The sequence below is a fragment of the Pleurodeles waltl genome, chromosome 12 (genome assembly GCF_031143425.1).
Source record: "Pleurodeles waltl isolate 20211129_DDA chromosome 12, aPleWal1.hap1.20221129, whole genome shotgun sequence".
Taxonomy (NCBI): Eukaryota; Metazoa; Chordata; class Amphibia; order Caudata; family Salamandridae; genus Pleurodeles; species Pleurodeles waltl.
This window is the reverse complement of record NC_090451.1, coordinates 105934357-106005929: the sequence shown is the minus strand read 5'-3', so window position 1 is coordinate 106005929 and position 71573 is coordinate 105934357. Positions and strand designations below refer to the sequence as shown.

General features: G+C 43.3%; 10 non-coding genes across 10 annotated transcripts; all 10 read left to right on the top strand.

The window, feature by feature from the left end:
• Positions 1-13381: 13381 nt before the first annotated feature.
• On the top strand, positions 13382-13455 carry TRNAI-AAU (transfer RNA isoleucine (anticodon AAU)). Its single transcript has one exon. It is a non-coding gene; the product is annotated as a tRNA-Ile (tRNA).
• A 7256-nt stretch (positions 13456-20711) lies between these two features.
• Positions 20712-20785, top strand: TRNAI-AAU (transfer RNA isoleucine (anticodon AAU)). The gene has a single exon. It is a non-coding gene; the product is annotated as a tRNA-Ile (tRNA).
• A 3591-nt stretch (positions 20786-24376) lies between these two features.
• Positions 24377-24450, top strand: TRNAI-AAU (transfer RNA isoleucine (anticodon AAU)). The gene has a single exon. It is a non-coding gene; the product is annotated as a tRNA-Ile (tRNA).
• A 3592-nt stretch (positions 24451-28042) lies between these two features.
• TRNAI-AAU (transfer RNA isoleucine (anticodon AAU)) lies at positions 28043-28116 on the top strand. Its single transcript has one exon. It is a non-coding gene; the product is annotated as a tRNA-Ile (tRNA).
• A 3592-nt stretch (positions 28117-31708) lies between these two features.
• On the top strand, positions 31709-31782 carry TRNAS-ACU (transfer RNA serine (anticodon ACU)). The gene has a single exon. It is a non-coding gene; the product is annotated as a tRNA-Ser (tRNA).
• A 10923-nt stretch (positions 31783-42705) lies between these two features.
• TRNAI-AAU (transfer RNA isoleucine (anticodon AAU)) lies at positions 42706-42779 on the top strand. The gene has a single exon. It is a non-coding gene; the product is annotated as a tRNA-Ile (tRNA).
• Positions 42780-50035: 7256 nt separating this feature from the next.
• Positions 50036-50109, top strand: TRNAI-AAU (transfer RNA isoleucine (anticodon AAU)). Its single transcript has one exon. It is a non-coding gene; the product is annotated as a tRNA-Ile (tRNA).
• Positions 50110-53699: 3590 nt separating this feature from the next.
• On the top strand, positions 53700-53773 carry TRNAI-AAU (transfer RNA isoleucine (anticodon AAU)). The gene has a single exon. It is a non-coding gene; the product is annotated as a tRNA-Ile (tRNA).
• A 7259-nt stretch (positions 53774-61032) lies between these two features.
• On the top strand, positions 61033-61106 carry TRNAI-AAU (transfer RNA isoleucine (anticodon AAU)). The gene has a single exon. It is a non-coding gene; the product is annotated as a tRNA-Ile (tRNA).
• A 7260-nt stretch (positions 61107-68366) lies between these two features.
• Positions 68367-68440, top strand: TRNAN-AUU (transfer RNA asparagine (anticodon AUU)). Its single transcript has one exon. It is a non-coding gene; the product is annotated as a tRNA-Asn (tRNA).
• The last annotated feature ends 3133 nt before the right edge of the window (positions 68441-71573 follow it).

Here is a 71573-nt window from a genome sequence, read left to right as displayed (position 1 = left end):
TCACAAACAAGGAGTCGGTTTTCCTGAACTGCAGAGGCCTGGTGACATAAATGAAAAGAGCTCTTTAAACATCAAGTGTATTCAGCACATGTTCCTCCGGAGAGGAAGGAGAGGGAATGAAAGAAGGAAGAATTATTTCCTAAGATCTATCAAAAATAGACTTAACCTTTGCAGGAAAGGTAAGGCTAGGCCTTAAAGTTACCCCATCTTCCAAAGTATCAAATGAAGAGAGGACAGCATTTTAAGGCTCCCAGCTCCCCAATTGTTCTCAGCAAGGTGATAGGAAATAGGAAAATAACTTTATAGGAAACAATCTTTATGTCTACAGTGTCCAGATCCTCAAAGAGATAAAATTGCAAAGCCTATAAAAGAGTAGGAAGATTCTGAGTTGGAGAAAAGGGATTTTTCAACTGTTCTTACAATTGACAAAAGATCAGAACAGTCTAGACACCAAAGATTGTAACATCGACGAAGGTACAGAAAAGTCCCTAAAAACCTTTATCGCAAAGCAATGAGCTTTCAGAGTGGAAAGAGATTCAACTGAAACCCATTCAGAAGAAAATGCAAAATAGCAGACAAACTATAGGTAGGTGCCAAAAGATCATGAGCAGAACATCACGTCTCAAAAGACTTCCAGTTCTTTGAGTAAGACTTCGAAGTAGAAGGCCTGCTGGAGTGCTGAATTAACTCCACTAAGGAAGAGGAAAGACCCTTTGCTAGCAGTCCAGACTTCTCAACCTCCAAAGCGATAGAGTGAGTTGGAGCAAGAAGGTCAGGGACGACGTTCTGAGAGAGACACACTTGATCAGTACTCAAGGAGGTAGAAGAGCCAGGGGTTCAGAAGAGTAAACCATGACATCTCTGGCCAATAAGGGCCCACAAGAATAAAGTTCCCTCCCCCCTGCTGAGACTTGAAGAGAACCATCTGGATCAATAAAAAGTGGGGGAATGTATAAAGGAGACTTCTCAGCCACTTTATCACCAATACGTCCACTAGCAAGGCTCCTTGTTCCGGAAGTCTGGATCAGAATCGACAAAGATGAGCATTGGCCTTGTTTGAAAAGAGATCCAGAAAGGGTTTCACAAACTCTCGGCATATCTCTCAAAACAACGACCTGGATAACGTCAACTCCAGCAAATTTGGAAACCTCCAGCTGTCTGCCATCACATTGTCGGTGCCCTTGATGTGTACTGCCGACGTGTGCAACATGTTGATCTCTGCCCAATAACCCAATTGTTCTGCTATTGCATTGAGGGATTTTGAATGCATGCTTCACTGTTGGTTAATGTAAAAGACAGCTACCTTATTCTCTGTCTTTACTAGCACATTTTTTTGAGACAGATGATGATGGGAAAACTTCAAAGCCCTGAAGATTACCATCAACTCCATCTATTTCCATGATCTCCGACTCTCTAGGAAAGACCACTTGAATCGACAGGATCAGTCCAACACAGTAGCTCTCCAGCCAGGTTTGCTGGCATCTGTTGAGAGGATTCAGGAGCATCCAGGTATATTAGTGTCCACTTAGAGCAGTGGTCTTCAAACTCTTTAATGCCGCATCCACCCAATGGGGAAAAAAAACATTGGTGCCTCCCCTCTGAATTGTCCACAATTCTTCTATTAAATTGACACTGTTTAAATATGTCTAGACCTATTTAAACATTGCAGTTAAGTTCTGTTACTGTTTTAAAAATGCAATCAAATTCATGACCCCAAATATACTATTCTGGTCAGGCCTGCCTTACTAACCAATTGCAGCGTCATGCTCTGCTGAGTAAACTGATCTCACGACAGTGAGGAATGCACAGGCCGGGTGGTGCCCGGCGCACAAAAGCGCGCCTTCTTGTGTTGTACGTCTCTTCGCGCAAATGCAAACTCAGATTTCCTGCACTGTGGTCGGCAGGAGAGACATGGGAAGGCGCAGTAGGGAAGGCTTGAGCAACGAACCGTTGGCTATGTTTTGTTGTTACTTTGTTGACATGAGCTCAAGTAATTTGAAGCAGAAGGAACGGCCAGACCTAAAAAAAACTCTCTTACCTCCAACGCCGAATAACCACTATAATTATAATATCTCAAAAGCAGCTGGCCTTGTAAACTTAATGAGCAAGCAAGCCGATGCATTTTGGGTTTTGTTGTAAAAGAATAAAAATACTATCCATCCTTTCCTTTTTTTCCGGCAACAAGCGATGTTACAAAGATATCACAGCACACAGTGAGATTGAGTGAAAGAAGAGGCACTGAGGCTGGCGTGCAGCACTCCACAGCTCTTGTTATTGAAATCCAGACAGGGGGCGGAAGGAGAAAAGTATGAAGGAATTGCGATAGTGAGACCAACTCTTCTATCTATCTGCATTACATGGAAAAAGGATATATTTAGTACTCATGGCCGGTTACCTCAGTTGGTTAGAGCGTGGTGCTAATAATGCCAAGGTCACGGGTTCTATCACCGTACGGGCCAGGTTGCATTTTTTCTCTCTCAACTAAACTCTTTTTTCTCATTTAATCAAGCTCTTATAAATCCATACACTCTGTTGCTCCAGTATACGTTCACTTTCCATTAGTCCTTCTTTTGCCACTGCTGACCAAAGCTCAAGCCGGCAGTGCCAGTAGAACAACACAAGTGCAAGGGATTGTCTCTCCAAGATGGAGACACTGCCTCAGACTATGTCTCGTGAGAGGTGGAGGGAGACCAAGAGCTGATTATTAGATGCGTGGGGATAAGAGGAACATAACTCAGGTGAACAGATTCTGGATAGTGATGCTATAGCTAGGATCAGCAACGTTAAAGGGGAAAGGATAGGAATATAAGTAGGTGACAGAAGTATAGAAGTGGCTACAAGGGGGTGTGTCTCTTAAGAGGGCCGAAAGATACACTGAAGGCGAAGGTCAAGTAAAAGAAGAAAGAAAGATCAAAGGAAGTCGACAGTGATTGAGAGAAAACTCACAAAGGCAAATTGAGCAAAAGACAAGGCCTGGGGAGTTAGACTACTTCAATGCAAATTTACGCCGCAGATGAGCATGACAACTGACCCTTGTACAGTGGTGCTGAAACAATTTTCAGTGTGGGGGTGCTGCCATCAAAGGGCTTCTGAAAATCCAGGAATCATACAAAGGACAAGTCCTGCGGAATGAGCCACGCACATTCAGAAAGAATGGTGATGCGTTGGTTACTTATTGGTAATCTTCATTAGCCTTAGTCCATTGCGTCCTTGTGACAGTCATTACAAAGTAAGGTGATGTCACCTTCCAACAGGAAGAAAGAACAGGAGGATCCTTAAATGCTAGCCCCATGCACCCAACCTGGGTGCCAAGCCCTTGCCAAAGTACTGATGGGAAGGTGGGCAGGATGTAATGTTTGTGACAAAGACAAGATGGACTAAGGGTAATGCAGAGCTCAAAACATTGGTACTCAAATGCAAAACAGAAAAATTATTAAGCCATAATGCTTGACAAATGTATGCTCTGAGGACCAAGTAGCCACCCTAGGAATTTCCTAGATTGTTACTCACTGGAATTCAACCCAGGAGGTGGCCATTCCTCTCGTAGACCATCCCTGAACTGGAAGATATTCTAAAAAGCCTTGCAAAGCCAGACAAATTGACAACTTAATCCACCTACTCAGAGTCATAAAAGTAACCTTCTTGTCTTTTCCAGGCTGTCCAAAAGTCACAAACAAGGAGTCGGTTTTCCAGAACTGCAGAGGCCTGGTGACATAAATGAAAAGAGCTCTTTAAACATCAAGTGTATTCAGCACATATTCCTCCGGAGAGGAAGGAGCGGGAATGAAAGAAGGAAGAATTATTTCCTAAGATCTATCAAAAATAGACTTAACCTTTGCAGGAAAGGTAAGGCTAGGCCTTAAAGTTACCCCATCTTCCAAAGTATCAAATGAAGAGAGGACAGCATTTTAAGGCTCCCAGCTCCCCAATTGTTCTCAGCAAGGTGATAGGAAATAGGAAAATAACTTCATAGGAAACAATCTTTATGTCTACAGTGTCCAGATCCTCAAAGAGATACAATTGCAAAGCCTATAAAAGAGTAGGAAGATTCTGAGTTGGAGAAAAGGGATTTTTCAACTGGTCTTACAATTGACAAAAGATCAGAACAGTCTAGACACCAAAGATTGTAACATCGACGAAGGTACAGAAAAGTCCCTAAAAACCTTTATCGCAAAGCAATGAGCTTTCAGAGTGGAAAGAGATTCAACTGAAACCCATTCAGAAGAAAATGCAAAATAGCAGACAAACTACAGGTAGGTGCCAAAAGATCATGAGCAGAACATCACGTCTCAAAAGACTTCCAGTTCTTTGAGTAAGACTTCGAAGTAGAAGGCCTGCTGGAGTGCTGAATTAACTCCACTAAGGAAGAGGAAAGACCCTTTGCTAGCAGTCCAGACTTCTCAACCTCCAAAGCGATAGAGTGAGTTGGAGCAAGAAGGTCAGGGACGACGTTCTGAGAGAGACACACTTGATCAGTACTCAAGGAGGTAGAAGAGCCAGGGGTTCAGAAGAGGAAACCATGACATCTCTGGCCAATAAGGGCCCACAAGAATAAAGTTCCCTCCCCCCTGCAGAGACTTGAAGAGAACCATCTGGATCAATAAAAAGTGGGGGAATGTATAAAGGAGACTTCTCAGCCACTTTATCACCAATACGTCCACTACCTAGGCTCCTTGTTCCGGAAGTCTGGATCAGAATCGACAAAGATGAGCATTGGCCTTGTTTGAAAAGAGATCCAGAAAGGGTTTCACAAACTCTCGGCATATCTCTCAAAACAACGACCTGGATAACGTCAACTCCAGCAAATTTGGAAACCTCCAGCTGTCTGCCATCACATTGTCGGTGCCCTTGATGTGTACTGCCGACGTGTGCAGCAGGTTGATCTCTGCCCAATAACCCAATTGTTCTGCTATTGCATTGAGGGATTTTGAATGCATGCTTCACTGTTGGTTAATGTAAAATACAGCTACCTTAATCTCTGTCTTTACTAGCACATTTTTTTGAGACAGATGATGATGGGAAAACTTCAAAGCCCTGAAGATTACCATAAACTCCATCTATTTCCATGACCTCCGACTCTCTAGGAAAGACCACTTGAATCGACAGGATCAGTCCAACACAGTAGCTCTTCAGCCAGGTTTGCTGGCATCTGTTGCGAGGATTCAGGAGCATCCAGGTATATTAGTGTCCACTTAGACCAGTGGTCTTCAAACTCTTTAATGCCGCATCCACCCAATGGGGAAAAAAAACATTGGTGCCTCCCCTCTGAATTGTCCACAATTCTTCTATTAAATTGACACTGTTTAAATATGTCTAGACCTATTTAAACATTGCAGTTAAGTTCTGTTACTGTTTTAAAAATGCAATCAAATACATGACCCCAAATATACTATTCTGGTCAGGCCTGCCCTACTAACCAATTGCAGCATCATGCTCTGCTGAGTAAACTGATCTCACGACAGTGAGGAATGTACAGGCCGGGTGGTGCCCGGCGCACAAAAGCGCGCCTTCTTGTGTTGTACGTCTCTTCGCACAAATGCAAACTCAGATTTCCTGCACTGTGGTCGGCAGGAGAGACATGGGAAGGCGCAGTAGGGAAGGCTTGAGCAACGAACCGTTGGCTATGTTTTGTTGTTACTTTGTTGACATGAGCTCAAGTAATTTGAAGCAGAAGGAACGACCAGACCTAAAAAAAACTCTCTTACCTCCAACGCCGAATAACCACTATAATTATAATATCTCAAAAGCAGCTGGCCTTGTAAACTTAATGAGCAAGCAAGCCGATGTATTTTGGGTTTTGTTGTAAAAGAATAAAAATACTATCCATCCTTTCCTTTTTTTCCGGCAACAAGCGATGTTACAAAGATATCACAGCACACAGTGAGATTGAGTGAAAGACGAGGCACTGAGGATGGCGTGCAGCACTCCACAGCTCTTGTTATTGAAATGCAGACAGGGGCGGAAGGAGAAAAGTATGAAGGAATTGCGATAGTGAGACCAGCTCTTCTATCTATCTGCATTACATGGAAAAAGGATATCTTTAGAACTCATGGCCGGTTAGCTAAGTTTGTTAGAGCGTGGTGCTAATAATGCCAAGGTTGCAGGTTTGATCCCTGTACGGGCCAGGTTGCATTTTGTCTCTCAACTAAACTCTTTTTTTCTCATTTAATCAAGCTCTTATAAATCCATACACTCTGTTGCTCCAGTATACGTTCACTTTCCATTAGTCCTTCTTTTGCCACTGCTAACCAAAGCTCAAGCCGGCAGTGCCAGTAGAACAACACAAGTGCAAGGGATTGTCTCTCCAAGATGGAGACACTGCCTCAGACTATGTCTCGTGAGAGGTGGAGGGAGACCAAGAGCTGATTATTAGATGCGTGGGGATAAGAGGAACATAACTCAGGTGAACAGATTCTGGATAGTGATGCTATAGCTAGGATCAGCAACGTTACAGGGGAAAGGATAGGAAAATAATTAGGTGACAGAAGTATAGAAGTGGCTACAAGGGGATGTGTCTCTTAAGAGGGCCGAAAGATACACTGAAGGCGAAGGTGAAGTAAAAGAAGAAAGAAAGATCAAAGGAAGTCGACAGTGATTGAGAGAAAACTGACAAAGGCAAATTGAGCAAAAGACAAGGCCTGGGGAGTTAGACTACTTCAATGCAAATTTACGCCGCAGATGAGCATGACAACTGACCCTTGTACAGTGGTGCTGAAACAATTTTCAGTGTGGGGGTGCTGCCATCAAAGGGCTTCTGAAAATCCATGAATCATACAAAGAACAAGTCCTGCGGAATGAGCCACGCACATTCAGAAAGAATGGTGATGCGTTGGTTACTTATTGGTAATCTTCATTAGCTTTAGTCCATTGCGTCCTTGTGACAGTCATTACAAAGTAAGGTGATGTCACCTTCCAACAGGAAGAAAGAACAGGAGGGTCCTTAAATGCTAGCCCCATGCACCCAACCTGGATGCCAAGCCCTTGCCAAAGGACTGATGGGAAGGTGGGCAGGATGTAATGTTTGTAACAAAGACAAGATGTACTAAGGGTAATGCAGAGTTCAAAACATTGGTACTCAAATGCAAAACAGAAAAATTATTAAGCCATAATGCTTGACAAATGTATGCTCTGAGGACCAAGTAGCCACCCTAGGAATTTCCTAGATTGTTACTCACTGGAATTCAACCCAGGAGGTGGCGATCCTCTCGTAGACCATCCCTGAACTGGAAGATATTCTAAAAAGCCTTGCAAAGCCAGAAAAATTGAAGACTTAATCCACCTACTCAGAGTCATAAAAGTCACCTTCTTGTCTTTTCCAGGCTGTCCAAAAGTCACAAACAAGGAGTCGGTTTTCCTGAACTGCAGAGGCCTGGTGACATAAATGAAAAGAGCTCTTTAAACATCAAGTGTATTCAGCAAATGTTCCTCCGGAGAAGAAGGAGAGGGAATGAAAGAAGGAAGAATTATTTCCTAAGATCTATCAAAAATAGACTTAACCTTTGCAGCAAAGGTAAGGCTAGGCCTTAAAGTTACCCCATCTTCCAAAGTATCAAATGAAGAGAGGACAGCATTTTAAGGCTCCCAGCTCCCCAATTGTTCTCAGCAAGGTGATAGGAAATAGGAAAATAACTTTATAGGAAACAATCTTTATGTCTACACTATCCAGATCCTCAAAGAGATAAAATTGCAAAGCCTATAAAAGAGTAGGAAGATTCTGAGTTGGAGAAAAGGGATTTTTCAACTGGTCTTACAATTGACAAAAGATCAGAACAGTCTAGACACCAAAGATTGTAACATCGACGAAGGTACAGAAAAGTCCCTAAAAACCTTTATCGCAAAGCAATGAGCTTTCAGAGTGGAAAGAGATTCAAGTGAAACCCATTCAGAAGAAAATGCAAAATAGCAGACAAACTACAGGTAGGTGCCAAAAGATCATGAGCAGAACATCACGTCTCAAAAGACTTCCAGTTCCTTGAGTAAGACTTCGAAGTAGAAGGCCTGCTGGAGTGCTGAATTAACTCCACTAAGGAAGAGGAAAGACCCTTTGCTAGCAGTCCAGACTTCTCAACCTCCAAAGCGATAGAGTGAGTTGGAGCAAGAAGGTGAGGGACGACGTTCTGAGAGAGACACACTTTAGCAGTACTCAAGGAGGTAGAAGAGCCAGGGGTTCAGAAGAGGAAACCATGACATCTTTGGCCAATAAGGGCCCACAAGAATAAAGTTCCCTCCCCCCTGCTGAGACTTGAAGAGAACCATCTGGATCAATAAAAAGTGGGGGAATGTATAAAGGAGACTTCTCAGCCACTTTATCACCAATACGTCCACTACCTAGGCTCCTTGTTCCGGAAGCCTGGATCAGAATCGACAAAGATGAGCATTGTCCTTGTTTGAAAAGAGATCCAGAAAGGGTTTCACAAACTCTCGGCATATCTCTCAAAACAACGACCTGGATAACGTCAACTCCAGCAAATTTGGAAACCTCCAGCTGTCTGCCATCACATTGTCAGTGCCCTTGATGTGTACTGCCGACGTGTGCAGCAGGTTGATCTCTGCCCAATAACCCAATTGTTCTGCTATTGCATTGAGGGATTTTGAATGCATGCTTCACTGTTGGTTAATGTAAAAGACAGCTACCTTATTCTCTGTCTTTACTAGCACATTTTATTGAGACAGATGATGATGGGAAAACTTCAAAGCCCTGACGATTACCATCAACTCCATCTATTTCCATGACCTCCGACTCTCTAGGAAAGACCACTTGAATCGACAGGATCTGTCCAACACAGTAGCTCTCCAGCCAGGTTTGCTGGCATCTGTTGCGAGGATTCAGGAGCATCCAGGTATATTAGTGTCCACTTAGACCAGTGGTCTTCAAACTCTTTAATGCCGCATCCACCCAATGGGAAAAAAAACATTGGTGCCTCCCCTCTGAATTGTCCACAATTCTTCTATTAAATTGACACTGTTTAAATATGTCTAGACCTATTTAAACATTGCAGTTAAGTTCTGTTACTGTTTTAAAAATGCAATCAAATACATGACCCCAAATATACTATTCTGGTCAGGCCTGCCCTACTAACCAATTGCAGCGTCATGCTCTGCTGAGTAAAGTGATCTCACGACAGTGAGGAATGCACAGGCCGGGTGGTGCCCGGCGCACAAAAGCGCGCCTTCTTGTGTTGTACGTCTCTTCATCCAAATGCAAAATCAGATTTCCTGCACTGTGGTCGGCAGGAGAGACATGGGAAGGCGCAGTAGGGAAGGCTTGAGCAACGAACCGTTGGCTATGTTTTGTTGTTACTTTGTTGACATGAGCTCAAGTAATTTGAAGCAGAACGAACGACCAGACCTAAAAAAAACTCTCTTACCTCCAACGCCGAATAACCACTATAATTATAATATCTCAAAAGCAGCTGGCCTTGTAAACTTAATGAGCAAGCAAGCCGATGCATTTTGGGTTTTGTTGTAAAAGAATAAAAATACTATCCATCCTTTCCTTTTTTTCCGGCAACAAGCGATGTTACAAAGATATCACAGCACACAGTGAGATTGAGTGAAAGACGAGGCACTGAGGCTGGCGTGCAGCACTCCACAGCTCTTGTTATTGAAATGCAGACAGGGGGCGGAAGGAGAAAAGTAGGAAGGAATTGCGATAGTGAGACCAACTCTTCTATCTATCTGCATTACATGGAAAAAGGATATATTTAGTACTCATGGCTGGTTAGCTCAGTTGGTTAGAGCGTGGTGCTAATAACGCCAAGGTCGCGGGTTCAATCCCAGTATGGGCCAGGTTGCATTTTTTCTCTCAACTAAACTCTTTTTTTCTCATTTAATCAAGCTCTTATAAATCCATACACTCTGTTGCTCCAGTATACGTTCACTTTCCATTAGTCCTTCTTTTGCCACTGCTGACCAAAGCTCAAGCCGGCAGTGCCAGTAGAACAACACAAGTGCAAGGGATTGTCTCTCCAAGATGGAGACACTGCCTCAGACTATGTCTCGTGAGAGGTGGAGGGAGACCAAGAGCTGATTATTAGATGCGTGGGGATAAGAGGAACATAACTCAGGTGAACAGATTCTGGATAGTGATGCTATAGCTAGGATCAGCAACGTTACAGGGGAAAGGATAGGAAAATAATTAGGTGACAGAAGTATAGAAGTGGCTACAAGGGGGTGTGTCTCTTAAGAGGGCCGAAAGATACACTGAAGGCGAAGGTGAAGTAAAAGAAGAAAGAAAGATCAAAGGAAGTCGACAGTGATTGAGAGAAAACTCACAAAGGCAAATTGAGCAAAAGACAAAGCCTGGGGAGTTAGACTACTTCAATGCAAATTTACGCCGCAGATGAGCATGACAACTGACCCTTGTACAGTGGTGCTGAAACAATTTTCAGTGTGGGGGTGCTGCCATCAAAGGGCTTCTGAAAATCCAGGAATCATACAAAGAACAAGTCCTGCGGAATGAGCCACGCACATTCAGAAAGAATGGTGATGCGTTGGTTACTTATTGGTAATCTTCATTAGCCTTAGTCCATTGCGTCCTTGTGACAGTCATTACGAAGTAAGGTGATGTCACCTTCCAACAGGAAGAAAGAACAGGAGGATCCTTAAATGCAAGCCCCATGCACCCAACCTGGGTGCCAAGCCCTTGCCAAAGGACTGATAGGAAGGTGGGCAGGATGTAATGTTTGTGACAAAGACAAGATGGACTAAGGGTAATGCAGAGTTCAAAACATTGGTACTCAAATGCAAAACAGAAAAATTATTAAGCCATAATGCTTGACAAATGTATGCTCTGAGGACCAAGTAGCCACCCTAGGAATTTCCTAGATTGTTACTCACTGGAATTCAACCCAGGAGGTGGCCATTCCTCTCGTAGACCATCCCTGAACTGGAAGATATTCTAAAAAGCCTTGCAAAGCCAGAAAAATTGACAACTTAATCCACCTACTTAGAGTCATAAAAGTCACCTTCTTGTCTTTTCCAGGCTGTCCAAAAGTCACAAACAAGGAGTCGGTTTTCCTGAACTGCAGAGGCCTGGTGACATAAATGAAAAGAGCTCTTTAAACATCAAGTGTATTCAGCAAATGTTCCTCCGGAGAGGAAGGAGAGGGAATGAAAGAAGGAAGAATTATTTCCTAAGATCTATCAAAAATAGACTTAACCTTTGCAGCAAAGGTAAGGCTAGGCCTTAAAGTTACCCCATCTTCCAAAGTATCAACTGAAGAGAGGACAGCATTTTAAGGCTCCAAGCTCCCCAATTGTTCTCAGGAAGGTGATAGGAAATAGGAAAATAACTTTATAGGAAACAATCTTTATGTATACAGTGTCCAGATCCTCAAAGAGATAAAATTGCAAAGCCTATAAAAGAGTAGGAAGATTCTGAGTTGGAGAAAAGGGATTTTTCAACTGGTCTTACAATTGACAAAAGATCAGAACAGTCTAGACACCAAAGATTGTAACATCGACGAAGGTACAGAAAAGTCCCTAAAAACCTTTATCGCAAAGCAATGAGCTTTCAGAGTGGAAAGAGATTCGACTGAAACCCATTCAGAAGAAAATGCAAAATAGCAGACAAACTACAGGTAGGTGCCAAAAAATCATGAGCAGAACATCACGTCTCAAAAGACTTCCAGTTCTTTGAGTAAGACTTCTAAGTAGAAGGCCTGCTGGAGTGCTGAATTAATTCCACTAAGGAAGAGGAAAGACCCTTTGCTAGCAGTCCAGACTTCTCAACCTCCAAAGCGATAGAGTGAGTTGGAGCAAGAAGGTCAGGGACGACGTTCTGAGAGAGACACACGTGAGCAGTACTCAAGGAGGTAGAAGAGCCAGGGGTTCAGAAGAGGAAATCATGACATCTCTGGCCAATAAGGGCCCACAAGAATAAAGTTCCCTCCCCCTGCTGAGACTTGAAGAGATCCATCTGGATCAATAAAAAGTGGGGGAATGTATAAAGGAGACTTCTCAGCCACTTTATCACCAATACGTCCACTACCTAGGCTCCTTGTTCCGGAAGCCTGGATCAGAATCGACAAAGATGAGCATTGTCCTTGGTTGAAAAGAGATCCAGAAAGGGTTTCACAAACTCTCGGCATATCTCTCAAAACAACGACCTAGATAACGTCAACTCCAGCAAAATTGGAAAACCTCCAGCTGTCTGCCATCACATTATCGGTGCCCTTGATGTGTACTGCGGACGTGTGCAACAGGTTGATCTCTGCCCAATAACCCAATTGTTCTGCTATTGCATTGAGGGATTTTGAATGCATACTTCACTGTTGGTTAATGTAAAAGACAGCTACCTTATTCTCTGTCTTTACTAGCACATTTTTTTGAGACAGATGATGATGGGAAAACTTCAAAGCCCTGAAGATTACCATCAACTCCATCTATTTCCATGACCTCCGACTCTCTAGGAAAGACCACTTGAATCGACAGGATCAGTCCAACACAGTAGCTCTCCAGCCAGGTTTGCTGCCATCTGTTGCGAGGATTCAGGAGCATCCAGGTATATTAGTGTCCACTTAGACCAGTGGTCTTCAAACTCATTAATGCCGCATCCACCCAATGGGGAAAAAAAACATTGGTGCCTCCCCTCTCAATTGTCCACAATTCTTCTATTAAATTGACACTGTTTAAATATGTCTAGACCTATTTAAACATTGCAGTTAAGTTCTGTTACTGTTTTAAAAATGCAATCAAAAACATGACCCCAAATATACTATTCTGGTCAGGCCTGCCCTACTAACCAATTGCAGCGTCATGCTCTGCTGAGTAAACTGATCTCACGACAGTGAGGAATGCACAGGCCGGGTGGTGCCCGGCGCACAAAAGCGCGCCTTCTTGTGTTGTACGTCTCTTCGCGCAAATGCAAACTCAGATTTCCTGCACTGTGGTCGGCAGGAGAGACATTGGAAGGCGCAGTAGGGAAGGCTTGAGCAACGAACCGTTGGCTATGTTTTGTTGTTACTTTGTTGACATGAGCTCAAGTAATTTGAAGCAGAAGGAACGACCAGACCTAAAAAAAACTCTCTTACCTCCAACGCCGAATAACCACTATAATTATAATATCTCAAAAGCAGCTGGCCTTGTAAACTTAATGAGCAAGCAAGCCGATGCATTTTGGGTTTTGTTGTAAAAGAATAAAAATACTATCCATCCTTTCCTTTTTTTCCGGCAACAAGCGATGTTACAAAGATATCACAGCACACAGTGAGATTGAGTGAAAGACGAGGCACTGAGGCTGGCGTGCAGCACTCCACAGCTCTTGTTATTGAAATGCAGACAGGGGGCGGAAGGAGAAAAGTATGAAGGAATTGCGATAGTGAGACCAACTCTTCTATCTATCTGCATTACATGGAAAAAGGATATATTTAGTACTCATGGCCGGTTAGCTCAGTTGGTTAGAGCGTGGTGCTAATAGCGCCAAGGTCGCGGGTTCAATCCCCGTATGGGCCAGGTTGCATTTTTTCTCTCAACTAAACTCTTTTTTTCTCATTTAATCAAGCTCTTATAAATCCATACACTCTGTTGCTCCAGTATACGTTCACTTTCCATTAGTCCTTCTTTTGCCACTGCTGACCAAAGCTCAAGCCGGCAGTGCCAGTAGAACAACACAAGTGCAAGGGATTGTCTCTCCAAGATGGAGACACTGCCTCAGACTATGTCTCGTGAGAGGTGGAGGGAGACCAAGAGCTGATTATTAGATGCGTGGGGATAAGAGGAACATAACTCAGGTGAACAGATTCTGGATAGTGATGCTATAGCTAGGATCAGCAACGTTACAGGGGAAAGGATAGGAAAATAATTAGGTGACAGAAGTATAGAAGTGGCTACAAGGGGGTGTGTCTCTTAAGAGGGCCGAAAGATACACTGAAGGCGAAGGTGAAGTAAAAGAAGAAAGAAAGATCAAAGGAAGTCGACAGTGATTGAGAGTAAAACTCACAAAGGCAAATTGAGCAAAAGACAAAGCCTGGGGAGTTAGACTACTTCAATGCAAATTTACGCCGCAGATGAGCATGAGAACTGACCCTTGTACAGTGGTGCTGAAACAATTTTCAGTGTGGGGGTGCTGCCATCAAAGGGCTTCTAAAAATCCAGGAATCATACAAAGAACTAGTCCTGCGGAATGAGCCACGCACATTCAGAAAGAGTGGTGATGCGTTGGTTACTTATTGGTAATCTTCATTAGCCTTAGTCCATTGCGTCCTTGTGACAGTCATTACAAAGTAAGGTGATGTCACCTTCCAACAGGAAGAAAGAACAGGAGGATCCTTAAATGCTAGCCCCATGCACCCAACCTGGGTGCCAAGCCCTTGCCAAAGGACTGATGGGAAGGTGGGCAGGATGTAATGTTTGTGACAAAGACAAGATGGACTAAGGGTAATGCAGAGTTCAAAACATTGGTACTCAAATGCAAAACCGAAAAATTATTAAGCCATAATGCTTGACAAATGTATGCTCTGAGGACCAAGTAGGCACCCTAGGAATTTCCTAGATTGTTACTCACTGGAATTCAACCCAGGAGGTGGCCATTCCTCTCGTAGACCATCCCTGAACTGGAAGATATTCTAAAAAGCCTTGCAAAGCCAGAAAAATTGACAACTTAATCCACCTACTCAGAGTCATAAAAGTCACCTTCTTGTCTTTTCCAGGCTGTCCAAAAGTCACAAACAAGGAGTCGGTTTTCCTGAACTGCAGAGGCCTGGTGACATGAATGAAAAGAGCTCTTTAAACATCAAGTGTATTCAGCAAATGTTCCTCCGGAGAGGAAGGAGAGGGAATGAAAGAAGGAAGAATTATTTCCTAAGATCTATCAAAAATAGACTTAACCTTTGCAGCAAAGGTAAGGCTAGGCCTTAAAGTTACCCCATCTTCCAAAGTATCAAATGAAGACAGGACAGCATTTTAAGGCTCCCAGCACCCCAATTGTTCTCAGCAAGGTGATAGGAAATAGGAAAATAACTTTATAGGAAACAATCTTTATGTCTACACTATCCAGATCCTCAAAGAGATAAAATTGCAAAGCCTATAAAAGAGTAGGAAGATTCTGAGTTGGAGAAAAGGGATTTTTCAACTGGTCTTACAATTGATAAAAGATCAGAACAGTCTAGACACCAAAGATTGTAACATCGACGAAGGTACAGAAAAGTCCCTAAAAACCTTTATCGCAAAGCAATGAGCTTTCAGAGTGGAAAGAGATTCAAGTGAAACCCATTCAGAAGAAAATGCAAAATAGCAGACAAACTACAGGTAGGTGCCAAAAGATCATGAGCGAACATCACGTCTCAAAAGACTTCCAGTTCCTTGAGTAAGACTTCGAAGTAGAAGGCCTGCTGGAGTGCTGAATTAACTCCACTAAGGAAGAGGAAAGACCCTTTGCTAGCAGTCCAGACTTCTCAACCTCCAAAGCGATAGAGTGAGTTGGAGCAAGAAGGTCAGGGACGACGTTCTGAGAGAGACACACTTGAGCAGTACTCAAGGAGGTAGAAGAGCCAGGGGTTCAGAAGAGGAAACCATGACATCTTTGGCCAATAAGGGCCCACAAGAATAAAGTTCCCTCCCCCCTGCTGAGACTTGAAGAGAACCATCTGGATCAATAAAAAGTGGGGGAATGTATAAAGGAGACTTCTCAGCCACTTTATCACCAATACGTCCACTACCTAGGCTCCTTGTTCCGGAAGCCTGGATCAGAATCGACAAAGATGAGCATTGTCCTTGTTTGAAAAGAGATCCAGAAAGGGTTTCACAAACTCTCGGCATATCTCTCAAAACAACGACCTGGATAACGTCAACTCCAGCAAATTTGGAAACCTCCAGCTGTCTGCCATCACATTGTCGGTGCCCTTGATGTGTACTGCCGACGTGTGCAGCAGGTTGATCTCGGCCCAATAACCCAATTGTTCTGCTATTGCATTGAGGGATTTTGAATGCATGCTTCACTGTTGGTTAATGTAAAAGACAGCTACCTTATTCTCTGTCTTTACTAGCACATTTTTTTGAGACAGATGATGATGGGAAAACTTCAAAGCCCTGACGATTTCCATCAACTCCATCTATTTCCATGACCTCCGACTCTCTAGGAAAGAGCACTTGAATCGACAGGATCTGTCCAACACAGTAGCTCTCCAGCCAGGTTTGCTGGCATCTGTTGCGAGGATTCAGGAGCATCCAGGTATATTAGTGTCCACTTAGACCAGTGGTCTTCAAACTCTTTAATGCCGCATCCACCCAATGGGAAAAAAAACATTGGTGCCTCCCCTCTGAATTGTCCACAATTCTTCTATTAAATTGACACTGTTTAAATATGTCTAGACCTATTTAAACATTGCAGTTAAGTTCTGTTACTGTTTTAAAAATGCAATCAAATACATGACCCCAAATATACTATTCTGGTCAGGCCTGCCCTACTAACCAATTGCAGCATCATGCTCTGCTGAGTAAAGTGATCTCACGACAGTGAGGAATGCACAGGCCGGGTGGTGCCCGGCGCACAAAAGCGCGCCTTCTTGTGTTGTACGTCTCTTCGCGCAAATGCAAAATCAGATTTCCTGCACTGTGGTCGGCAGGAGAGACATGGGAAGGCGCAGTAGGGAAGGCTTGAGCAACGAACCGTTGGCTATGTTTTGTTGTTACTTTGTTGACATGAGCTCAAGTAATTTGAAGCAGAAGGAACGACCAGACCTAAAAAAAACTCTCTTACCTCCAACGCCGAATAACCACTATAATTATAATATCTCAAAAGCAGCTGGCCTTGTAAACTTAATGAGCAAGCAAGCCGATGCATTTTGGGTTTTGTTGTAAAAGAATAAAAATACTATCCATCCTTTCCTTTTTTTCCAGCAACAAGCGATGTTACAAAGATATCACAGCACACAGTGAGATTGAGTGAAAGACGAGGCACTGAGGCTGGCGTGCAGCACTCCACAGCTCTTGTTATTGAAATGCAGACAGGGGGCGGAAGGAGAAAAGTATGAAGGAATTGCGATAGTGAGACCAACTCTTCTATCTATCTGCATTACATGGAAAAAGGATATATTTAGTACTCATGGCTGGTTAGCTCAGTTGGTTAGAGCGTGGTGCTAATAACGTCAAGGTCGCGGGTTCAATCCCCGTATGTGCCAGGTTGCATTTTTTCTCTCAACTAAACTCTTTTTTTCTCATTTAATCAAGCTCTTATAAATCCATACACTCTGTTGCTCCAGTATACGTTCACTTTCCATTAGTCCTTCTTTTGCCACTGCTGACCAAAGCTCAAGCCGGCAGTGCCAGTAGAACAACACAAGTGCAAGGGATTGTCTCTCCAAGATGGAGACACTGCCTCAGACTATGTCTCGTGAGAGGTGGAGGGAGACCAAGAGCTGATTATTAGATGCGTGGGGATAAGAGGAACATAACTCAGGTGAACAGATTCTGGATAGTGATGCTATAGCTAGGATCAGCAACGTTACAGGGGAAAGGATAGGAAAATAATTAGGTGACAGAAGTATAGAAGTGTCTACAAGGGGGTGTGTCTCTTAAGAGGGCCGAAAGATACACTGAAGGCGAAGGTGAAGTAAAAGAAGAAAGAAAGATCAAAGGAAGTCGACAGTGATTGAGAGAAAACTCACAAAGGCAAATTGAGCAAAAGACAAAGCCTGGGGAGTTAGACTACTTCAATGCAAATTTACGCCGCAGATGAGCATGACAACTGACCCTTGTACAGTGGTGCTGAAACAATTTTCAGTGTGGGGGTGCTGCCATCAAAGGGCTTCTGAAAATCCAGGAATCATACAAAGAACTAGTCCTGCGGAATGAGCCACGCACATTCAGAAAGAGTGGTGATGCGTTGGTTACTTATTGGTAATCTTCATTAGCCTTAGTCCATTGCGTCCTTGTGACAGTCATTACAAAGTAAGGTGATGTCACCTTCCAACAGGAAGAAAGAACAGGAGGATCCTTAAATGCTAGCCCCATGCACCCAACCTGGGTGCCAAGCCCTTGCCAAAGGACTGATGGGAAGGTGGGCAGGATGTAATGTTTGTGACAAAGACAAGATGGACTAAGGGTAATGCAGAGTTCAAAACATTGGTACTCAAATGCAAAACCGAAAAATTATTAAGCCATAATGCTTGACAAATGTATGCTCTGAGGACCAAGTAGCCACCCTAGGAATTTCCTAGATTGTTACTCACTGGAATTCAACCCAGGAGGTGGCCATTCCTCTCGTAGACCATCCCTGAACTGGAAGATATTCTAAAAAGCCTTGCAAAGCCAGAAAAATTGACAACTTAATCCACCTACTCAGAGTCATAAAAGTCACCTTCTTGTCTTTTCCAGGCTGTCCAAAAGTCACAAACAAGGAGTCGGTTTTCCTGAACTGCAGAGGCCGGGTGACATGAATGAAAAGAGCTCTTTAAACATCAAGTGCATTCAGCAAATGTTCCTCCGGAGAGGAAGGAGAGGGAATGAAAGAAGGAAGAATTATTTCCTAAGATCTATCAAAAATAGACTTAACCTTTGCAGCAAAGGTAAGGCTAGGCCTTAAAGTTACCCCATCTTCCAAAGTATCAAATGAAGAGAGGACAGCATTTTAAGGCTCCCAGCTCCCCAATTGTTCTCAGCAAGGTGATAGGAAATAGGAAAATAACTTTATAGGAAACAATCTTTATGTCTACAGTATCCAGATCCTCAAAGAGATAAAATTGCAAAGCCTATAAAAGAGTAGGAAGATTCTGAGTTGGAGAAAAGGGATTTTTCAACTGGTCTTACAATTGACAAAAGATCAGAACAGTCCAGACACCAAAGATTGTAACATCGACAAAGGTACAGAAAAGTCCCTAAAAACCTTTATCGCAAAGCAATGAGCTTTGAGAGTGGAAAGACATTCAAGTGAAACCCATTCAGAAGAAAATGCAAAATAGCAGACAAACTACAGGTAGGTGCCAAAAGATCATGAGCAGAACATCACGTCTCAAAAGACTTCCAGTTCCTTGAGTAAGACTTCGAAGTAAAAGGCCTGCTGGAGTGCTGAATTAACTCCACTAAGGAAGAGGAAAGACCCTTTGCTAGCAGTCCAGACTTCTCAACCTCCAAAGCGATAGAGTGAGTTGGAGCAAGAAGGTCAGGGACGACGTTCTGAGAGAGACACACTTGAGCAGTACTCAAGGAGGTAGAAGAGCCAGGGGTTCAGAAGAGGAAACCATGACATCTTTGGCCAATAAGGGCCCACAAGAATAAAGTTCCCTCCCCCCTGCTGAGACTTGAAGAGAACCATCTGGATCAATAAAAAGTGGGGGAATGTATAAAGGAGACTTCTCAGCCACTTTATCACCAATACGTCATCTACCTAGGCTCCTTGTTCCGGAAGCCTGGATCAGAATCGACAAAGATGAGCATTGTCCTTGTTTGAAAAGAGATCCAGAAAGGGTTTCACAAACTCTCGGCATATCTCTCAAAACAACGACCTGGATAACGGTAACTCCATCAAATTTGGAAACCTCCAGCTGTCTGCCATCACATTGTCGGTGCCCTTGATGTGTACTGCCGACGTGTGCAGCAGGTTGATCTCTGCCCAATAACCCAATTGTTCTGCTATTGCATTGAGGGATTTTGAATGCATGCTTCACTGTTGGTTAATGTAAAAGACAGCTACCTTATTCTCTGTCTTTACTAGCACATTTTTTTGAGACAGATGATGATGGGAAAACTTCAAAGCCCTGACGATTACCATCAACTCCATCTATTTCCATGACCTCCGACTCTCTAGGAAAGACCACTTGAATCGACAGGATCTGTCCAACACAGTAGCTCTCCAGCCAGGTTTGCTGGCATCTGTTGCGAGGATTCAGGAGCATCCAGGTATATTAGTGTCCACTTAGACCAGTGGTCTTCAAACTCTTTAATGCCGCATCCACCCAATGGGAAAAAAAACATTGGTGCCTCCCCTCTGAATTGTCCACAATTCTTCTATTAAATTGACACTGTTTAAATATGTCTAGACCTATTTAAACATTGCAGTTAAGTTCTGTTACTGTTTTAAAAATGCAATCAAATACATGACCCCAAATATACTATTCTGGTCAGGCCTGCCCTACTAACCAATTGCAGCGTCATGCTCTGCTGAGTAAAGTGATCTCACGACAGTGAGGAATGCACAGGCCGGGTGGTGCCCGGCGCACAAAAGCGCGCCTTCTTGTGTTGTACGTCTCTTCGCGCAAATGCAAAATCAGATTTCCTGCACTGTGGTCGGCAGGAGAGACATGGGAAGGCGCAGAAGGGAAGGCTTGAGCAACGAACCGTTGGCTATGTTTTGTTGTTACTTTGTTGACATGAGCTCAAGTAATTTGAAGCAGAAGGAACGACCAGACCTAAAAAAAACTCTCTTACCTCCAACGCCGAATAACCAATATAATTATAATATCTCAAAAGCAGCTGGCCTTGTAAACTTAATGAGCAAGCAAGCCGATGCATTTTGGGTTTTGTTGTAAAAGAATAAAAATACTATCCATCCTTTCCTTTTTTCCCGGCAACAAGCGATGTTACAAAGATATCACAGCACACAGTGAGATTGAGTGAAAGACGAGGCACTGAGGCTGGCGTGCAGCACTCCACAGCTCTTGTTATTGAAATGCAGACAGGGGGCGGAAGGAGAAAAGTAGGAAGGAATTGCGATAGTGAGACCACCTCTTCTATCTATCTGCATTACATGGAAAAAGGATATATTTAGTACTCATGGCCGGTTAGCTCAGTTGGTTAGAGCGTGGTGCTAATAACGCCAAGGTCGCGGGATCAATCCCCGTATTGGCCAAGTTGCATTTTTTCTCTCAACTAAACTCTTTTTTTCTCATTTAATCAAGCTCTTATAAATCCATACACTCTGTTGCTCCAGTATACATTCACTTTCCATTAGTCCTTCTTTTGCCACTGCTGACCAAAGCTCAAGCCGGCAGTGCCTGTAGAACAACACAAGTGCAAGGGATTGTCTCTCCAAGATGGAGACACTGCCTCAGACTATGTCTCGTGAGAGGTGGAGGGAGACCAAGAGCTGATTATTAGATGCGTGGGGATAAGAGGAACATAACTCAGGTGAACAGATTCTGGATAGTGATGCTATAGCTAGGATCAGCAACGTTACAGGGGAAAGGATAGGAAAATAATTAGGTGACAGAAGTATAGAAGTGGCTACAAGGGGGTGTGTCTCTTAAGAGGGCCGAAAGATACACTGAAGGCGAAGGTGAAGTAAAAGAAGAAAGAAAGATCAAAGGAAGTCGACAGTGATTGAGAGAAAACTCACAAAGGCAAATTGAGCAAAAGACAAAGCCTGGGGAGTTAGACTACTTCAATGCAAATTTACGCCGCAGATGAGCATGACAACTGACCCTTGTACAGTGGTGCTGAAACAATTTTCAGTGTGGGGGTGCTGCCATCAAAGGGCTTCTGAAAATCCAGGAATCATACAAAGAACAAGTCCTGCGGAATGAGCCACGCACATTCAGAAAGAATGGTGATGCGTTGGTTACTTATTGGTAATCTTCATTAGCCTTAGTCCATTGCGTCCTTGTGACAGTCATTACAAAGTAAGGTGATGTCACCTTCCAACAGGAAGAAAGAACAGGAGGATCCTTAAATGCTAGCCCCATGCACCCAACCTGGGTGCCAAGCCCTTGCCAAAGGACTGATAGGAAGGTGGGCAGGATGTAATGTTTGTGACAAAGACAAGATGGACTAAGGGTAATGCAGAGTTCAAAACATTGGTACTCAAATGCAAAACAGAAAAATTATTAAACCATAATGCTTGACAAATGTATGCTCTGAGGACCAAGTAGCCACCCTAGGAATTTCCTAGATTGTTACTCACTGGAATTCAACCCAGGAGGTGGCCATTCCTCTCGTAGACCATCCCTGAACTGGAAGATATTCTAAAAAGCCTTGCAAAGCCAGAAAAATTGACAACTTAATCCACCTACTCAGAGTCATAAAAGTCACCTTCTTGTCTTTTCCAGGCTGTCCAAAAGTCACAAACAAGGAGTCGGTTTTCCTGAACTGCAGAGGCCTGGTGACATGAATGAAAAGAGCTCTTTAAACATCAAGTGTATTCAGCAAATGTTCCTCCGGAGAGGAAGGAGAGGGAATGAAAGAAGGAAGAATTATTTCCTAAGATCTATCAAAAATAGACTTAACCTTTGCAGCAAAGGTAAGGCTAGGCCTTAAAGTTACCCCATCTTCCAAAGTATCAAATGAAGAGAGGACAGCATTTTAAGGCTCCCAGCACCCCAATTGTTCTCAGCAAGGTGATAGGAAATAGGAAAATAACTTTATAGGAAACAATCTTTATGTCTACACTATCCAGATCCTCAAAGAGATAAAATTGCAAAGCCTATAAAAGAGTAGGAAGATTCTGAGTTGGAGAAAAGGGATTTTTCAACTGGTCTTACAATTGATAAAAGATCAGAACAGTCTAGACACCAAAGATTGTAACATCGACGAAGGTACAGAAAAGTCCCTAAAAACCTTTATCGCAAAGCAATGAGCTTTCAGAGTGGAAAGAGATTCAAGTGAAACCCATTCAGAAGAAAATGCAAAATAGCAGACAAACTACAGGTATGTGCCAAAAGATCATGAGCAGAACATCACGTCTCAAAAGACTTCCAGTTCCTTGAGTAAGACTTCGAAGTAGAAGGCCTGCTGGAGTGCTGAATTAACTCCACTAAGGAAGAGGAAAGACCCTTTGCTAGCAGTCCAGACTTCTCAACCTCCAAAGCGATAGAGTGAATTGGAGCAAGAAGGTCAGGGACGACGTTCTGAGAGAGACACACTTGAGCAGTACTCAAGGAGGTAGAAGAGCCAGGGGTTCAGAAGAGGAAACCATGACATCTTTGGCCAATAAGGGCCCACAAGAATAAAGTTCCCTCCCCCCTGCTGAGACTTGAAGAGAACCATCTGGATCAATAAAAAGTGGGGGAATGTATAAAGGAGACTTCTCAGCCACTTTATCACCAATACGTCCACTACCTAGGCTCCTTGTTCCGGAAGCCTGGATCAGAATCGACAAAGATGAGCATTGTCCTTGTTTGAAAAGAGATCCAGAAAGGGTTTCACAAACTCTCGGCATATCTCTCAAAACAACGACCTGGATAACGTCAACTCCAGCAAATTTGGAAACCTCCAGCTGTCTGCCATCACATTGTCGGTGCCCTTGATGTGTACTGCCGACGTGTGCAGCAGGTTGATCTCTGCCCAATAACCCAATTGTTCTGCTATTGCATTGAGGGATTTTGAATGCATGCTTCACTGTTGGTTAATGTAAAAGACAGCTACCTTATTCTCTGTCTTTACTAGCACATTTTTTTGAGACAGATGATGATGGGAAAACTTCAAAGCCCTGACGATTACCATCAACTCCATCTATTTCCATGACCTCCGACTCTCTAGGAAAGAGCACTTGAATCGACAGGATCTGTCCAACACAGTAGCTCTCCAGCCAGGTTTGCTGGCATCTGTTGCGAGGATTCAGGAGCATCCAGGTATATTAGTGTCCACTTAGACCAGTGGTCTTCAAACTCTTTAATGCCGCATCCACCCAATGGGAAAAAAAACATTGGTGCCTCCCCTCTGAATTGTCCACAATTCTTCTATTAAATTGACACTGTTTAAATATGTCTAGACCTATTTAAACATTGCAGTTAAGTTCTGTTACTGTTTTAAAAATGCAATCAAATACATGACCCCAAATATACTATTCTGGTCAGGCCTGCCCTACTAACCAATTGCAGCATCATGCTCTGCTGAGTAAAGTGATCTCACGACAGTGAGGAATGCACAGGCCGGGTGGTGCCCGGCGCACAAAAGCGCGCCTTCTTGTGTTGTACGTCTCTTCGCGCAAATGCAAAATCAGATTTCCTGCACTGTGGTCGGCAGGAGAGACATGGGAAGGCGCAGTAGGGAAGGCTTGAGCAACGAACCGTTGGCTATGTTTTGTTGTTACTTTGTTGACATGAGCTCAAGTAATTTGAAGCAGAAGGAACGACCAGACCTAAAAAAAACTCTCTTACCTCCAACGCCGAATAACCACTATAATTATAATATCTCAAAAGCAGCTGGCCTTGTAAACTTAATGAGCAAGCAAGCCGATGCATTTTGGGTTTTGTTGTAAAAGAATAAAAATACTATCCATCCTTTCCTTTTTTTCCGGCAACAAGCGATGTTACAAAGATATCACAGCACACAGTGAGATTGAGTGAAAGACGAGGCACTGAGGCTGGCGTGCAGCACTCCACAGCTCTTGTTATTGAAATGCAGACAGGGGGCGGAAGGAGAAAAGTAGGAAGGAATTGCGATAGTGAGACCAACTCTTCTATCTATCTGCATTACATGGAAAAAGGATATATTTAGTACTCATGGCCGGTTAGCTCAGTTGGTTAGAGCGTGGTGCTAATAACGCCAAGGTCGCGGGTTCAATCCCCGTATGGGCCAGGTTGAATTTTTACTCTCAACTAAACTCTTTTTTTCTCATTTAATCAAGCTCTTATAAATCCATACACTCTGTTGCTCCAGTATATGTTCACTTTCCATTAGTCCTTCTTTTGCCACTGCTGACCAAAGCTCAAGCCGGCAGTGCCAGTAGAACAACACAAGTGCAAGGGATTGTCTCTCCAAGATGGAGACACTGCCTCAGACTATGTCTGGTGAGAGGTGGAGGGAGACCAAGAGCTGATTATTATATGCGTGGGGATAAGAGGAACATAACTCAGGTGAACAGATTCTGGATAGTGATGCTATAGCTAGGATCAGCAACGTTACAGGGGAAAGGATAGGAAAATAATTAGGTGACAGAAGTATAGAAGTGGCTACAAGGGGGTGTGTCTCTTAAGAGGGCCGAAAGATACACTGAAGGCGAAGGTGAAGTAAAAGAAGAAAGAAAGATCAAAGGAAGTCAACAGTGATTGAGAGAAAACTCACAAAGGCAAATTGAGCAAAAGACAAAGCCTGGGGAGTTAGACTACTTCAATGCAAATTTACGCCGCAGATGAGCATGACAACTGACCCTTGTACAGTGGTGCTGAAACAATTTTCAGTGTGGGTGTGCTGCCATCAAAGGGCTTCTGAAAATCCAGGAATCATACAAAGAACAAGTCCTGCGGAATGAGCCACGCACATTCAGAAAGAATGGTGATGCGTTGGTTACTTATTGGTAATCTTCATTAGCCTTAGTCCATTGCGTCCTTGTGACAGTCATTACAAAGTAAGGTGATGTCACCTTCCAACAGGAAGAAAGAACAGGAGGATCCTTAAATGCTAGCCCCATGCACCCAACCTGGGTGTCAAGCCCTTGCCAAAGGACTGATAGGAAGGTGGGCAGGATGTAATGTTTGTGACAAAGACAAGATGGACTAAGGGTAATGCAGAGTTCAAAACATTGGTACTCAAATGCAAAACAGAAAAATTATTAAGCCATAATGCTTGACAAATGTATGCTCTGAGGACCAAGTAGCCACCCTAGGAATTTCCTAGATTGTTACTCACTGGAATTCAACCCAGGAGGTGGCCGTTCCTCTCGTAGACCATCCCTGAACTGGAAGATATTCTAAAAAGCCTTGCAAAGCCAGAAAAATTGACAACTTAATCCACCTACTTAGAGTCATAAAAGTCACCTTCTTGTCTTTTCCAGGCTGTCCAAAAGTCACAAACAAGGAGTCGGTTTTCCTGAACTGCAGAGGCCTGGTGACATAAATGAAAAGAGCTCTTTAAACATCAAGTATATTCAGCAAATGTTCCTCCGGAGAGGAAGGAGAGGGAATGAAAGAAGGAAGAATTATTTCCTAAGATCTATCAAAAATAGACTTAACCTTTGCAGCAAAGGTAAGGCTAGGCCTTAAAGTTACCCCATCTTCCAAAGTATCAACTGAAGAGAGGACAGCATTTTAAGGCTCCCAGCTCCCCAATTGTTCTCAGGAAGGTGATAGGAAATAGGAAAATAACTTTATAGGAAACAATCTTTATGTATGCAGTGTCCAGATCCTCAAAGAGATAAAATTGCAAAGCCTATAAAAGAGTAGGAAGATTCTGAGTTGGAGAAAAGGGATTTTTCAACTGGTCTTACAATTGACAAAAGATCAGAACAGTCTAGACACCAAAGATTGTAACATCGACGAAGGTACAGAAAAGTCCCTAAAAACCTTTATCGCAAAGCAATGAGCTTTCAGAGTGGAAAGAGATTCGACTGAAACCCATTCAGAAGAAAATGCAAAATAGCAGACAAACTACAGGTAGGTGCCAAAAAATCATGAGCAGAACATCACGTCTCAAAAGACTTCCAGTTCTTTGAGTAAGACTTCTAAGTAGAAGGCCTGCTGGAGTGCTGAATTAATTCCACTAAGGAAGAGGAAAGACCCTTTGCTAGCAGTCCAGACTTCTCAACCTCCAAAGCGATAGAGTGAGTTGGAGCAAGAAGGTCAGGGACGACGTTCTGAGAGAGACACACGTGAGCAGTACTCAAGGAGGTAGAAGAGCCAGGGGTTCAGAAGAGGAAACCATGACATCTCTGGCCAATAAGGGCCCACAAGAATAAAGTTCCCTCCCCCTGCTGAGACTTGAAGAGATCCATCTGGATCAATAAAAAGTGGGGGAATGTATAAAGGAGACTTCTCAGCCACTTTATCACCAATACGTCCACTACCTAGTCTCCTTGTTCCGGAAGCCTGGATCAGAATCGACAAAGATGAGCATTGTCCTTGGTTGAAAAGAGATCCAGAAAGGGTTTCACAAACTCTCGGCATATCTCTCAAAACAACGACCTAGATAACGTCAACTCCAGCAAAATTGGAAAACCTCCAGCTGTCTGCCATCACATTGTCGGTGCCCTTGATGTGTACTGCCGACGTGTGCAACAGGTTGATCTCTGCCCAATAACCCAATTGTTCTGCTATTGCATTGAGGGATTTTGAATGCATACTTCACTGTTGGTTAATGTAAAAGACAGCTACCTTATTCTCTGTCTTTACTAGCACATTTTTTTGAGACAGATGATGATGGGAAAACTTCAAAGCCCTGAAGATTACCATCAACTCCATCTATTTCCATGACCTCCGACTCTCTAGGAAAGACCACTTGAATCGACAGGATCAGTCCAACACAGTAGCTCTCCAGCCAGGTTTGCTGCCATCTGTTGCGAGGATTCAGGAGCATCCAGGTATATTAGTGTCCACTTAGACCAGTGGTCTTCAAACTCTTTAATGCCGCATCCACCCAATGGGGAAAAAAAGCATTGGTGCCTCCCCTCTGAATTGTCCACAATTCTTCTATTAAATTGACACTGTTTAAATATGTCTAGACCTATTTAAACATTGCAGTTAAGTTCTGTTACTGTTTTAAAAATGCAATCAAAAACATGACCCGAAATATACTATTCTGGTCAGGCCTGCCCTACTAACCAATTGCAGCGTCATGCTCTGCTGAGTAAACTGATCTCACGACAGTGAGGAATGCACAGGCCGGGTGGTGCCCGGCGCACAAAAGCGCGCCTTCTTGTGTTGTACGTCTCTTCGCGCAAATGCAAACTCAGATTTCCTGCACTGTGGTCGGCAGGAGAGACATGGGAAGGCGCAGTAGGGAAGGCTTGAGCAACGAACCGTTGGCTACGTTTTGTTGTTACTTTGTTGACAGGAGCTCAAGTAATTTGAAGCAGAAGGAACGACCAGACCTAAAAAAAACTCTCTTACCTCCAACGCCAAATAACCACTATAATTATAATATCTCAAAAGCAGCTGGCCTTGTAAACTTAATGAGCAAGCAAGCCGATGCATTTTGGGTTTTGTTGTAAAAGAATAAAAATACTATCCATCCTTTCCTTTTTTTCCGGCAACAAGCGATGTTACAAAGATATCACAGCACACAGTGAGATTGAGTGAAAGACGAGGCACTGAGGCTGGCGTGCAGCACTCCACAGCTCTTGTTATTGAAATCCAGACAGGGGGCGGAAGTAGAAAAGTATGAAGGAATTGCGATAGTGAGACCAACTCTTCTATCTATCTGCATTACATGGAAAAAGGATATATTTAGTACTCATGGCTGGTTAGCTCAGTTGGTTAGAGCGTGGTGCTAATAACGCCAAGGTCGCGGGTTCAATCCCTGTACGGGCCAGGTTGCATTTTTTCTCTCAACTAAACTCTTTTTTTCTCATTTAATCAAGCTCTTATAAATCCATACACTCTGTTGCTCCAGTATACGTTCACTTTCCATTAGTCCTTCTTTTGCCACTGATGACCAAAGCTCAAGCCGGCAGTGCCAGTAGAACAACACAAGTGCAAGGGATTGTCTCTCCAAGATGGAGACACTGCCTCAGACTATGTCTCGTGAGAGGTGGAGGGAGACCAAGAGCTGATTATTAGATGCGTGGGGATAAGTGGAACATAACTCAGGTGAACAGATTCTGGATAGTGATGCTATAGCTAGGATCAGCAACGTTACAGGGGAAAGGATAGGAAAATAATTAGGTGACAGAAGTATAGAAGTTGCTACAAGGGGGTGTGTCCCTTAAGAGGGCCGAAAGATACACTGAAGGCGAAGGTGAAGTAAAAGAAGAAAGAAAGATCAAAGGAAGTCGACAGTGATTGAGAGAAAACTCACAAAGGCAAATTGAGCAAAAGACAAAGCCTGGGGAGTTAGACTACTTCAATGCAAATTTACGCCGCAGATGAGCATGACAACTGACCCTTGTACAGTGGTGCTGAAACAATTTTCAGTGTGGGGGTGCTGCCATCAAAGGGCTTCTGAAAATCCAGGAATCATACAAAGAACAAGTCCTGCGGAATGAGCCACGCACATTCAGAAAGAATGGTGATGCGTTGGTTACTTATTGGTAATCTTCATTAGCCTTAGTCCATTGCGTCCTTGTGACAGTCATTACAAAGTAAGGTGATGTCACCTTCCAACAGGAAGAAAGAACAGGAGGATCCTTAAATGCTAGCCCCATGCACCCAACCTGGGTGCCAAGCCCTTGCCAAAGGACTGATGGGAAGGTGGGCAGGATGTAATGTTTGTGACAAAGACAAGATGGACTAAGGGTAATGCAGAGTTCAAAACATTGGTACTCAAATGCAAAACAGAAAAATTATTAAGCCATAATGCTTGACAAATGTATGCTCTGAGGACCAAGTAGCCACCCCAGGAATTTTCTAGATTGTTACTCACTGGAATTCAACCCAGGAGATGGCCATTCCTCTCGTAGACCATCCCTGAACTGGAAGATATTCTAAAAAGCCTTGCAAAGTCAGACAAATTGACAACTTAATCCACCTACTCAGAGTCATAAAAGTCACCTTCTTGTCTTTTCCAGGCTGTCCAAAAGTCACAAACAAGGAGTCGGTTTTCCTGAACTGCAGAGGCCTGGTGACATAAATGAAAAGAGATCTTTAAACATCAAGTGTATTCAGCAAATGTTCCTCCGGAGAGGAAGGAGAGGGAATGAAAGAAGGAAGAATTATTTCCTAAGTTCTATCAAAAATAGACCTAACCTTTGCAGCAAAGGTAAGGCTAGGCCTTAAAGTTACCCCATCTTCCAAAGTATCAACTGAAGAGAGGACAGCATTTTAAGGCTCCCAGCTCCCTAATTGTTCTCAGGAAGGTGATAGGAAATAGGAAAATAACTTTATAGGAAACAATCTTTATGTCTACAGTGTCCAGATCCTCAAAGAGATAAAATTGCAAAGCATATAAAAGAGTAGGAAGATTCTGAGTTGGAGAAAAGGGATTTTTCAACTGGTCTTACAATTGACAAAAGATCAGAACAGTCTAGACACCAAAGATTGTAACATCGACGAAGGAACAGAAAAGTCCCTAAAAACCTTTTTCGCAAAGCAATGAGCTTTCAGAGTGGAAAGAGATTCAACTGAAACCCATTCAGAAGAAAATGCAAAATAGCAGTCAAACTACAGGTAGGTGCCAAAAGATCATGAGCAGAACATCACGTCTCAAAAGACTTCCAGTTCTTTGAGTAAGACTTCGAAGTAGAAGGCCTGCTGGAGTGCTGAATTAACTCCACTAAGGAAGAGGAAAGACCCTTTGCTAGCAGTCCAGACTTCTCAACCTCCAAAGCGATAGAGTGAGTTGGAGCAAGAAGGTCAGGGACGACGTTCTGAGAGAGACACACTTGAGCAGTACTCAAGGAGGTAGAAGAGCCAGGGGTTCAGAAGAGGAAACCATGACATCTCTGGCCAATAAGGGCCCACAAGAATAAAGTTCCCTCCCCCTGCTGAGACTTGAAGAGAACCATCTGGATCAATAAAAAGTGGGGGAATGTATAAAGGAGACTTCTCAGCCACTTTATCACCAATACGTCCACTACCTAGGCTCCTTGTTCCGGAAGCCTGGATCAGAATCGACAAAGATGAGCATTGTCCTTGTTTGAAAAGAGATCAAGAAAGGTTTTCACAAACTCTCGGCATATCTCTCAAAACAACGACCTGGATAACGTCAACTCCAGCAAATTTGGAAACATCCAGCTGTCTGCCATCACATTGTCGGTGCCCTTGATGTGTACTGCCGACGTGTGCAACAGGTTGATCTCTGCCCAATAACCCAATTGTTCTGCTATTGCATTGAGGGATTTTGAATGCATGCTTCACTGTTGATTAATGTAAAAGACAGCTACCTTATTCTCTGTCTTTACTGGCACATGTTTTTGAGACAGATGATGATGGGAAAACTTCAAAGCCCTGAAGATTACCATCAACTCCATCTATTTCCATGACCTCCGACTCTCTAGGAAAGACCACTTGAATCGACAGGATCAGTCCAACACAGTAGCTCTCCAGCCAGGTTTGCTGCCATCTGTTGCGAGGATTCAGGAGCATCCAGGTATATTAGTGTCCACTTAGACCAGTGGTCTTCAAACTCTTTAATGCTGCATCCACCCAATGGGAAAAAAAAAACATTGGTGCCTCCCCTCTGAATTGTCCACAATTCTTCTATTAAATTGACACTGTTTAAATATGTCTAGACCTATTTAAACATTGCAGTTAAGTTCTGTTACTGTTTTAAAAATGCAATCAAATACATGACCCCAAATATACTATTCTGGTCAGGCCTGCCCTACTAACCAATTGCAGCGTCATGCTCTGCTGAGTAAACTGATCTCACGACAGTGAGGAATGCACAGGCCGGGTGGTGCCCGGCGCACAAAAGCGCGCCTTCTTGTGTTGTACGTCTCTTCGCGCAAATGCAAACTCAGATTTCCTGCACTGTGGTCGGCAGGAGAGACATGGGAAGGCGCAGTAGGGAAGGCTTGAGCAACGAACCGTTGGCTATGTTTTGTTGTTACTTTGTTGACATGAGCTCAAGTAATTTGAAGCAGAAGGAACGGCCAGACCTAAAAAAAACTCTCTTACCTCCAACGCCGAATAACCACTATAATTATAATATCTCAAAAGCAGCTGGCCTTGTAAACTTAATGAGCAAGCAAGCCGATGCATTTTGGGTTTTGTTGTAAAAGTATAAAAATACTATCCATCCTTTCCTTTTTTTCCGGCAACAATCGATGTTACAAAGATATCACAGCACACAGTGAGATTGAGTGAAAGAAGAGGCACTGAGGCTGGCGTGCAGCACTCCACAGCTCTTGTTATTGAAATCCAGACAGGGGGCGGAAGGAGAAAAGTATGAAGGAATTGCAATAGGGAGACCAACTCTTCTATCTATCTGCATTACATGGAAAAAGGATATCTTTAGTACTCATGGCCGGTTAGCTCAGTTGGTTAGAGCGTGGTGCTACTAACGCCAAGGTCGCGGGTTCAATCCCCGTACGGGCCAGGTTGCATTTTTTCTCTCAACTAAACTCTTTTTTTCTCATTTAATCAAGCTCTTATAAATCCATACACTCTGTTGCTCCAGTATACGTTCACTTTCCATTAGTCCTTCTTTTGCCACTGCTGACCAAAGCTCAAGCCGGCAGTGCCAGTAGAACAACACAAGTGCAAGGGATTGTCTCTCCAAGATGGAGACACTGCCTCAGACTATGTCTTGTGAGAGGTGGAGGGAGACCAAGAGCTGATTATTAGATGCGTGGGGATAAGAGGAACATAACTCAGGTGAACAGATTCTGGATAGTGATGCTATAGCTAGGATCAGCAACGTTACAGGGGAAAGGATAGGAAAATAATTAGGTGACAGAAGTATAGAAGTGGCTACAAGGGGGTGTGTCTCTTAAGAGGGCCGAAAGATACACTGAAGGCGAAGGTGAAGTAAAAGAAGAAAGAAAGATTAAAGGAAGTCGACAGTGATTGAGAGAAAACTCACAAAGGCAAATTGAGCAAAAGACAAGGCCTGGGGAGTTAGACTAATTCAATGCAAATTTACGCCGCAGATGAGCATGACAACTGACCCTTGTACAGTGGTGCTGAAACAATTTTCAGTGTGGGGGTGCTGCCATCAAAGGGCTTCTGAAAATCCATGAATCATTCAAAGAACAAGTCCTGCGGAATGAGCCACGCACATTCAGAAAGAATGGTGATGCGTTGGTTACTTATTGGTAATCTTCATTAGCCTTAGTCCATTGCGTCCTGGTGACAGTCATTACAAAGTAAGGTGATGTCACCTTCCAACAGGAAGAAAGAACAGGAGGATCCTTAAATGCTAGCCCCATGCACCCAACCTGGGTGCCAAGCCCTTGCCAAAGGACTGATGGGAAGGTGGGCAGGATGTAATGTTTGTGACAAAGACAAGATGGACTAAGGGTAATGCAGAGTTCAAAACATTGATACTCAAATGCAAAACAGAAAAATTATTAAGCCATAATGCTTGACAAATGTATGCTCTGAGGACCAAGTAGCCACCCTAGGAATTTCCTAGATTGTTACTCACTGGAATTCAACCCAGGAGGTGGCCATTCCTCTCGTAGACCATCCCTGAACTGGAAGATATTCTAAAAAGCCTTGCAAAGCCAGAAAAATTGACAACTTAATCCACCTACTCAGAGTCATAAAAGTCACCTTCTTGTCTTTTCCAGGCTGTCCAAAAGTCACAAACAAGGAGTCGGTTTTCCTGAACTGCAGAGGCCTGGTGACATGAATGAAAAGAGCTCTTTAAACATCAAGTGTATTCAGCAAATGTTCCTCCGGAGAGGAAGGAGAGGGAATGAAAGAAGGAAGAATTATTTCCTAAGATCTATCAAAAATAGACTTAACCTTTGCAGCAAAGGTAAGGCTAGGCCTTAAAGTTACCCCATCTTCCAAAGTATCAAATGAAGAGAGGACAGCATTTTAAGGCTCCCAGCTCCCCAATTGTTCTCAGCAAGGTGATAGGAAATAGGAAAATAACTTTATAGGAAACAATCTTTATGTGTACAGTATCCAGATCCTCAAAGAGATAAAATTGCAAAGCCTATAAAAGAGTAGGAAGATTCTGAGTTGGAGAAAAGGGATTTTTCAACTGGTCTTACAATTGACAAAAGATCAGAACAGTCTAGACACCAAAGATTGTAACATCGACGAAGGTACAGAAAAGTCCCTAAAAACCTTTATCGCAAAGCAATGAGCTTTCAGAGTGGAAAGAGATTCAAGTGAAACCCATTCAGAAGAAAATGCAAAATAGCAGACAAACTACAGGTAGGTGCCAAAAGATCATGAGCAGAACATCACGTCTCAAAAGACTTCCAGTTCTTTGAGTAAGACTTCGAAGTAGAAGGCCTGCTGGAGTGCTGAATTAACTACACTAAGGAAGAGGAAAGACCCTTTGCTAGCAGTCCAGACTTCTCAACCTCCAAAGCGAAAGAGTGAGTTGGAGCAAGAAGGTCAGGGACGACGTTCTGAGAGAGACACACTTGAGCAGTACCCAATGAAGTAGAAGAGCCAGGGTTCAGAAGAGGAAACCATGACATCTCTGGCCAATAAGGGCCCACAAGAATAAAGCTCCCTCGCCCCTGCTGAGACTTGAAGAGAACCATCTGGATCAATAAAAAGTGGGGGAATGTATAAAGGAGACTTCTCAGCCACTTTATCACCAATACGTCCACTACCTAGGCTCCTTGTTCCGGAAGCCTGGATCAGAATCGACAAAGATTAGCATTGTCCTTGTTTGAAAAGAGATCCAGAAAGGGTTTCACAAACTCTCTGCATATCTCTCAAAACAACGACCTGGATAACGTCAACTCCAGCAAATTTGGAAACCTCCAGCTGTCTGCCATCACATTGTCGGTGCCCTTGATGTGTACTGCCGACGTGTGCAACAGGTTGATATCTGACCAATAACCCAATTGTTCTGCTATTGCATTGAAGGATTTTGAATGCAAGCTTCACTGTTGGTTAATGTAAAAGACAGCTACCTTATTCTCTGTCTTTACTAGCACATTTTTTTGAGACAGATGATGATGGGAAAACTTCAAAGCCCTGAAGATTACCATCAACTCCATCTATTTCCATGACCTCCGACTCTCTAGGAAAAACCACTTGAATCGACAGGATCAGTCCAACACAGTAGCTCTCCAGCCAGGTTTGCTGGCATCTGTTGCGAGGAATTCAGGAGCATCCAGGTGTATTAGTTTCCACTTAGACCAGTGGTCTTCAAACTCTTTAATGCTGCATCCACCCAATGGGGAAAAAAAACATTGGTGCCTCCCCTCTGAATTGTCCACAATTCTTCTATTAAATTGACACTGTTTAAATATGTCTAGACCTATTTAAACATTGCAGTTAAGTTCTGTTACTGTTTTAAAAATGCAATCAAATACATGACCTCAAATATACTATTCTGGTCAGGCCTGCCCTACTAACCAATTGCAGCGTCATGCTCTGCTGAGTAAACTGATCTCACGACAGTGAGGAATGCACAAGCCGGGTGGTGCCCGGTGCACGAAAGCGCGCCTTCTTGTGTTGTACGTCTCTTCGCGCAAATGCAAACTCAGATTTCCTGCACTGTGGTCGGCAGGAGAGACATGGGAAGGCGCAGTAGGGAAGGCTTGAGCAACGAACCGTTGGCTATGTTTTGTTGTTACTTTGTTGACATGAGCTCAAGTAATTTGAAGCAGAAGGAACGGCCAGACCTAAAAAAAACTCTCTTACCTCCAACGCCGAATAACCACTATAATTATAATATCTCAAAAGCAGCTGGCCTTGTAAACTTAATGAGCAAGCAAGCAGATGCATTTTGGGTTTTGTTGTAAAAGAATAAAAATACTATCCATCCTTTCCTTTTTTTCCGGCAACAAGCGATGTTACAAAGATATCACAGCACACAGTGAGATTGAGTGAAAGAAGAGGCACTGAGGCTGGCGTGCAGCACTCCACAGCTCTTGTTATTGTAATCCAGACAGGGGGCGGAAGGAGAAAAGTATGAAGGAATTGCAATATGGAGACCAACTCTTCTATCTATCTGCATTACATGGAAAAAGGATATCTTTAGTACTCATGGCTGGTTAGCTCAGTTGGTTAGAGAGTGTTGCTAATAACGCCAAGGTCGCGGGTTCAATCCCCGTATGGGCCAGGTTCCATTTTTTCTCTCAACTAAACTCTTTTTTTCTCATTTAATCAAGCTCTTATAAATCCATACACTCTGTTGCTCCAGTATACGTTCACTTTCCATTAGTCCTTCTTTTGCCACTGCTGACCAAAGCTCAAGCCGGCAGCGCCAGTAGAACAACACAAGTGCAAGGGATTGTCTCTCCAAGATGGAGACACTGCCTCAGACTATGTCTCGTGAGAGGTGGAGGGAGACCAAGAGCTGATTATTAGATGCGTGGGGATAAGAGGAACATAACTCAGGTGAACAGATTCTGGATAGTGATGCTATAGCTAGGATCAGCAACGTTACAGGGGAAAGGATAGGAAAATAATTAGGTAACAGAAGTATAGAAGTGGCTACAAGGGGGTGTGTCTCTTAAGAGGGCCGAAAGATACACTGAAGTCGAAGGTGAAGTAAAAGAAGAAAGAAAGATCAAAGGAAGTCGACAGTGATTGAGAGAAAACTCTCAAAGGCAAATTGAGCAAAAGACAAGGCCTGGGGAGTTAGACTACTTCAATGCAAATTTACGCCGCAGATGAGCATGACAACTGACCCTTGTACAGTGGTGCTGAAACAATTTTCAGTGTGGGGGTGCTGCCATCAAAGGGCTTCTGAAAATCCAGGAATCATACAAAGAACAAGTCCTGCGGAATGAGCCACGCACATTCAGAAAGAATGGTGATGCGTTGGTTACTTATTGGTAATCTTCATTAGCCTTAGTCCATTGCGTCCTTGTGACAGTCATTACAAAGTAAGGTGATGTCACCTTCCAACAGGAAGAAAGAACAGGAGGATCCTTAAATGCTAGCCCCATGCACCCAACCTGGGTGCCAAGCCCTTGCCAAAGGACTGATGGGAAGGTGGGCAGGATGTAATGTTTGTGACAAAGACAAGATGGACTAAGGGTAATGCAGAGTTCAAAACATTGGTACTCAAATGCAAAACAGAAAAATTATTAAGCCATAATGCTTGACAAATGTATGCTCTGAGGACCAAGTAGCCACCCTAGGAATTTTCTAGATTGTTACTCACTGGAATTCAACCCAGGAGATGGCCATTCCTCTCGTAGACCATCCCTGAACTGGAAGATATTCTAAAAAGCCTTGCAAAGTCAGACAAATTGACAACTTAATCCACCTACTCAGAGTCATAAAAGTCACCTTCTTGTCTTTTCCAGGCTGTCCAAAAGTCACAAACAAGGAGTCGGTTTTCCTGAACTGCAGAGGCCTGGTGACATAAATGAAAAGAGATCTTTAAACATCAAGTGTATTCAGCAAATGTTCCTCCGGAGAGGAAGGAGAGGGAATGAAAGAAGGAAGAATTATTTCCTAAGTTCTATCAAAAATAGACTTAACCTTTGCAGCAAAGGTAAGGCTAGGCCTTAAAGTTACCCCATCTTCCAAAGTATCAACTGAAGAGAGGACAGCATTTTAAGGCTCCCAGCTCCCTAATTGTTCTCAGGAAGGTGATAGGAAATAGGAAAATAACTTTATAGGAAACAATCTTTATGTCTACAGTGTCCAGATCCTCAAAGAGATAAAATTGCAAAGCCTATAAAAGAGTAGGAAGATTCTGAGTTGGAGAAAAGGGATTTTTCAACTGGTCTTACAATTGACAAAAGATCAGAACAGTCTAGACACCAAAGATTGTAACATCGACGAAGGTACAGAAAAGTCCCAAAAAACCTTTATCGCAAAGCAATGAGCTTTCAGAGTGGAAAGAGATTCAACTGAAACCCATTCAGAAGAAAATGCAAAATAGCAGACAAACTACAGGTAGGTGCCAAAAGATCATGAGCAGAACATCACGTCTCAAAAGACTTCCAGTTCTTTGAGTAAGACTTCGAAGTAGAAGGCCTGCTGGAGTGCTGAATTAACTCCACTAAGGAAGAGGAAAGACCCTTTGCTAGCAGTCCAGACTTCTCAACCTCCAAAGCGATAGAGTGAGTTGGAGCAAGAAGGTCAGGGACGACGTTCTGAGAGAGACACACTTGAGCAGAACTCAAGGAGGTAGAAGAGCCAGGGGTTCAGAAGAGGAAACCATGACATCTCTGGCCAATAAGGGCCCACAAGAATAAAGTTCCCTCCCCCTGCTGAGACTTGAAGAGAACCATCTGGATCAATAAAAAGTGGGGGAATGTATAAAGGAGACTTCTCAGCCACTTTATCACCAATACGTCCACTACCTAGGCTCCTTGTTCCGGAAGCCTGGATCAGAATCGACAAAGATGAGCATTGTCCTTGTTTGAAAAGAGATCCAGAAAGGGTTTCACAAACTCTCGGCATATCTCACAAAACAACGACCTGGATAACGTCAACTCCAGCAAATTTGGAAACATCCAGCTGTCTGCCATCACATTGTCGGTGCCCTTGATGTGTACTGCCGACGTGTGCAACAGGTTGATCTCTGCCCAATAACCCAATTGTTCTGCTATTGCATTGAGGGATTTTGAATGCATGCTTCACTGTTGGTTAATGTAAAAGACAGCTACCTTATTCTCTGTCTTTACTAGCACATGTTTTTGAGACAGATGATGATGGGAAAACTTCAAAGCCCTGAAGATTACCATCAACTCCATCTATTTTCATGACCTCCGACTCTCTAGGAAAGACCACTTGAATCGACAGGATCAGTCCAACACAGTAGCTCTCCAGCCAGGTTTGCTGCCATCTGTTGCGAGGATTCAGGAGCATCCAGGTATATTAGTGTCCACTTAGACCAGTGGTCTTCAAACTCTTTAATGCCGCATCCACCCAATGGGAAAAAAAAAAATTGGTGCCTCCCCTCTGAATTGTCCACAATTCTTCTATTAAATTGACACTGTTTAAATATGTATAGACCTATTTAAACATTGCAGTTAAGTTCTGTTACTGTTTTAAAAATGCAATCAAATACATGACCCCAAATATACTATTCTGGTCAGGCCTGCCCTACTAACCAATTGCAGCGTCATGCTCTGCTGAGTAAACTGATCTCACGACAGTGAGGAATGCACAGGCCGGGTGGTGCCCGGCGCACAAAAGCGCGCCTTCTTGTGTTGTACGTCTCTTCGCGCAAATGCAAACTCAGATTTCCTGCACTGTGGTCGGCAGGAGAGACATGGGAAGGAGCAGTAGGGAAGGCTTGAGCAACGAACCGTTGGCTATGTTTTGTTGTTACTTTGTTGACATGAGCTCAAGTAATTTGAAGCAGAAGGAACGGCCAGACCTAAAAAAAACTCTCTTACCTCCAACGCCGAATAACCACTATAATTATAATATCTCAAAAGCAGCTGGCCTTGTAAACTTAATGAGCAAGCAAGCCGATGCATTTTGGGTTTTGTTGTAAAAGAATAAAAATACTATCCATCCTTTCCTTTTTTTCCGGCAACAATCGATGTTACAAAGATATCACAGCACACAGTGAGATTGAGTGAAAGAAGAGGCACTGAGGCTGGCGTGCAGCACTCCACAGCTCTTGTTATTGAAATCCAGACAGGGGGCGGAAGGAGAAAAGTATGAAGGAATTGCAATAGGGAGACCAACTCTTCTATCTATCTGCATTACATGGAAAAAGGATATCTTTAGTACTCATGGCTGGTTAGCTCAGTTGGTTAGAGAGTGTTGCTAATAACGCCAAGGTTGCGGGTTCAATCCCTGTACGGGCCAGGTTCCATTTTTTCTCTCAACTAAACTCTTTTTTTCTCATTTAATCAAGCTCTTATAAATCCATACACTCTGTTGCTCCAGTATACGTTCACTTTCCATTAGTCCTTCTTTTGCCACTGCTGACCAAAGCTCAAGCCGGCAGCGCCAGTAGAACAACACAAGTGCAAGGGATTGTCTCTCCAAGATGGAGACACTGCCTCAGACTATGTCTCGTGAGAGGTGGAGGGAGACCAAGAGCTGATTATTAGATGCGTGGGGATAAGTGGAACATAACTCAGGTGAACAGATTCTGGATAGTGATGCTATAGCTAGGATCAGCAACGTTACAGGGGAAAGGATAGGAAAATAATTAGGTGACAGAAGTATAGAAGTGGCTACAAGGGGGTGTGTCTCTTAAGAGGGCCGAAAGATACACTGAAGGCGAAGGTGAAGTAAAAGAAGAAAGAAAGATCAAAGGAAGTCGACAGTGATTGAGAGAAAACTCACAAAGGCAAATTGAGCAAAAGACAAAGCCTGGGGAGTTAGACTACTTCAATGCAAATTTACGCCGCAGATGAGAATGACAACTGACCCTTGTACAGTGGTGCTGAAACAATTTTCAGTGTGGGGGTGCTGCCATCAAAGGGCTTCTGAAAATCCAGGAATCATACAAAGAACAAGTCCTGCGGAATGAGCCACGCACATTCAGAAAGAATGGTGATGCGTTGGTTACTTATTGGTAATCTTCATTAGCCTTAGTCCATTGCGTCCTTGTGACAGTCATTACAAAGTAAGGTGATGTCACCTTCCAACAGGAAGAAAGAACAGGAGGATCCTTAAATGCTAGCCCCATGCACCCAACCTGGGTGCCAAGCCCTTGCCAAAGGACTGATGGGAAGGTGGGCAGGATGTAATGTTTGTGACAAAGACAAGATGGACTAAGGGTAATGCAGAGTTCAAAACATTGGTACTCAAATGCAAAACAGAAAAATTATTAAGCCATAATGCTTGACAAATGTATGCTCTGAGGACCAAGTAGCCACCCTAGGAATTCCCTAGATTGTTACTCACTGGAATTCAACCCAGGAGGTGGCCATTCCTCTCGTAGACCATCCCTGAACTGGAAGATATTCTAAAAAGCCTTGCAAAGCCAGAAAAATTGACAACTTAATTCACCTACTCAGAGTCATAAAAGTCACCTTCTTGTCTTTTCCAGGCTGTCCAAAAGTCACAAACAAGGAGTCGGTTTTCCTGAACTGCAGAGGCCTGGTGACATAAATGAAAAGAGATCTTTAAACATCAAGTGTATTCAGCAAAAGTTCCTCCGGAGAGGAAGGAGAGGAAATGAAAGAAGGAAGAATTATTTCCTAAGATCTATCAAAAATAGACTTAACCGTTGCAGGAAAGGTAAGGCTAGGCCTTAAAGTTACCCCATCTTCCAAAGTATCAACTGAAGAGAGGACAGCATTTTAAGGCTCCCAGCTCCCCAATTGTTCTCAGGAAGGTGATAGGATATAGGAAAATAACTTTATAGGAAACAATCTTTATGTCTACAGTGTCCAGATCCTCAAAGAGATAAAATTGCAAAGCCTATAAAAGAGTAGGAAGATTCTGAGTTGGAGAAAAGGGATTTTTCATCTGGTCTTACAATTGACAAAAGATCAGAACAGTCTAGACACCAAAGATTGTAATATCGACGAAGGTACAGAAAAGTCCCTAAAAACCTTTATCGCAAAGCAATGAGCTTTCAGAGTGGAAAGAGATTCAACTGAAACCCATTCAGAAGAAAATGCAAAATAGCAGACAAACTACAGGTAGGTGCCAAAAAATCATGAGCAGAACATCACGTCTCAAAAGACTTCCAGTTCTTTGAGTAAGACTTCGAAGTAGAAGGCCTGCTGGAGTGCTGAATTAACTCCACTAAGGAAGAGGAAAGACCCTTTGCTAGCAGTCCAGACTTCTCAACCTCCAAAGCGATAGAGTGAGTTGGAGCAAGAAGGTCAGGGACGACGTTCTGAGAGAGACACACGTGAGCAGTACTCAAGGAGGTAGAAGAGCCAGGGGTTCAGAAGAGGAAACCATGACATCTCTGGCCAATAAGGGCCCACAAGAATAAAGTTCCCTCCCCCTGCTGAGACTTGAAGAGATCCATCTGGATCAATAAAAAGTGGGGGAATGTATAAAGGAGACTTCTCAGCCACTTTATCACCAATACGTCCACTACCTAGGCTCCTGGTTCCGGAAGCCTGGATCAGAATCGACAAAGATGAGCATTGTCCTTGTTTGAAAAGAGATCCAGAAAGGGTTTCACAAACTCTCGGCATATCTCTCAAAACAACGACCTAGATAACGTCAACTCCAGCAAAATTGGAAAACCTCCAGCTGTCTGCCATCACATTGTCGGTGCCCTTGATGTGTACTGCCGACGTGTGCAACAGGTTGATCTCTGCCCAATAACCCAATTGTTCTGCTATTGCATTGAGGGATTTTGAATGCATGCTTCACTGTTGGTTAATGTAAAAGACAGCTACCTTATTCTCTGTCTTTACTAGCACATTTTTTTGAGACAGATGATGATGGGAAAACTTCAAAGCCCTGAAGATTACCATCAACTCCATCTATTTCCATGACCTCCGACTCTCTAGGAAAGACCACTTGAATCAACAGGATCAGTCCAACACAGTAGCTCTCCAGCCAGGTTTGCTGCCATCTGTTGCGAGGATTCAGGAGCATCCAGGTATATTAGTGTCCACTTAGACCAGTGGTCTTCAAACTCTTTAATGCCGCATCCACCCAATGGGGAAAAAAAACATTGGTGCCTCCCCTCTGAATTGTCCACAATTCTTCTATTAAATTGACACTGTTTAAATATGTCCAGACCTATTTAAACATTGCAGTTAAGTTCTGTTACTGTTTTAAAAATGCAATCAAATACATGACCCCAAATATACTATTCTGGTCAGGCCTGCCCTACTAACCAATTGCAGCGTCATGCTCTGCTGAGTAAACTTATCTCACGACAGTGAGGAATGCACAGGCCGGGTGGTGCCCGGCGCACAAAAGCGCGCCTTCTTGTGTTGTACATCTCTTCGCGCAAATGCAAACTCAGATTTCCTGCACTGTGGTCGGCAGGAGAGACATGGGAAGGCGAAGTAGGGAAGGCTTGAGCAACGAACCGTTGGCTATGTTTTGTTGTTACTTTGTTGACATGAGCTCAAGTAATTTGAAGCAGAAGGAACGGCCAGACCTAAAAAAAACTCTCTTACCTCCAACGCCGAATAACCACTATAATTATAATATCTCAAAAGCAGCTGGCCTTGTAAACTTAATGAGCAAGCAAGCCGATGCATTTTGGGTTTTGTTGTAAAAGAATAAAAATACTATCCATCCTTTCCTTTTTTTCCGGCAACAAGCGATGTTACAAAGATATCACAGCACACAGTGAGATTGAGTGAAAGAAGAGGCACTGAGGCTGGCGTGCAGCACTCCACAGCTCTTGTTATTGAAATCCAGACAGGGGGCGGAAGGAGAAAAGTATGAAGGAATTGCGATAGTGAGACCAACTCTTCTATCTATCTGCATTACATGGAAAAAGGATAGATTTAGTACTCATGGCCGGTTAGCTCAGTTGGTTAGAGCGTGGTGCTAATAACGCCACGGTCGCGGGTTCAATCCCCGTACGGGCCAGGTTGCATTTTTTCTCTCAACTAAACTCTTTTTTCTCATTTAATCAAGCTCTTATAAATCCATACACTCTGTTGCTCCAGTATACGTTCACTTTCCATTAGTCCTTCTTTTGCCACTGCTGACCAAAGCTCAAGCCGGCAGTGCCAGTAGAACAACACAAGTGCAAGGGATTGTCTCTCCAAGATGGAGACACTGCCTCAGACTATGTCTCGTGAGAGGTGGAGGGAGACCAAGAGCTGATTATTAGATGCGTGGGGATAAGAGGAACATAACTCAGGTGAACAGATTCTGGATAGTGATGCTATAGCTAGGATCAGCAACGTTACAGGGGAAAGGATAGGAAAATAATTAGGTGACAGAAGTATAGAAGTGGCTACAAGGGGGTGTGTCTCTTAAGAGGGCCGAAAGATACACTGAAGGCGAAGGTGAAGTAAAAGAAGAAAGAAAGATCAAAGGAAGTCGACAGCGATTGAGAGAAAACTCACAAAGGCAAATTGAGCAAAAGACAAGGCCTGGGGAGTTAGACTACTTCAATGCAAATTTACGCCGCAGATTAGCATGACAACTGACCCTTGTACAGTGGTGCTGAAACAATTTTCAGTGTGGGGGTGCTGCCATCAAAGGGCTTCTGAAAATCCAGGAATCATACAAAGAACAAGTCCTGCGGAATGAGCCACGCACATTCAGAAAGAATGGTGATGCGTTGGTTACTTATTGGTAATCTTCATTAGCCTTAGTCCATTGCGTCCTTGTGACAGTCATTACAAAGTAAGGTGATGTCACCTTCCAACAGGAAGAAAGAACAGGAGGATCCTTAAATGCTAGCCCCATGCACCCAACCTGGGTGCCAAGCCCTTGCCAAAGGACTGATGGGAAGGTGGGCAGGATGTAATGTTTGTGACAAAGACAAGATGGACTAAGGGTAATGCAGAGTTCAAAACATTGGTACTCAAATGCAAAACAGAAAAATTATTAAGCCATAATGCTTGACAAATGTATGCTCTGAGGACCAAGTAGCCACCCTAGGAATTTTCTAGATTGTTACTCACTGGAATTCAACCCAGGAGATGGCCATTCCTCTCGTAGACCATCCCTGAACTTGAAGATATTCTAAAAAGCCTTGCAAAGTCAGACAAATTGACAACTTAATCCACCTACTCAGAGTCATAAAAGTCACCTTCTTGTCTTTTCCAGGCTGTCCAAAAGTCACAAACAAGGAGTCGGTTTTCCTGAACTGCAGAGGCCTGGTGACATAAATGAAAAGAGATCTTTAAACATCAAGTGTATTCAGCAAATGTTCCTCCGGAGAGGAAGGAGAGGGAATGAAAGAAGGAAGAATTATTTCCTAAGTTCTATCAAAAATAGACTTAACCTTTGCAGCAAAGGTAAGGCTAGGCCTTAAAGTTACCCCATCTTCCAAAGTATCAACTGAAGAGAGGACAGCATTTTAAGGCTCCCAGCTCCCTAATTGTTTTCAGGAAGGTGATAGGAAATAGGAAAATAACTTTATAGGAAACAATCTTTATGTCTACAGTGTCCAGATCCTCAAAGAGATAAAATTGCAAAGCCTATAAAAGAGTAGGAAGATTCTGAGTTGGAGAAAAGGGATTTTTCAACTGGTCTTACAATTGACAAAAGATCAGAACAGTCTAGACACCAAAGATTGTAACATCGACGAAGGTACAGAAAAGTCCCAAAAAACCTTTATCGCAAAGCAATGAGCTTTCAGAGTGGAAAGAGATTCAACTGAAACCCATTCAGAAGAAAATGCAAAATAGCAGACAAACTACAGGTAGGTGCCAAAAGATCATGAGCAGAACATCACGTTTCAAAAGACTTCCAGTTCTTTGAGTAAGACTTCGAAGTAGAAGGCCTGCTGGAGTGCTGAATTAACTCCACTAAGGAAGAGGAAAGACCCTTTGCTAGCAGTCCAGACTTCTCAACCTCCAAAGCGATAGAGTGAGTTGGAGCAAGAAGGTCAGGGACGACGTTCTGAGAGAGACACACTTGAGCAGTACTCAAGGAGGTAGAAGAGCCAGGGGTTCAGAAGAGGAAACCATGACATCTCTGGCCAATAAGGGCCCACAAGAATAAAGTTCCCTCCCCCTGCTGAGACTTGGAGAGAACCATCTGGATCAATAAAAAGTGGGGGAATGTATAAAGGAGACTTCTCAGCCACTTTATCACCAATACGTCCACTACCTAGGCTCCTTGTTCCGGAAGCCTGGATCAGAATCGACAAAGATGAGCATTGTCCTTGTTTGAAAAGAGATCCAGAAAGGGTTTCACAAACTCTCGGCATATCTCACAAAACAACGACCTGGATAACGTCAACTCCAGCAAATTTGGAAACATCCAGCTGTCTGCCATCACATTGTCGGTGCCCTTGATGTGTACTGCCGACGTGTGCAACAGGTTGATCTCTGCCCAATAACCCAATTGTTCTGCTATTGCATTGAGGGATTTTGAATGCATGCTTCACTGTTGGTTAATGTAAAAGACAGCTACCTTATTCTCTGTCTTTACTAGCACATGTTTTTGAGACAGATGATGATGGGAAAACTTCAAAGCCCTGAAGATTACCATCAACTCCATCTATTTTCATGACCTCCGACTCTCTAGGAAAGACCACTTGAATCGACAGGATCAGTCCAACACAGTAGCTCTCCAGCCAGGTTTGCTGCCATCTGTTGCGAGGATTCAGGAGCATCCAGGTATATTAGTGTCCACTTAGACCAGTGGTCTTCAAACTCTTTAATGCCGCATCCACCCAATGGGAAAAAAAAAAATTGGTGCCTCCCCTCTGAATTGTCCACAATTCTTCTATTAAATTGACACTGTTTAAATATGTATAGACCTATTTAAACATTGCAGTTAAGTTCTGTTACTGTTTTAAAAATGCAATCAAATACATGACCCCAAATATACTATTCTGGTCAGGCCTGCCCTACTAACCAATTGCAGCGTCATGCTCTGCTGAGTAAACTGATCTCACGACAGTGAGGAATGCACAGGCCGGGTGGTGCCCGGCGCACAAAAGCGCGCCTTCTTGTGTTGTACGTCTCTTCGCGCAAATGCAAACTCAGATTTCCTGCACTGTGGTCGGCAGGAGAGACATGGGAAGGAGCAGTAGGGAAGGCTTGAGCAACGAACCGTTGGCTATGTTTTGTTGTTACTTTGTTGACATGAGCTCAAGTAATTTGAAGCAGAAGGAACGGCCAGACCTAAAAAAAACTCTCTTACCTCCAACGCCGAATAACCACTATAATTATAATATCTCAAAAGCAGCTGGCCTTGTAAACTTAATGAGCAAGCAAGCCGATGCATTTTGGGTTTTGTTGTAAAAGAATAAAAATACTATCCATCCTTTCCTTTTTTTCCGGCAACAATCGATGTTACAAAGATATCACAGCACACAGTGAGATTGAGTGAAAGAAGAGGCACTGAGGCTGGCGTGCAGCACTCCACAGCTCTTGTTATTGAAATCCAGACAGGGGGCGGAAGGAGAAAAGTATGAAGGAATTGCAATAGGGAGACCAACTCTTCTATCTATCTGCATTACATGGAAAAAGGATATCTTTAGTACTCATGGCTGGTTAGCTCAGTTGGTTAGAGAGTGTTGCTAATAACGCCAAGGTTGCGGGTTCAATCCCTGTACGGGCCAGGTTCCATTTTTTCTCTCAACTAAACTCTTTTTTTCTCATTTAATCAAGCTCTTATAAATCCATACACTCTGTTGCTCCAGTATACGTTCACTTTCCATTAGTCCTTCTTTTGCCACTGCTGACCAAAGCTCAAGCCGGCAGCGCCAGTAGAACAACACAAGTGCAAGGGATTGTCTCTCCAAGATGGAGACACTGCCTCAGACTATGTCTCGTGAGAGGTGGAGGGAGACCAAGAGCTGATTATTAGATGCGTGGGGATAAGTGGAACATAACTCAGGTGAACAGATTCTGGATAGTGATGCTATAGCTAGGATCAGCAACGTTACAGGGGAAAGGATAGGAAAATAATTAGGTGACAGAAGTATAGAAGTGGCTACAAGGGGGTGTGTCTCTTAAGAGGGCCGAAAGATACACTGAAGGCGAAGGTGAAGTAAAAGAAGAAAGAAAGATCAAAGGAAGTCGACAGTGATTGAGAGAAAACTCACAAAGGCAAATTGAGCAAAAGACAAAGCCTGGGGAGTTAGACTACTTCAATGCAAATTTACGCCGCAGATGAGAATGACAACTGACCCTTGTACAGTGGTGCTGAAACAATTTTCAGCGTGGGGGTGCTGCCATCAAAGGGCTTCTGAAAATCCAGGAATCATACAAAGAACAAGTCCTGCGGAATGAGCCACGCACATTCAGAAAGAATGGTGATGCGTTGGTTACTTATTGGTAATCTTCATTAGCCTTAGTCCATTGCGTCCTTGTGACAGTCATTACAAAGTAAGGTGATGTCACCTTCCAACAGGAAGAAAGAACAGGAGGATCCTTAAATGCTAGCCCCATGCACCCAACCTGGGTGCCAAGCCCTTGCCAAAGGACTGATGGGAAGGTGGGCAGGATGTAATGTTTGTGACAAAGACAAGATGGACTAAGGGTAATGCAGAGTTCAAAACATTGGTACTCAAATGCAAAACAGAAAAATTATTAAGCCATAATGCTTGACAAATGTATGCTCTGAGGACCAAGTAGCCACCCTAGGAATTCCCTAGATTGTTACTCACTGGAATTCAACCCAGGAGGTGGCCATTCCTCTCGTAGACCATCCCTGAACTGGAAGATATTCTAAAAAGCCTTGCAAAGCCAGAAAAATTGACAACTTAATTCACCTACTCAGAGTCATAAAAGTCACCTTCTTGTCTTTTCCAGGCTGTCCAAAAGTCACAAACAAGGAGTCGGTTTTCCTGAACTGCAGAGGCCTGGTGACATAAATGAAAAGAGATCTTTAAACATCAAGTGTATTCAGCAAAAGTTCCTCCGGAGAGGAAGGAGAGGAAATGAAAGAAGGAAGAATTATTTCCTAAGATCTATCAAAAATAGACTTAACCGTTGCAGGAAAGGTAAGGCTAGGCCTTAAAGTTACCCCATCTTCCAAAGTATCAACTGAAGAGAGGACAGCATTTTAAGGCTCCCAGCTCCCCAATTGTTCTCAGGAAGGTGATAGGATATAGGAAAATAACTTTATAGGAAACAATCTTTATGTCTACAGTGTCCAGATCCTCAAAGAGATAAAATTGCAAAGCCTATAAAAGAGTAGGAAGATTCTGAGTTGGAGAAAAGGGATTTTTCAACTGGTCTTACAATTGACAAAAGATCAGAACAGTCTAGACACCAAAGATTGTAATATCGACGAAGGTACAGAAAAGTCCCTAAAAACCTTTATCGCAAAGCAATGAGCTTTCAGAGTGGAAAGAGATTCAACTGAAACCCATTCAGAAGAAAATGCAAAATAGCAGACAAACTACAGGTAGGTGCCAAAAAATCATGAGCAGAACATCACGTCTCAAAAGACTTCCAGTTCTTTGAGTAAGACTTCGAAGTAGAAGGCCTGCTGGAGTGCTGAATTAACTCCACTAAGGAAGAGGAAAGACCCTTTGCTAGCAGTCCAGACTTCTCAACCTCCAAAGCGATAGAGTGAGTTGGAGCAAGAAGGTCAGGGACGACGTTCTGAGAGAGACACACGTGAGCAGTACTCAAGGAGGTAGAAGAGCCAGGGGTTCAGAAGAGGAAACCATGACATCTCTGGCCAATAAGGGCCCACAAGAATAAAGTTCCCTCCCCCTGCTGAGACTTGAAGAGATCCATCTGGATCAATAAAAAGTGGGGGAATGTATAAAGGAGACTTCTCAGCCACTTTATCACCAATACGTCCACTACCTAGGCTCCTGGTTCCGGAAGCCTGGATCAGAATCGACAAAGATGAGCATTGTCCTTGTTTGAAAAGAGATCCAGAAAGGGTTTCACAAACTCTCGGCATATCTCTCAAAACAACGACCTAGATAACGTCAACTCCAGCAAAATTGGAAAACCTCCAGCTGTCTGCCATCACATTGTCGGTGCCCTTGATGTGTACTGCCGACGTGTGCAACAGGTTGATCTCTGCCCAATAACCCAATTGTTCTGCTATTGCATTGAGGGATTTTGAATGCATGCTTCACTGTTGGTTAATGTAAAAGACAGCTACCTTATTCTCTGTCTTTACTAGCACATTTTTTTGAGACAGATGATGATGGGAAAACTTCAAAGCCCTGAAGATTACCATCAACTCCATCTATTTCCATGACCTCCGACTCTCTAGGAAAGACCACTTGAATCAACAGGATCAGTCCAACACAGTAGCTCTCCAGCCAGGTTTGCTGCCATCTGTTGCGAGGATTCAGGAGCATCCAGGTATATTAGTGTCCACTTAGACCAGTGGTCTTCAAACTCTTTAATGCCGCATCCACCCAATGGGGAAAAAAAACATTGGTGCCTCCCCTCTGAATTGTCCACAATTCTTCTATTAAATTGACACTGTTTAAATATGTCCAGACCTATTTAAACATTGCAGTTAAGTTCTGTTACTGTTTTAAAAATGCAATCAAATACATGACCCCAAATATACTATTCTGGTCAGGCCTGCCCTACTAACCAATTGCAGCGTCATGCTCTGCTGAGTAAACTTATCTCACGACAGTGAGGAATGCACAGGCCGGGTGGTGCCCGGCGCACAAAAGCGCGCCTTCTTGTGTTGTACATCTCTTCGCGCAAATGCAAACTCAGATTTCCTGCACTGTGGTCGGCAGGAGAGACATGGGAAGGCGAAGTAGGGAAGGCTTGAGCAACGAACCGTTGGCTATGTTTTGTTGTTACTTTGTTGACATGAGCTCAAGTAATTTGAAGCAGAAGGAACGGCCAGACCTAAAAAAAACTCTCTTACCTCCAACGCCGAATAACCACTATAATTATAATATCTCAAAAGCAGCTGGCCTTGTAAACTTAATGAGCAAGCAAGCCGATGCATTTTGGGTTTTGTTGTAAAAGAATAAAAATACTATCCATCCTTTCCTTTTTTTCCGGCAACAAGCGATGTTACAAAGATATCACAGCACACAGTGAGATTGAGTGAAAGAAGAGGCACTGAGGCTGGCGTGCAGCACTCCACAGCTCTTGTTATTGAAATCCAGACAGGGGGCGGAAGGAGAAAAGTATGAAGGAATTGCGATAGTGAGACCAACTCTTCTATCTATCTGCATTACATGGAAAAAGGATAGATTTAGTACTCATGGCCGGTTAGCTCAGTTGGTTAGAGCGTGGTGCTAATAACGCCACGGTCGCGGGTTCAATCCCCGTACGGGCCAGGTTGCATTTTTTCTCTCAACTAAACTCTTTTTTCTCATTTAATCAAGCTCTTATAAATCCATACACTCTGTTGCTCCAGTATACGTTCACTTTCCATTAGTCCTTCTTTTGCCACTGCTGACCAAAGCTCAAGCCGGCAGTGCCAGTAGAACAACACAAGTGCAAGGGATTGTCTCTCCAAGATGGAGACACTGCCTCAGACTATGTCTCGTGAGAGGTGGAGGGAGACCAAGAGCTGATTATTAGATGCGTGGGGATAAGAGGAACATAACTCAGGTGAACAGATTCTGGATAGTGATGCTATAGCTAGGATCAGCAACGTTACAGGGGAAAGGATAGGAAAATAATTAGGTGACAGAAGTATAGAAGTGGCTACAAGGGGGTGTGTCTCTTAAGAGGGCCGAAAGATACACTGAAGGCGAAGGTGAAGTAAAAGAAGAAAGAAAGATCAAAGGAAGTCGACAGCGATTGAGAGAAAACTCACAAAGGCAAATTGAGCAAAAGACAAGGCCTGGGGAGTTAGACTACTTCAATGCAAATTTACGCCGCAGATTAGCATGACAACTGACCCTTGTACAGTGGTGCTGAAACAATTTTCAGTGTGGGGGTGCTGCCATCAAAGGGCTTCTGAAAATCCAGGAATCATACAAAGAACAAGTCCTGCGGAATGAGCCACGCACATTCAGAAAGAATGGTGATGCGTTGGTTACTTATTGGTAATCTTCATTAGCCTTAGTCCATTGCGTCCTTGTGACAGTCATTACAAAGTAAGGTGATGTCCCCTTCCAACAGGAAGAAAGAACAGGAGGATCCTTAAATGCTAGCCCCATGCACCCAACCTGGGTGCCAAGCCCTTGCCAAAGGACTGATGGGAAGGTGGGCAGGATGTAATGTTTGTGACAAAGACAAGATGGACTAAGGGTAATGCAGAGTTCAAAACATTGGTACTCAAATGCAAAACAGAAAAATTATTAAGCCATAATGCTTGACAAATGTATGCTCTGAGGACCAAGTAGCCACCCTAGGAATTTTCTAGATTGTTACTCACTGGAATTCAACCCAGGAGATGGCCATTCCTCTCGTAGACCATCCCTGAACTTGAAGATATTCTAAAAAGCCTTGCAAAGTCAGACAAATTGACAACTTAATCCACCTACTCAGAGTCATAAAAGTCACCTTCTTGTCTTTTCCAGGCTGTCCAAAAGTCACAAACAAGGAGTCGGTTTTCCTGAACTGCAGAGGCCTGGTGACATAAATGAAAAGAGATCTTTAAACATCAAGTGTATTCAGCAAATGTTCCTCCGGAGAGGAAGGAGAGGGAATGAAAGAAGGAAGAATTATTTCCTAAGTTCTATCAAAAATAGACTTAACCTTTGCAGCAAAGGTAAGGCTAGGCCTTAAAGTTACCCCATCTTCCAAAGTATCAACTGAAGAGAGGACAGCATTTTAAGGCTCCCAGCTCCCTAATTGTTTTCAGGAAGGTGATAGGAAATAGGAAAATAACTTTATAGGAAACAATCTTTATGTCTACAGTGTCCAGATCCTCAAAGAGATAAAATTGCAAAGCCTATAAAAGAGTAGGAAGATTCTGAGTTGGAGAAAAGGGATTTTTCAACTGGTCTTACAATTGACAAAAGATCAGAACAGTCTAGACACCAAAGATTGTAACATCGACGAAGGTACAGAAAAGTCCCAAAAAACCTTTATCGCAAAGCAATGAGCTTTCAGAGTGGAAAGAGATTCAACTGAAACCCATTCAGAAGAAAATGCAAAATAGCAGACAAACTACAGGTAGGTGCCAAAAGATCATGAGCAGAACATCACGTCTCAAAAGACTTCCAGTTCTTTGAGTAAGACTTCGAAGTAGAAGGCCTGCTGGAGTGCTGAATTAACTCCACTAAGGAAGAGGAAAGACCCTTTGCTAGCAGTCCAGACTTCTCAACCTCCAAAGCGATAGAGTGAGTTGGAGCAAGAAGGTCAGGGACGACGTTCTGAGAGAGACACACTTGAGCAGTACTCAAGGAGGTAGAAGAGCCAGGGGTTCAGAAGAGGAAACCATGACATCTCTGGCCAATAAGGGCCCACAAGAATAAAGTTCCCTCCCCCTGCTGAGACTTGGAGAGAACCATCTGGATCAATAAAAAGTGGGGGAATGTATAAAGGAGACTTCTCAGCCACTTTATCACCAATACGTCCACTACCTAGGCTCCTTGTTCCGGAAGCCTGGATCAGAATCGACAAAGATGAGCATTGTCCTTGTTTGAAAAGAGATCCAGAAAGGGTTTCACAAACTCTCGGCATATCTCTCAAAACAACGACCTGGATAACGTCAACTCCAGCAAATTTGGAAACATCCAGCTGTCTGCCATCACATTGTCGGTGCCCTTGATGTGTTCTGCCGACGTGTGCAACAGGTTGATCTCTGCCCAATAACCCAATTGTTCTGCTATTGCATTGAGGGATTTTGAATGCATGCTTCACTGTTGGTTAATGTAAAAGACAGCTACCTTATTCTCTGTCTTTACTAGCACATGTTTTTGAGACAGATGATGATGGGAAAACTTCAAAGCCCTGAAGATTACCATCAACTCCATCTATTTCCATGACCTCCGACTCTCTAGGAAAGACCACTTGAATCGACAGGATCAGTCCAACACAGTAGCTCTCCAGCCAGGTTTGCTGCCATCTGTTGCGAGGATTCAGGAGCATCCAGGTATATTAGTGTCCACTTAGACCAGTGGTCTTCAAACTCTTTAATGCCGCATCCACCCAATGGGAAAAAAAAAAATTGGTGCCTCCCCTCTGAATTGTCCACAATTCTTCTATTAAATTGACACTGTTTAAATATGTATAGACCTATTTAAACATTGCAGTTAAGTTCTGTTACTGTTTTAAAAATGCAATCAAATACATGACCCCAAATATACTATTCTGGTCAGGCCTGCCCTACTAACCAATTGCAGCGTCATGCTCTGCTGAGTAAACTGATCTCACGACAGTGAGGAATGCACAGGCCGGGTGGTGCCCGGCGCACAAAAGCGCGCCTTCTTGTGTTGTACGTCTCTTCGCGCAAATGCAAACTCAGATTTCCTGCACTGTGGTCGGGAGGAGAGACATGGGAAGGCGCAGTAGGGAAGGCTTGAGCAACGAACCGTTGGCTATGTTTTGTTGTTACTTTGTTGACATGAGCTCAAGTAATTTGAAGCAGAAGGAACGGCCAGACCTAAAAAAAACTCTCTTACCTCCAACGCCGAATAACCACTATAATTATAATATCTCAAAAGCAGCTGGCCTTGTAAACTTAATGAGCAAGCAAGCCGATGCATTTTGGGTTTTGTTGTAAAAGAATAAAAATACTATCCATCCTTTCCTTTTTTTCCGGCAACAATCGATGTTACAAAGATATCACAGCACACAGTGAGATTGAGTGAAAGAAGAGGCACTGAGGCTGGCGTGCAGCACTCCACAGCTCTTGTTATTGAAATCCAGACAGGGGGCGGAAGGAGAAAAGTATGAAGGAATTGCAATAGGGAGACCAACTCTTCTATCTATCTGCATTACATGGAAAAAGGATATCTTTAGTACTCATGGCCCGTTAGCTCAGTTGGTTAGAGCGTGGTGCTAATAACGCCAAGGTCGCGGGTTCAATCCCCGTACGGGCCAGCTTGCATTTTTTCTCTCAACTAAACTCTTTTTTTCTCATTTAATCAAGCTCTTATAAATCCATACACTCTGTTGCTCCAGTATACGTTCACTTTCCATTAGTCCTTCTTTTGCCACTGCTGACCAAAGCTCAAGCCGGCAGTGCCAGTAGAACAACACAAGTGCAAGGGATTGTCTCTCCAAGATGGAGACACTGCCTCAGACTATGTCTCGTGAGAGGTGGAGGGAGACCAAGAGCTGATTATTAGATGCGTGGGGATAAGAGGAACATAACTCAGGTGAACAGATTCTGGATAGTGATGCTATAGCTAGGATCAGCAACGTTACAGGGGAAAGGATAGGAAAATAATTGGGTGACAGAAGTATAGAAGTGGCTACAAGGGGGTGTGTCTCTTAAGAGGGCCGAAAGATACACTGAAGGCGAAGGTGAAGTAAAAGAAGAAAGAAAGATTAAAGGAAGTCGACAGTGATTGAGAGAAAACTCACAAAGGCAAATTGAGCAAAAGACAAGGCCTGGGGAGTTAGACTAATTCAATGCAAATTTACGCCGCAGATGAGCATGACAACTGACCCTTGTACAGTGGTGCTGAAACAATTTTCAGTGTGGGGGTGCTGCCATCAAAGGGCTTCTGAAAATCCAGGAATCATACAAAGAACAAGTCCTGCGGAATGAGCCACGCACATTCAGAAAGAATGGTGATGCGTTGGTTACTTATTGGTAATCTTCATTAGCCTTAGTCCATTGCGTCCTTGTGACAGTCATTACAAAGTAAGGTGATGTCACCTTCCAACAGGAAGAAAGAACAGGAGGATCCTTAAATGCTAGCCCCATGCACCCAACCTGGGTGCCAAGCCCTTGCCAAAGGACTGATGGGAAGGTGGGCAGGATGTAATGTTTGTGACAAAGACAAGATGGACTAAGGGTAATGCAGAGTTCAAAACGTTGGTACTCAAATGCAAAACAGAAAAATTATTAAGCCATAATGCTTGACAAATGTATGCTCTGAGGACCAAGTAGCCACCCTAGGAATTTCCTAGATTGTTACTCACTGGAATTCAACCCAGGAGGTGGCCATTCCTCTCGTAGACCATCCCTGAACTGGAAGATATTCTAAAAAGCCTTGCAAAGCCAGAAAAATTGACAACTTAATCCACCTACTCAGAGTCATAAAAGTCACCTTCTTGTCTTTTCCAGGCTGTCCAAAAGTCACAAACAAGGAGTCGGTTTTCCTGAACTGCAGAGGCCTGGTGACATGAATGAAAAGAGCTCTTTAAACATCAAGTGTATTCAGCAAATGTTCCTCCGGAGAAAAAGGAGAGGGAATGAAAGAAGGAAGAATTATTTCCTAAGATCTATCAAAAATAGACTTAACCTTTGCAGCAAAGGTAAGGCTAGGCCTTATAGTTACCCCATCTTCCAAAGTATCAAATGAAGAGAGGAAAGCATTTTAAGGCTCCCAGCTCCCCAATTGTTCTCAGCAAGGTGATAGGAAATAGGAAAATAACTTTATAGGAAACAATCTTTATGTCTACAGTATCCAGATCCTCAAAGAGATAAAATTGCAAAGCCTATAAAAGAGTAGGAAGATTCTGAGTTGGGGAAAAGGGATTTTTCAACTGGTCTTACAATTGACAAAAGATCAGAACAGTCTAGACACCAAAGATTGTAACATCGACGAAGGTACAGAAAAGTCCCTAAAAACCTTTATTGCAAAGCAATGAGCTTTCAGAGTGGAAAGAGATTCAAGTGAAACCCATTCAGAAGAAAATGCAAAATAGCAGACAAACTACAGGTAGGTGCCAAAAGATCATGAGCAGAACATCACGTCTCAAAAGACTTCCAGTTCCTTGAGTAAGACTTCGAAGTAGAAGGCCTGCTGGAGTGCTGAATTAACTCCACTAAGGAAGAGGAAAGACCCTTTGCTAGCAGTCCAGACTTCTCAACCTCCAAAGCGATAGAGTGAGTTGGAGCAAGAAGGTCAGGGACGACGTTCTGAGAGAGACACACTTGAGCAGTACTCAAGGAGGTAGAAGAGCCAGGGGTTCAGAAGAGGAAACCATGACATCTTTGGCCAATAAGGGCCCACAAGAATAAAGTTCCCTCCCCCCTGCTGAGACTTGAAGAGAACCATCTGGATCAATAAAAAGTGGGGGAATGTATAAAGGAGACTTCTCAGCCACTTTATCACCAATACGTCCACTACCTAGGCTCCTTGTTCCGGAAGCCTGGATCAGAATCGACAAAGATGAGCATTGTCCTTGTTTGAAAAGAGATCCAGAAAGGGTTTCACAAACTCTCGGCATATCTCTCAAAACAACGACCTGGATAACGTCAACTCCAGCAAATTTGGAAACCTCCAGCTGTCTGCCATCACATTGTCGGTGCCCTTGATGTGTACTGCCGACGTGTGCAACAGGTTGATCTCTGCCCAATAACCCAATTGTTCTGCTATTGCATTGAGGGATTTTGAATGCATGCTTCACTGTTGGTTAATGTAAAAGACAGCTACCTTATTCTCTGTCTTTACTAGCACATTTTTTTGAGACAGATGATGATGGGAAAACTTCAAAGCCCTGAAGATTACCATCAACTCCATCTATTTCCATGACCTCCGACTCTCTAGGAAAGACCACTTGAATCGACAGGATCAGTCCAACACAGTAGCTCTCCAGCCAAGTTTGCTGCCATCTGTTGCGAGGATTCAGGAGCATCCAGGTATATTAGTGTCCACTTAGACCAGTGGTCTTCAAACTCTTTAATGCCGCATCCACCCAATGGGAAAAAAAAACATTGGTGCCTCCCCTCTGAATTGTCCACAATTCTTCTATTAAATTGACACTGTTTAAATATGTCTAGACCTATTTAAACATTGCAGTTAAGTTCTGTTACTGTTTTAAAAATGCAATCAAATACATGACCCCAAATATACTATTCTGGTCAGGCCTGCCCTACTAACCAATTGCAGCGTCATGCTCTGCTGAGTAAACTGATCTCACGACAGTGAGGAATGCACAGGCCGGGTGGTGCCCGGCGCACAAAAGCGCGCCTTCTTGTGTTGTACGTCTCTTCGCGCAAATGCAAACTCAGATTTCCTGCACTGTGGTCGGCAGGAGAGACATGGGAAGGCGCAGTAGGAAAGGCTTGAGCAACGAACCGTTGGCTATGTTTTGTTGTTACTTTGTTGACAGGAGCTCAAGTAATTTGAAGCAGAAGGAATGACCAGACCTAAAAAAAACTCTCTTACCTCCAACGCCAAATAACCACTATAATTATAATATCTCAAAAGCAGCTGGCCTTGTAAACTTAATGAGCAAGCAAGCCGATGCATTTTGGGTTTTGTTGTAAAAGAATAAAAATACTATCCATCCTTTCCTTTTTTTCCGGCAACAAGCGATGTTACAAAGATATCACAGCACACAGTGAGATTGAGTGAAAGACGAGGCACTGAGGCTGGCGTGCAGCACTCCACAGCTCTTGTTATTGAAATCCAGACAGGGGGCGGAAGGAGAAAAGTATGAAGGAATTGCGATAATGAGACCACCTCTTCTATCTATCTGCATTACATGGAAAAAGGATATATTTAGTACTCATGGCTGGTTAGCTCAGTTGGTTCGAGTGTGGTGCTAATAACGCCAAGGTCGCGGGTTCAATCCCTGTACGGGCCAGGTTGCATTTTTTCTCTCAACTAAACTCTTTTTTTCTCATTTAATCAAGCTCTTAGAAATCCATACACTCTGTTGCTCCAGTATACGTTCACTTTCCATTAGTCCTTCTTTTGCCACTGATGACCAAAGCTCAAGCCGGCAGTGCCAGTAGAACAACACAAGTGCAAGGGATTGTCTCTCCAAGATGGAGACACTGCCTCAGACTATGTCTCGTGAGAGGTGGAGGGAGACCAAGAGCTGATTATTAGATGCGTGGGGATAAGTGGAACATAACTCAGGTGAACAGATTCTGGATAGTGATGCTATAGCTAGGATCAGCAACGTTACAGGGGAAAGGATAGGAAATTAATTAGGTGACAGAAGTATAGAAGTGGCTACAAGGGGGTGTGTCTCTTAAGAGGGCCGAAAGATACACTGAAGGCGAAGGTGAAGTAAAAGAAGAAAGAAAGATCAAAGGAAGTCGACAGTGATTGAGAGAAAACTCACAAAGGCAAATTGAGCAAAAGACAAAGCCTGGGGAGTTAGACTACTTCAATGCAAATTTACGCCGCAGATGAGAATGACAACTGACCCTTGTACAGTGGTGCTGAAACAATTTTCAGTGTGGGGGTGCTGCCATCAAAGGGCTTCTGAAAATCCAGGAATCATACAAAGAACAAGTCCTGCGGAATGAGCCACGCACATTCAGAAAGAATGGTGATGCGTTGGTTACTTATTGGTAATCTTCATTAGCCTTAGTCCATTGCGTCCTTGTGACAGTCATTACAAAGTAAGGTGATGTCACCTTCCAACAGGAAGAAAGAACAGGAGGATCCTTAAATGCTAGCCCCATGCACCCAACCTGGGTGCCAAGCCCTTGCCAAAGGACTGATGGGAAGGTGGGCAGGATGTAATGTTTGTGACAAAGACAAGATGGACTAAGGGTAATGCAGAGTTCAAAACATTGGTACTCAAATGCAAAACAGAAAAATTATTAAGCCATAATGCTTGACAAATGTATGCTCTGAGGACCAAGTAGCCACCCTAGGAATTCCCTAGATTGTTACTCACTGGAATTCAACCCAGGAGGTGGCCATTCCTCTCGTAGACCATCCCTGAACTGGAAGATATTCTAAAAAGCCTTGCAAAGCCAGAAAAATTTACAACTTAATCCACCTACTCAGAGTCATAAAAGTCACCTTCTTGTCTTTTCCAGGCTGTCCAAAAGTCACAAACAAGGAGTCGGTTTTCCTGAACTGCAGAGGCCTGGTGACATAAATGAAAAGAGCTCTTTAAACATCAAGTGTATTCAGCAGATGTTCCTCCGGAGAGGAAGGAGAGGAAATGAAAGAAGGAAGAATTATTTCCTAAGATCTATCAAAAATAGACTTAACCGTTGCAGGAAAGGTAAGGCTAGGCCTTAAAGTTACCCCATCTTCCAAAGTATCAACTGAAGAGAGGACAGCATTTTAAGGCTCCCAGCTCCCCAATTGTTCTCAGGAAGGTGATAGGATATAGGAAAATAACTTTATAGGAAACAATCTTTATGTCTACAGTGTCCATATCCTCAAAGAGATAAAATTGCAAAGCCTATAAAAGAGTAGGAAGATTCTGAGTTGGAGAAAAGGGATTTTTCAACTGGTCTTACAATTGACAAAAGATCAGAAGAGTCTAGACACCAAAGATTGTAATATCGACGAAGGTACAGAAAAGTCCCTAAAAACCTTTATCGCAAAGCAATGAGCTTTCAGAGTGGAAAGAGATTCAACTGAAACCCATTCAGAAGAAAATGCAAAATAGCAGACAAACTACAGGTAGGTGCCAAAAAATCATGAGCAGAACATCACGTCTCAAAAGACTTCCAGTTCTTTGAGTAAGACTTCGAAGTAGAAGGCCTGCTGGAGTGCTGAATTAACTCCACTAAGGAAGAGGAAAGACCCTTTGCTAGCAGTCCAGACTTCTCAACCTCCAAAGCGATAGAGTGAGTTGGAGCAAGAAGGTCAGGGACGACGTTCTGAGAGAGACACACGTGAGCAGTACTCAAGGAGGTAGAAGAGCCAGGGGTTCAGAAGAGGAAACCATGACATCTCTGGCCAATAAGGGCCCACAAGAATAAAGTTCCCTCCCCCCTGCTGAGACTTGAAGAGATCCATCTGGATCAATAAAAAGTGGGGGAATGTATAAAGGAGACTTCTCAGCCACTTTATCACCAATACGTCCACTACCTAGGCTCCTGGTTCCGGAAGCCTGGATCAGAATCGACAAAGATGAGCATTGTCCTTGTTTGAAAAGAGATCCAGAAAGGGTTTCACAAACTCTCGGCATATCTCTCAAAACAACGACCTAGATAACGTCAACTCCAGCAAAATTGGAAAACCTCCAGCTGTCTGCCATCACATTGTCGGTGCCCTTGATGTGTACTGCCGACGTGTGCAACAGGTTGATCTCTGCCCAATAACCCAATTGTTCTGCTATTGCATTGAGGGATTTTGAATGCATGCTTCACTGTTGGTTAATGTAAAAGACAGCTACCTTATTCTCTGTCTTTACTAGCACATTTTTTTGAGACAGATGATGATGGGAAAACTTCAAAGCCCTGAAGATTACCATCAACTCCATCTATTTCCATGACCTCCGACTCTCTAGGAAAGACCACTTGAATCGACAGGATCAGTCCAACACAGTAGCTCTCCAGCCAGGTTTGCTGCCATCTGTTGCGAGGATTCAGGAGCATCCAGGTATATTAGTGTCCACTTAGACCAGTGGTCTTCAAACTCTTTAATGCCGCATCCACCCAATGGGGAAAAAAAACATTGGTGCCTCCCCTCTGAATTGTCCACAATTCTTCTATTAAATTGACACTGTTTAAATATGTCTAGACCTATTTAAACATTGCAGTTAAGTTCTGTTACTGTTTTAAAAATGCAATCAAATACATGACCCCAAATATACTATTCTGGTCAGGCCTGCCCTACTAACCAATTGCAGCGTCATGCTGTGCTGAGTAAACTTATCTCACGACAGTGAGGAATGCACAGGCCGGGTGGTGCCCGGCGCACAAAAGCACGCCTTCTTGTGTTGTACGTCTCTTCGCGCAAATGCAAACTCAGATTTCCTGCACTGCGGTCGGCAGGAGAGACATGGGAAGGCGAAGTAGGGAAGGCTTGAGCAACGAACCGTTGGCTATGTTTTGTTGTTACTTTGTTGACATGAGCTCAAGTAATTTGAAGCAGAAGGAACGGCCAGACCTAAAAAAAACTCTCTTACCTCCAACGCCGAATAACCACTATAATTATAATATCTCAAAAGCAGCTGGCCTTGTAAACTTAATGAGCAAGCAAGCCAATGCATTTTGGGTTTTGTTGTAAAAGAATAAAAATACTATCCATCCTTTCCTTTTTTTCCGGCAACAAGCGATGTTACAAAGATATCACAGCACACAGTGAGATTGAGTGAAAGAAGAGGCACTGAGGCTGGCGTGCAGCACTCCACAGCTCTTGTTATTGAAATCCAGACAGGGGGCGGAAGGAGAAAAGTATGAAGGAATTGCGATAGTGAGACCAACTCTTCTATCTATCTGCATTACATGGAAAAAGGATAGATTTAGTACTCATGGCCGGTTAGCTCAGTTGGTTAGAGCGTGGTGCTAATAACGCCACGGTCGCGGGTTCAATCCCCGTACGGGCCAGGTTGCATTTATACTCTCAACTAAACTCTTTTTTCTCATTTAATCAAGCTCTTATAAATCCATACACTCTGTTGCTCCAGTATACGTTCACTTTCCATTAGTCCTTCTTTTGCCACTGCTGACCAAAGCTCAAGCCGGCAGTGCCAGTAGAACAACACAAGTGCAAGGGATTGTCTCTCCAAGATGGAGACACTGCCTCAGACTATGTCTCGTGAGAGGTGGAGGGAGACCAAGAGCTGATTATTAGGTGCGTGGGGATAAGAGGAACATAACTCAGGTGAACAGATTCTGGATAGTGATGCTATAGCTAGGATCAGCAATGTTACAGGGGAAAGAATAGGAAAATAATTAGGTGACAGAAGTATAGAAGTGGCTACAAGGGGGTGTGTCTCTTAAGAGGGCCGAAAGATACACTGAAGGCGAAGGTGAAGTAAAAGAAGAAAGAAAGATCAAAGTAAGTCGACAGTGATTGAGAGAAAACTCACAAAGGCAAATTGAGCAAAAGACAAAGCCTGGGGAGTTAGACTACTTCAATGCAAATTTACGCCGCAGATTAGCATGACAACTGACCCTTGTACAGTGGTGCTGAAACAATTTTCAGTGTGGGGGTGCTGCCATCAAAGGGCTTCTGAAAATCCAGGAATCATACAAAGAACAAGTCCTGCGGAATGAGCCACGGACATTCAGAAAGAATGGTGATGCGTTGGTTACTTATTGGTAATCTTCATTAGCCTTAGTCCATTGCGTCCTTGTGACAGTCATTACAAAGTAAGGTGATGTCACCTTCCAACAGGAAGAAAGAACAGGAGGATCCTTAAATGCTAGCCCCATGCACCCAACCTGGGTGCCAAGCCCTTGCCAAAGGACTGATGGGAAGGTGGGCAGGATGCAATGTTTGTGACAAAGACAAGATGGACTAAGGGTAATGCAGAGTTCAAAACATTGGTACTCAAATGCAAAACAGAAAAATTATTAAGCCATAATGCTTGACAAATGTATGCTCTGAGGACCAAGTAGCCACCCTAGGAATTTTCTAGATTGTTACTCACTGGAATTCAACCCAGGAGATGGCCATTCCTCTCGTAGACCATCCCTGAACTGGAAGATATTCTAAAAAGCCTTGCAAAGTCAGAAAAATTGACAACTTAATCCACCTACTCAGAGTCATAAAAGTCACCTTCTTGTCTTTTCCAGGCTGTCCAAAAGTCACAAACAAGGAGTCGGTTTTCCTGAACTGCAGAGGCCTGGTGACATAAATGAAAAGAGATCTTTAAACATCAAGTGTATTCAGCAAATGTTCCTCCGGAGAGGAAGGAGAGGGAATGAAAGAAGGAAGAATTATTTCCTAAGTTCTATCAAAAATAGACTTAACCTTTGCAGCAAAGGTAAGGCTAGGCCTTAAAGTTACCCCATCTTCCAAAGTATCAACTGAAGAGAGGACAGCATTTTAAGGCTCCCAGCTCCTCAGTTGTTCTCAGGAAGGTGATAGGAAATAGGAAAATAACTTTATAGGAAACAATCTTTATGTCTACAGTGTCCAGATCCTCAAAGAGATAAAATTGCAAAGCCTATAAAAGAGTAGGAAGATTCTGAGTTGGAGAAAAGGGATTTTTCAACTGGTCTTACAATTGACAAAAGATCAGAACAGTCTAGACACCAAAGATTGTAACATCGACGAAGGTACAGAAAAAAGTCCCTAAAAACCTTTATCGCAAAGCAATGAGCTTTCAGAGTGGAAAGAGATTCAACTGAAACCCATTCAGAAGAAAATGCAAAACAGCAGACAAACTACAGGTAGGTGCCAAAAGATCATGAGCAGAACATCACGTCTCAAAAGACTTCCAGTTCTTTGAGGAAGACTTCGAAGTAGAAGGCCTGCTGGAGTGCTGAATTAACTCCACTAAGGAAGAGGAAAGACCCTTTGCTAGCAGTCCAGACTTCTCAACCTCCAAAGCGATAGAGTGAGTTGGAGCAAGAAGGTCAGGGACGACGTTCTGAGAGAGACACACTTGAGCAGTACTCAAGGAGGTAGAAGAGCCAGGGGTTCAGAAGAGGAAACCATGACATCTCTGGCCAATAAGGGCCCACAAGAATAAAGTTCCCTCCCCCCTGCTGAGACTTGAAGAGAACCATCTGGATCAATAAAAAGTGGGGGAATGTATAAAGGAGACTTCTCAGCCACTTTATCACCAATACGTCCACTACCTAGGCTCCTTGTTCCGGAAGCCTGGATCAGAATCGACAAAGATGAGCATTGTCCTTGTTTGAAAAGAGATCCAGAAAGGGTTTCACAAACTCTCGGCATATCTCTCAAAACAACGACCTGGATAACGTCAACTCCAGCAAATTTGGAAACCTCCAGCTGTCTGCCATCACATTGTCGGTGCCCTTGATGTGTACTGCCGACGTGTGCAACAGGTTGATCTCTGCCCAATAACCCAATTGTTCTGCTATTGCTTTGTGGGATTTTGAATGCATGCTTCACTGTTGGTTAATGTAAAAGACAGCTACCTTATTCTCTGTCTTTACTAGCACATTTTTTTGAGACAGATGATGATGGGAAAACTTCAAAGCCCTGAAGATTACCATCAACTCCATCTATTTCCATGACCTCCGACTCTCTAGGAAAGACCACTTGAATCGACAGGATCAGTCCAACACAGTAGCTCTCCAGCCAGGTTTGCTGCCATCTGTTGCGAGGATTCAGGAGCATCCAGGTATATTAGTGTCCACTTAGACCAGTGGTCTTCAAACTCTTTAATGCCGCATCCACCCAATGGGAAAAAAAAAACATTGGTGCCTCCCCTCTGAATTGTTCACAATTCTTCTATTAAATTGACACTGTTTAAATATGTCTAGACCTATTTAAACATTGCAGTTAAGTTCTGTTACTGTTTTAAAAATGCAATCAAATACATGACCCCAAATATACTATTCTGGTCAGGCCTGCCCTACTAACCAATTGCAGCGTCATGCTCTGCTGAGTAAACTGATCTCACGACAGTGAGGAATGCACAGTCCGGGTGGTGCCCGGCTCACAAAAGCGCACCTTCTTGTTTTGTACGTCTCTTCGCGCAAATGCAAACTCAGATTTCCTGCACTGTGGTCGGCAGGAGAGACATGGGAAGGGGCAGTAGGGAAGGCTTGAGCAACGAACCGTTGGCTATGTTTTGTTGTTACTTTGTTGACATGAGCTCAAGTAATTTGAAGCAGAAGGAACGGCCAGACCTAAAAAAAACTCTCTTACCTCCAACGCCGAATAACCACTATAATTATAATATCTCAAAAGCAGCTGGCCTTGTAAACTTAATGAGCAAGCAAGCCGATGCATTTTGGGTTTGGTTGTAAAAGAATAAAAATACTATCCATCCTTTCCTTTTTTTCCGGCAACAAGCGATGTTACAAAGATATAACAGCACACAGTGAGATTGAGTGAAAGAAGAGGCACTGAGGCTGGCGTGCAGCACTCTACAGCTCTTGTTATTGTAATCCAGACAGGGGGCGGAAGGAGAAAAATATGAAGGAATTGCGATAGTGTGACCAACTCTTCTATCTATCTGCATTACATGGAAAAAGGATATCTTTAGTACTCATGGCCGGTTAGTTCAGTTGGTTAGAGCGTGGTGCTAATAATGCCAAGGTCGTGGGTTCGATCCCCGTACGGGCCAGGTTGCATTTTTTCTCTCAACTAAACTCTTTTTTTCTCATTTAATCAAGCTCTTATAAATCCATACACTCTGTTGCTCCAGTATACGTTCACTTTCCATTAGTCCTTCTTTTGCCACTGCTGACCAAAGCTCAAGCCGGCAGTGCCAGTAGAACAACACAAGTGCAAGGGATTGTCTCTCAAAGATGGAGACACTGCCTCAGACTATGTCTCGTGAGAGGTGGAGGGAGACCAAGAGCTGATTATTAGATGCGTGGGGATAAGAGGAACATAACTCAGGTGAACAGATTCTGGATAGTGATGCTATAGCTAGGATCAGCAACGTTACAGGGGAAAGGATAGGAAAATAATTAGGTGACAGAAGTATAGAAGTGGCTACAAGGGGGTGTGTCTCTTAAGAGGGCCGAAAGATACACTGAAGGCGAAGGTGAAGTAAAAGAAGAAAGAAAGATCAAAGGAAGTCGACAGTGATTGAGAGAAAACTCACAAAGGCAAATTGAGCAAAAGACAAGGCCTGGGGAGTTAGACTAATTCAATGCAAATTTACGCCGCAGATGAGCATGACAACTGACCCTTGTACAGTGGTGCTGAAACAATTTTCAGTGTGGGGGTGCTGCCATCAAAGGGCTTCTGAAAATCCAGGAATCATACAAAGAATAAGTCCTGCGGAATGAGCCACGCACATTCAGAAAGAATGGTGATGCGTTGGTTACTTATTGGTAATCTTCATTAGCCTTAGTCCATTGCGTCCTTGTGACAGTCATTACAAAGTAAGGTGATGTCACCTTCCAACAGGAAGAAAGAACAGGAGGATCCTTAAATGCTAGCCCCATGCACCCAACCTGGGTGCCAAGCCCTTGCCAAAGGACTGATGGGAAGGTGGGCAGGATGTAATGTTTGTGACAAAGACAAGATGGACTAAGGGTAATGCAGAGTTCAAAACATTGGTACTCAAATGCAAAACAGAAAAATTATTAAGCCATAATGCTTGACAAATGTATACTTTGAGGACCAAGTAGCCACCCTAGGAATTTCCTAGATTGTTACTCACTGGAATTCAACCCAGGAGGTGGCCATTCCTCTCGTAGACCATCCCTGAACTGGAAGATATTCTAAAAAGCCTTGCAAAGCCAGAAAAATTGACAACTTAATCCACCTACTCAGAGTCATAAAAGTCACCTTCTTGTCTTTTCCAGGCTGTCCAAAAGTCACAAACAAGGAGTCGGTTTTCCTGAACTGCAGAGGCCTGGTGACATAAATTAAAAGAGATCTTTAAACATCAAGTGTATTCAGCAAATGTTCCTCCGGAGAAGAAGGAGAGGGAATGAAAGAAGGAAGAATTATTTCCTAAGATCTATCAAAAATAGACTTAACCTTTGCAGCAAAGGTAAGGCTAGGCCTTAAAGTTACCCCATCTTCCAAAGTATCAAATGAAGAGAGGACAGCATTTTAAGGCTCCCAGCTCCCCAATTGTTCTCAGCAAGGTGATAGGAAATAGGAAAGTAACTTTATAGGAAACAATCTTTATGTCTACAGTATCCAGATCCTCAAAGAGATAAAATTGCAAAGCCTATAAAAGAGTAGGAAGATTCTGAGTTGGGGAAAAGGGATTTTTCAACTGGTCTTACAATTGACAAAAGATCAGAACAGTCTAGACACCAAAGATTGTAACATCGAAGAAGGTACAGAAAAGTCCCTAAAAACCTTTATTGCAAAGCAATGAGCTTTCAGAGTGGAAAGAGATTCAAGTGAAACCCATTCAGAAGAAAATGCAAAATAGCAGACAAACTACAGGTAGGTGCCAAAAGATCATGAGCAGAACATCACTTCTCAAAAGACTTCCAGTTCCTTGAGTAAGACTTCGGAGTAGAAGGCCTGCTGGAGTGCTGAATTAACTCCACTACGGAAGAGGAAAGACCCTTTGCTAGCAGTCCAGACTTCTGAACCTCCAAAGCGATAGAGTGAGTTGGAGCAAGAAGGTCAGGGACGACGTTCTGAGAGAGACACACTTGAGCAGTACTCAAGGAGGTAGAAGAGCCAGGGGTTCAGAAGAGGAAACCATGACATCTTTGGCCAATAAGGGCCCACAAGAATAAAGTTCCCTCCCCCCTGCTGAGACTTGAAGAGAACCATCTGGATCAATAAAAAGTGGGGGAATGTATAAAGGAGACTTCTCAGCCACTTTATCACCAATACGTCCACTACCTAGGCTCCTTGTTCCGGAAGCCTGGATCAGAATTGACAAAGATGAGCATTGTCCTTGTTTGAAAAGAGATCCAGAAAGGGTTTCACAAACTCTCGGCATATCTCTTAAAACAACGACCTGGATAACGTCAACTCCAGCAAATTTGGAAACCTCCAGCTGTCTGCCATCACATTGTCGGTGCCCTTGATGTGTACTGCCGACGTGTGCAACAGGTTGATCTCTGCCCAATAACCCAATTGTTCTGCTATTGCATTGAGGGATTTTGAATGCATGCTTCACTGTTGGTTAATGTAAAAGACAGCTACCTTATTCTCTGTCTTTACTAGCACATTTTTTTGAGACAGATGATGATGGGAAAACTTCAAAGCCCTGAAGATTACCATCAACTCCATCTATTTCCATGACCTCCAACTATCTAGGAAAGACCACTTGAATCGACAGGATCAGTCCAACACAGTAGCTCTCCAGCCAGGTTTGCTGGCATCTGTTGCGAGGATTCAGGAGCATCCAGGTATATTAGTGTCCACTTAGACCAGTGGTCTTCAAACTCTTTAATGCCGCATCCACCCAATGGGAAAAAAAAACAGTGGTGCCTCCCCTCTGAATTGTCCACAATTCTTCTATTAAATTGACACTGTTTAAATATGTCTAGACCTATTTAAACATTGCAGTTAAGTTCTGTTACTGTTTTAAAAAAGCAATCAAATACATGACCCCAAATATACTATTCTGGTCAGGCCTGCCCTACTAACCAATTGCAGCGTCATGCTCTGCTGAGTAAACTGATCTCACGACAGTGAGGAATGCACAGGCCGGGTGGTGCCCAGCGCACAAAAGCGCGCCTTCTTGTGTTGTACGTCTCTTCGCGCAAATGCAAACTCAGATTTCCTGCACTGTGGTCGGCAGGAGAGACATGGGAAGGCGCAGTAGGGAAGGCTTGAGCAACGAACCGTTGGCTATGTTTTGTTGTTACTTTGTTGACATGAGCTCAAGTAATTTGAAGCAGAAGGAACGGCCAGACCTAAAAAAAACTCTCTTACCTCCAACGCCGAATAACCACTATAATTATAATATCTCAAAAGCAGCTGGCCTTGTAAACTTAATGACCAAGCAAGCCGATGCATTTTGGGTTTTGTTGTAAAAGAATAAAAATACTATCCATCCTTTCCTTTTTTTCCGGCAACAAGCGATGTTACAAAGATATCACAGCACACAGTGAGATTGAGTGAAAGACGAGGCACTGAGGCTGGCGTGCAGCACTCCACAGCTCTTGTTATTGAAATCCAGACAGGGGGCGGAAGGAGAAAAGTATGAAGGAATTGCGATAGTGAGACCAACTCTTCTATCTATCTGCATTACATGGAAAAAGGATATATTTAGTACTCATGGCCGGATAGCTCAGTTGGTTAGAGCATTGTGCTATTAATGCCAAGGTCGCGGGTTCAATCCCCGTACGGGCCAGGTTGCATTTTTTCTCTCAACTAAACTCTTTTTTTATCATTTAATCAAGCTCTTATAAATCCATACACTCTGTTGCTCCAGTATACGTTCACTTTCCATTAGTCCTTCTTTTGCCACTGCTGACCAAAGCTCAAGCCGGCAGTGCCAGTAGAACAACACAAGTGCAAGGGATTGTCTCTCCAAGATGGAGACACTGCCTCAGACTATGTCTCGTGAGAGGTGGAGGGAGACCAAGAGCTGATTATTAGATGCGTGGGGATAAGAGGAACATAACTCAGGTGAACAGATTCTGGATAGTGATGCTATAGCTAGGATCAGCAACGTTACAGGGGAAAGGATAGGAAAATAATTAGGTGACAGAAGTATAGAAGTGGCTACAAGGGGGTGTGTCTCTTAAGAGGGCCGAAAGATACACTGAAGGCGAAGGTGAAGTAAAAGAAGAAAGAAAGATCAAAGGAAGTTAACAGTGATTGAGAGAAAACTCACAATGGCAAATTGAGCAAAAGACAAAGCCTGGGGAGTTAGACTACTTCAATGCAAATTTACGCCGCAGATGAGCATGACAACTGACCCTTGTACAGTGGTGCTGAAACAATTTTCAGTGTGGGGGTGCTGCCATCAAAGGGCTTCTGAAAATCCAGGACTCATACAAAGAACAAGTCCTGCGGAATGAGCCACACACATTCAGAAAGAATGGTGATGCGTTGGTTACTTATTGGTAATCTTCATTAGCCGTAGTCCATTGCGTCCTTCTGACAGTCATTACAAAGTAAGGTGATGTCACCTTCCAACAGGAAGAAAGAACAGGAGGATCCTTAAATGCTAGCCCCATGCACCCAACCTGGGTGCCAAGCCCTTGCCAAAGGACTGATGGGAAGGTGGGCAGGATGTAATGTTTGTGACAAAGACAAGATGGACTAAGGGTAATTCAGAGTTCAAAACATTGGTACTCAAATGCAAAACAGAAAAATTATTAAGCCATAATGCTTGACAAATGGATGCTCTGAGGACCAAGTAGCCACCCTAGGAATTTTCTAGATTGTTACTCACTGGAATTCAACCCAGGAGATGGCCATTCCTCTCGTAGACCATCCCTGAACTGGAAGATATTCTAAAAAGCCTTGCAAAGCCAGAAAAATTGACAACTTAATCCACCTACTCAGAGTCATAAAAGTCACCTTCTTGTCTTTTCCAGGCTGTCCAAAAGTCACAAACAAGGAGTCGGTTTTCCTGAACTGCAGAGGCCTGGTGACATAAATGAAAAGAGATCTTTAAACATCAAGTGTATTCAGCAAATGTTCCTCCGGAGAGGAAGGAGAGGGAATGAAAGAAGGAAGAATTATTTCCTAAGATCTATCAAAAATAGACTTAACCTTTGCAGCAAAGGTAAGGCTAGGCCTTAAAGTTACCCCATCTTCCAAAGTATCAACTGAAGAGAGGACAGATTTTAAGGCTCCCAGCTCCCCAATTGTTCTCAGGAAGGTGATATAAAATAGGAAAATAACTTTGTAGGAAACAATGTTTATGTCTACAGTGTCCAGATCCTCAAAGAGATAAAATTGCAAAGCCTATAAAAGAGTAGGAAGATTCTGAGTTGGAGAAAAGGGATTTTTCAACTGGTCTTACAATTGACAAAAGATCAGAACAGTCTAGACACCAAAGATTGTAACATCTTCGAAGGTACAGAAAAGTCCCTAAAAACCTTTATCGCAAAGCAATGAGCTTTCAGATTGGAAAGAGATTCAAGTGAAACCCATTCAGAAGAAAATGCAAAATAGCAGACAAACTACAGGTAGGTGCCAAAAGATCATGAGCAGAACATCACGTCTCAAAAGACTTCCAGTTCTTTGAGTAAGACTTCGAAGTAGAAGGCCTGCTGGAGTGCTTAATTAACTCCACTAAGGAAGAGGAAAGACCCTTTGCTAGCAGTCCAGACTTCTCAACCTCCAAAGCGATAGAGTGAGTTGGAGCAAGAAGGTCAGGGACGACGTTCTGAGAGAGAAACACTTGAGCAGTACCCAATGAGGTAGAAGAGCCAGGGTTCAGAAGAGGAAACCATGACATCTCTGGCCAATAAGGGCCCACAAGAATAAAGTTCCCTCACCCCTGCTGAGACTTGAAGAGAACCATCTGGATCAATAAAAAGTGGGGGAATGTATAAAAGAGACTTCTCAGCCACTTTATCACCAATACGTCCACTACCTAGGCTCCTTGTTCCGGAAGCCTGGATCAGAATCGACAAAGATGAGCATTGTCCTTGTTTGAAAAGAGATCCAGAAAGGGTTTCACAAACTCTCGGCATATCTCTCAAAACAACGACCTGGATAATGTCAACTCCAGCAAATTTGGAAACCTCCAGCTGTCTGCCATCACATTGTCGGTGCCCTTGATGTGTACTGCCGACGTGTGCAACAGGTTGATCTCTGCCCAATAACCCAATTGTTCTGCTATTGCATTGAGGGATTTTGAATCTTTGCTTCACTGTTGGTTAATGTAAAAGATAGCTACCTTATTCTCTGTCTTTACTAGCACATTTTTTTGAGACAGATGATGATGGGAAAACTTCAAAGCCCTGAAGATTACCATCAACTCCATCTATTTCCATGACCTCCGACTCTCTAGGAAAGACCACTTGAATCGACAGGATCAGTCCAACACAGTAGCTCTCCAGCCAGGTTTGCTGGCATCTGTTGCGAAGAATTCAGGAGAATCCAGGTGTATTAGTGTCCACTTAGACCAGTGGTCTTCAAACTCTTTAATGCCGCATCCACCCAATGGGAAAAAAAAACATTGGTGCCTCCCCTCTGAATTGTCCACAATTCTTCTATTAAATTGACACTGTTTAAATATGTCTAGACCTATTTAAACATTGCAGTTAAGTTCTGTTACTGTTTTAAAAATGCAATCAAATACATGACCCCAAATATACTATTCTGGTCAGGCCTGCCCTACTAACCAATTGCAGCGTCATGCTCTGCTGAGTAAACTGATCTCACGACAGTGAGGAATGCACAGGCCGGGTGGTGCCCGGCGCACGAAAGCGCGCCTTCTTGTGTTGTACGTCTCTTCGCGCAAATGCAAACTCAGATTTCCTGCACTGTGGTCGGCAGGAGAGACATGGGAAGGCGCAGTA